General features: G+C 44.2%; 1 protein-coding gene across 1 annotated transcript; it reads left to right on the top strand.

Annotated features, from left to right (window-relative positions):
• Positions 1–32,890: 32,890 nt before the first annotated feature.
• On the top strand, positions 32,891–71,408 carry SNX3 (sorting nexin 3). Its single transcript, XM_082250001.1, has 4 exons — positions 32,891–33,196; positions 65,786–65,881; positions 70,453–70,577; positions 71,197–71,408. Exons 1-4 carry the CDS (start codon positions 33,035–33,037, stop codon positions 71,300–71,302), a joined length of 489 nt encoding a protein of 162 aa, XP_082106127.1. The 5' UTR covers positions 32,891–33,034; the 3' UTR covers positions 71,303–71,408.
• Positions 71,409–72,089: the final 681 nt, after the last annotated feature.

Raw genomic sequence — 72,089 nt, 5'->3', positions numbered from 1 at the left:
TCCCAGTGTGGGATCCTTGCATCACTTTTGTATTCAACACCAAATGCCTTCTTGTCCATCCGCTGTCAATGAAGTGGCATGTAAGACTCATTAGTGATTCTGTTTGTCCTGTGCAGCAGTCAGTCATGATGAATGAGAGTGAGTTGCCAGCATTCTCTGGTTGCAGCATAGCCTATACTTTCTCAACGACCCCTTGGTGAATCTTTCCCAGCATTTCTTTTCTATAAAACTTGTCACTCTTCAGTGTGTACCTTGGCTCAAGTATGGACATCAACCGCTTAAATCCAGAGTCAGACACCATTGTAAATGGCTGGTTATCAGTGACCATCATCTCTGTGATTACTTTGTCCAGCACTTGGGATTTTCCATCCGATTTTAGCCACCTGTTTTTTTTCTGAAACATATCTGTTATTGTTGCCTGGGATAGTAATGTTTCACCTTGTGATTCATTTTGTTTTTTCTGTGCTGCATGATGCAATTCAACATGATGAATTCTTAGATGGGCCCAAAAATTTGACGTATTTTTGGTTTTTGCAGTTATTGATCCCATGCTTACATTGTTTTTGCACGTGTTGCACACTGCTGCTGCTTTTCCCTGGAGATGGAGATGAGAAATAGTCTCAGACCACACTTTTCATTTTTCTATCTGCATCCATCTCCATTGAAATTTGAAAGACACTAATGAAATTGAATATAGGCTTTAAAAAAACTGGCTGGCCGGCACCCTGTGGTGATGAGTGGCTGGCACCCTTTGGTGGGTGACTGGCTGGCTGGCACCCTTTGGTGGGTGGCTGGCTGGCACCCTATGGTGGGTGGCTGACTGGCACCCTGTGGTGGGTGGGTGGGTGGCTGGAAGGCACTTTTTGGTGGATGGCTGGCCTGGCACCCTTTGGTGGGTGGCTGGCTGGCACCCTGTGGTGGGTGGGTGGCTGGCTGGCACCCTGTGGTGGGTGGCTGGCTGGCACCCTTTGGTGGGTGGCTGGCTGGCACCCTGTGGTGGGTGGCTGGATGGCTCCCTGTTGTGGGTGGGTGACTGGCTGGCTGGCACCCTGTGGTGGGTGGGTTGGTTGGTTGGCTGGCTGGCACCCTGTGGTGGGTGGCTGGCTGGCCTGGCATCCTTTGGTGGGTGGCTGGCTGGCACCCTGTGGTGGGTGGCTGGCTGGCACCCTGTGGTGGGTGGTTGGCTGGCTGGCACCCTTTGGCGGGTGGCTGGCACCCAGTGTGGCTGGCTGGCACCCTTTGGTGGGTGGCTGACTGGCACCCTGTGTAGTGGGTGGCTGTCTGGTATAGGCCCAGGGCCTGTGGCTGGCTGGCTGGTACAGGCAGGGCCTGTGGCTGGCTTGCTGGTACAGGCCTGTGGGTGTGTGTGCCTGTGCGGGTGGCTGGCTGGCTGGCACCGGGCAGCTGTGGGTGGCTGGCCATGGTGGCTGTATTGAACACACTGTGCACTGTGATGGGTCACTGCTGTACTGTTGTATGATTGAGAAAACTCACTGTAAATGTCCTGACTGCAGTGCGGACTACAGTATGTGGCCGCGGCAGCTGTAAACACACTGTGTGCACTGTAAGACTCTAAACGAGGCTGAGGGAGGCAGCCTAAGAAGGCAGAAGCTGTCCCAGTGCACGGAGGCACGTGTCGCAACATATGCGATTTCGTCACGCCAATATCGGCAATATCGGTAACCGCCGGGGCCGATTACGATATATCGGGGAAAGTGCATATCGGCCCTCGATATATCGGTGTTGCCAATAATTGGTCGATCCCTACTTTGTACTCCTCACCCCACACACGCTTGACACCATCTGAACCAAATAAGTTTATCTTGGTCTCATCAGACCACAGGACATGGTTCCAGTAATCCATGTCCTTAGTCTGCTTGTCTTCAGCAAACTGTTTGCAGGCTTTCTTGTGCATCATCTTTAGGAGAGGCTTCCTTCTGGGATGACAGCCATGCAGACCATTTTGATGCAGTGTGCGGCGTATGGCCTGAGCACTGACAGGCTGACCCCCCCCCCCCCCTTCAACCTCTGCAGCAATTCTGGCAGCACTCATACTTCTATTTCCCAAAAACAACCTCTGGATATGATGCAGAGCACGTGCACTCAACTTCTTTGGTTGACCATGGCAAGGCCTGTTCTGGGTGGAAGTAATAAAGCAAATCTCCTGCGCTCGAGTTGAGTATGACGGAGGAAAAAGGGGATACTTCAGACACAATAATAGGAAGAAGCCTGTAGTCTTGCTGCTCCCTCAGGATCAAGGGTATCCAGAAAAAACTGGGAAAAAAGACAAAAGAAAAGGGGCGCACCAAACTAGTGCATCACCACTGGAAGCATTTATTAAAATATTAAAAATTATACAGTATACTCACAAGGCAGGTGTGATAATACACACATCAATATTGCACATAAAATCTCCAAGGTAGCCAAAGTCCCACGCAAAGCTGAATGGCATGCATTCATTCAGGGGCGAACCCCCTTCCTCAGAGCCAGAAAAATTGCTGCTCTGAGGAAGGGGGTCCGCCCCTGAAACGCGTCAGCCCAGCCATAGCAGCCCCATGCGACACACTGCATGCTATTCAGCTTTGCGTTGGACTTTGGCTACCTTGGAGATTTTATGTGCAATATTGATGTGTGTATTACCACACCTGCCTTGTGAGTATACTGTATACTTTTTAATATTTTAATAAATGCTTCCAGATGTGATGCACTAGGTCGGTGCGCCCCTTTTCTTTTGTCTTTTTTCCCTGTTCTGGGTGGAACCTGTCCTGTTAAACTGCTGTATGGTCTTGGCCACCATGCTGCAGTTCAGTTTCAGGGTCTTGGCAATCTTCTTATAGCCTAGGCCATCTTTATGTAGAGCAACAATTCTTTTTTTCAGATCCTCAGAGAGTTCTTTGCCATGAGGTGCCATGTTGAACTTCCAGTGACCAGTAAGAGAGAGTGAGAGCGATAACACCAAATTTAACACACCTGCACCTCATTCACACCTGAGACCTTGTAACACTAACGAGTCAAATGACACTGGGGAGGGAAAATGGCTAATTGGACCCAATTTGGACATTCTCACTTAAGGGTGTACTCACTTTTGTTGCAAGTGCTTTAGACATTAATGGCTGTGTGTTTAATTATTTTGAGGGGACAGCAAATTTAAACTGTTGTACAAGCTGTACACTCACTACTTCACGTTGTAGCAAAGTTTCATTTCTTCAATGTTGTCACAAAGATAGAATAAAATATTTACAAAAATGTGAGGTGTGTACTCACTTTTGTGAGATACTGTACATCCATACAGTACATATATATTACCTTTTTTTAAAAATGCAGATCTACTGACCGGCCTGATCCAGACACCTTCTCACTTGGCTGACTTTCATTTTTATGTTCAGCTTTGGCATCCCTACTGCACAAAGAAATGTTTTTTTTACATTCAGTGCAGTTCTTTACTCCTACAGTTCTGCACTTTAGGAGGATGCCAAGCAGGTCAGCAGTCTCGGGGGAAGCCTCCAGACTCCCCTACCCAGGGCGCTGTACATTGTCAGCTCTGCTCTTTAACTATTACTTTACCGGCAGTTCAGAACTCTGCCTCTATCCTCACAGTGTATTTTTCTTTCTCCCTTCTCACACAGCTACACTTGCACCGACTGACGAGCAGGAAGCATCCCATCCCACAAACCAGAAGAGAACATCCCAGCAAGCTGTGCGGGCGTCAGACCAGCTGTTAGCAACCGATGATGATGTCATCGGTTGGCAGGATGCGGGCGGTGTCTATAGCAGCTATATTCATGTTTGAGACAGCGGACAGGCACTTCTGTAAACAAAAAAGATTTAACTGGTGGCAACAACAATCTTTTACCAGATGCCTGCATAGTTAGGTACGTTTTGGTAATTTTGCTGCGGCACCCCAGTGTGCCGCGGCCACACCTGTTGAGAAACTCTGTTATAGAGAATGTGACAAAGGTGGACAGGAATACCCAAATCTCTAAGGTAACCAGAAACAGAGAATTGAGCTATGCTAGGGACATCCTACAGTACATAGAATGTTTCCAACCTGTTTTTTTGACAGGGCTGAACCCAACTTTTAATTGCTTCAGTCTTGTCCACGAGAGGTTTTATCTCTCCAATGCTGTACCAGGCTTCTTTCAGGCCTTTGCGCAGTTTGTTTGGACTGGATGTTAACCAAGCCTTACAAATGGAATCTAGAATTGCCTGAACTTTGGGTAGGTGACAACACAAATAACAACATCATCCAGATATGCTTTGTGGGACCTAAAGTGTCACTAAACTTAGGACCCTGCATGCACTATATCTGGTCTCCCACAGTACACAGAACATGGCAATGCAATTATTTTGGTAACTATAAATGGATAAAAACCTTTTCTCTTCAGCAGTATATGGCAGTCTTGTGACTTGTATCGGATCCTAGTAAAGCTTGTAGGAGGAGTTTTCATTCTCCCCTGATCCTCTGTCTGGACATGTCTGGACAGTGCTTATTGGCCCTGTGCTTATCACATGCACTCTCCCAATACACTCTCTAGCAATACACACCAAACTGAACAGTTGCAGCCTGTTCCCTGGCTCTGTAAATTTTAGGTTATTTTTTGGAGACAATGAAAGAAGAGGAAGATCAGAGAGACATGACCAAACAGCCTTTATTCACAATGCAAAGTATTAAAGGGGATGTAAAGCCAAATCTCGTTTGGCTGTACATCTCCTATGGATCACAGGAGTGCAGTTCGTTCTGCATCCCTGTGACCTGTTTTCAGCAGAAAGAGGGCTGAAGTCCGCTCTCTGCTGATGTCAGAAGTCAGTCCAGGCACTGCATCATTACAACAATGGAAGTCGGCATCCGCCAGGTGCCTGGACCGACACTCGGTTCAGCCTCTCAGCGAGCCGCTCCCCGCCCCTCCACAGTCCAGTGCTCCAGTGAGCGAGGTGGGGGCAGAGCAGAGAGCTGTTGATTGACAGTCAGTAGCTCTCTGCTCAGGGAGCTTTTAGAACTGAGCGATCGGCAGTGTTCAGTCCATCATTTTTCTGTGCAGAGGCGCCGGGGACAGATGCAGCATCAGACTGATGCTGCATCCACCTAGGTAGGTATGAATTAAAAAAAAAAAAAAATTCCATACATCTCTTTTAACCCCTTAGGTTCCACAGTGAGTATTGTAAGTAGCTTGCTTCACATTTAAGCATAATAATGCATCACATTTGGATATTTAATTTTTATTTCAGTTTCCTTCTGTCATTGCAGAACCCCAGGCTGTGTAATGTTCCGGTACCTTTGGTACCCTAAATTACTCTTTTCACAAGTGTATGCGCCCCACCATTCTCTTTTGGAAAGGTGCGCATACACCTTTAAGACTGAAGCTGTCATCACTCAGCGCCGGACTAGATAGTTATTTAAATCGCCGGTTCTCACTCACATGTGTTCGTTCAAACACCCTTACCTGGATGCTAACTTGGCTTGAAGCTTTCGTGCTTGCAAGCATACCTCGCTGACGGAACCTCGCTGCGCTGATCCCTGTATCCCGCTTCCGGATCATCCGCTCCTCCTGAACCAACCTTCGGCTGTATTGCTATTAGTGCTAAGTACCCCACAGGGGAACCCTCTATAAACTTATACTAAGCTTACACTATCTAGCTCTGCATAGTAAAGACTATTTATCACATCTGCATATCTAGATTGCTAGCTCTTAAGACTACTGCTACTTATTCCTGCACTGGGTTGATCTCTCTTGTATGTCCACCTGCTATTCTGTCATCTGCTACCATACATGATTGCTAAACCTACGTGCATCCATCTGCTACTGTCTTACCTTCAAGTGTCTGTCACCTACCACCTCCACTCAACCTGTCTCTTAAATCTTCATCACTGTGTTACTACATACATAAAGTCACTCTAGGAACCAGCTTGTTGAGTGTGTGTATTTACTAGCTGAATTAAGACCTTCCACACATGATGAGTCATTGAGGTTGGGAATGGTATCTCAGCATCTCTCTTACATGACTACTGAAGTGGAATATTTCTGCAGCTGAAAATCCACACCATACATGAAACGCAGGAGCGTTACAGGCTGCCATCTGGCTTGAGGAAAAGCACTATTGGACCTGGCCAATTGGTGTTAGATTACTCTATAATCCCAAGGGCTACCATTTTCTGTATCTCTTTTGAATTGGCTTTCCTCTGAACTTTTTGTACCTAATAAGGTTTTAGGTTTACTCTAATATGAGGCTCATGGTAATTACATAATTTCGCCCAGATAATTTTGATAACACCTTCATTTTCCTACAAAAACTCTCTCACCTCCTGAATCTGAATAGAAGACAGAGTCTCTGACACCCTAACCTCTGATATACTGTACCTTTTGCTGACCATACTTCAGGGTCACTTTCTGCCAAGACAGTCTCTCAGCCTTTTAGGATTATGTGAGGACAGCATGGTATATTTGGAGAGACTTTATCTGGTTATGGGGGTGGTATGTCTTGTAGCTGACATCACTGATTTTCTCTCTAATATAGGGGCCTTCAAATTTACCAGACATTTACTCTATAAAGTGGACACCAAAACTAAGACTGTGTCTCCCAGGTTAAAGGTTCTGATTTCTGCAGGGCATTTATTAACTCTGACCTGTGCCTCTTGGACTTGCTACATATGTTTCCGAACTATGGGCATGATTGCTGCTATCCTACATCTGAGCAATGTGTGAGGTGTGGCCTCTTGCTTCCGTGTGTCCTGGACTATATACAGGAGTCCTTTGGGACTTCCTATCAAACAAAAGTTCATATGGGGAAAGCCCTGTGAATGACTGTGGCACAGCCCTTACTGAATACTTTAACTGCTTCGGGACTGCCCACCACACTTATACTGCAGCAGGGCGGCCCTGCTGGGCTGGATCACATACATGTACATAATTTTGCATTTCCAGGTAGGGGGCATGCAAGTGCAATGATTTATATCCAGAATCCACCAAACAACTGAGAAAATAACAGAAAAGAGCCCTGTGTATGTAAACAACACAGGGCTCTTCGCTGTCAGTAGCGATGTGCCGGTTCTTTTCTTCCTGCAAACTGGCACATTGCTTAGTGAAAACACCACACAGTAAACATTGTTAGGCACACATTTAACCTCTTGATTGCCCTAGATGTTAACATCTTCCCAGCCAGTGCCATTAGTACAGTGACAGTGCATATTATTAGCACTAATCACTGTATTAGTGTCACTAGTGATGTCAGTGGCAGTTAGTCAGTCCCCCCCACAGCATCCTTTAGTGTCATATTGCCCGCGGCACTATCGCAGTGCCATTATAAGTCACTTGTCACCGCCATTAGAAGCATAAAACAAATAAATAAAAATTCTGAATTTGTTTTACCAAAGACATGTAGCAGAATACATTTTGGCCAATTTTTTTTATTGGATATGTTTAATAGCAGAAAGTCTTTTTTTTTTTTAATTTTTGGTCTTTTTTGGTTTATATCACAAAAAATAAAAAACCCAGTGGTGATCAAATACCACTTTACTATACCCATACAAGCGCTATTTTGAGGAAAAAGGTTATATAAATCTTGTTTAGGTACAGCGTTTCATTACCTCGTAAATGTCAGTTAAAATAGCGCAGTGCTTAACAGCAAAAAATTGCCTGGTCATAAAGGGGGTAAATTCTTCTGAAGCTGAAGTGGTTAAAGTGTTACTAAATCCACAACAGTAAAATCACCCTATATATGCTGTAAGGGATGCTTATTATACTCACTGTGGAACCTAAGGGGTAATTCAGCAAATTATATAAAAATGCTGTTTGATCCTGTCTTCTCTGATCCTCCCCTGCTTCCACAGCCCCCAATCCATCTCCTGATAGTACAGAGCCTTGAGAGCAACCTGCACGTGCTCAGTTTGGCGTATATTGCAAATTTTTTTTTTTTTTCGGTGTGTGTGTGTGCATGTGATCGGCACAGAGTGTCAGGGGTCATGCAGTCTCATAGGACAGTCAGAGGAGAATGAAAACTCCTCCTGCAAGCTTTAACCAGTGCTCGGCCGGACACTGATAGAAGTCACAAGACTGTCACAAGGTATTTAGCAGTTTATATTTACTAAAATAATTGCATTTCCATGTCCTGGGTACTGTGGGAGACCAAATATAGCGAATACAAGGTCCTTGGTTAAGTAACACTTTAACCACTTGCTGACCGCTCACATTGCTGCTACTGCAGCAGAGCGGCTCGGCTAGGTCCAGCGACGTAGTCCAGCGACGTACATCGGGCGCATTCACGGCTCGCAGGGCACACTCCCGTGTGCCGATCCTGGTCTGATTCGGCTCAGAACCGATCAGTCACCAGATGCAGACCAATGATTTTTGGTCTGAATCTGGTGATCGGTTCTGGTCAATGGCATCATGTCCCCTGCCTGTGTAATGTAAACACAGGCAGGGGAAGTGATGTAATTTTCCCTCCTGGAGCCCTTTCGGTTCCAGGAGAAGAAAGAGAGACATCTAAAACGTGAGTTCCACCAACAGCACACTAACACCACCTCACATATGCACACTTTGACCCCTTGATCACCCCTGATCACCCCCCAAACCCCTCACAGTGAACACTATATACAGTGGTATACAGATCTTTAACTGATAACTGTATTTAGTGTCACTTGTGACCCTAATTTGCGCTTGCGCTAGGCCCAAATAGGGTTAGGGCACCCGCCATCTATCCCCTAATAAAGTTTTAACCCCTTGATCACCCCCAGTTAACCCCTTCACTCCCTATCACACAGTTCACTAATATATACAGAATATCAGCTAACTACTGATTACTGTATTAGTGTCACTTGTGACACCAGTTTGCGCTTGCGCTAGGCCCAAATAGGTTTAGGCCACCCGCCATCTATCCCCTATAAAGGTTTAACCCCTTGATCTCCCCCAGTTAACCCCTTCACTGCCCTGTCACAGTGTTCACTATATACAGTGATTACCGATCACTGTATTAGTGTCACGGTGATGCTAGTTAGCGCCAGGGTCCCACCACACCACCGTTATTTATCGTCAGTTAGAGTCAATTACACTAACACACACACACACACACACATACATACATACAACTCTATTACTAGTATAGTGTTTGAACAGATCAATAGCTTAGTGTTCCCAAAACACGGTGTTTGCACAATCAGCACTGATTCCTGCCAGCACCTGCATTTAGCCCCTCTGCCCAGCCCACCCTATGCAGGCAAGTGCAGTAATCAATAGATTACGGTCACTTCCAAAAAACACAAATCACACAAAACCGCTGCGTTAGCAGAGTCAGGCCTGATCTCTGCTAGCACTAGCAGTTTGTTTTTTTGTAGCGACCAAATAGTCCTTGACAACCAGGTGCTTTTTTACCTGTTAGTCACACTACTGTACTGGTAAATTTAGTTGATAAAATGTCAAAACGGTGGTACAGTAGTGCAAAGGCCTACAGTATACTGACCATGTCAGATGAGAGCGATGGGGAAGCCTCACTGACAGAATCAGGGTCAGTATATGAACCTGTAGACAGCAGCGGCTCCCTGACAGACAGCTCCGACGACGGGTTGGTCCCTGCTAAGGTCAGGCGTACCTGACCCCATTCTGTAGTTGCTGAGATGCAAGAACCGGATGTTTCTCGTATGCAGCAGAGTGCCAGTACTAGTGCCGCTCACACTTCTCGTGATCTGGCAAGCACGAGCGGCCTAGTACACCCTGGACCTAGTACAACCAGCACTGCAGTAAGACTTGGTGACGTGGCGAGTCCCATAAGTGCAGTTGAAGATGGTGCGGTGGCTAGCACGAGTAGTGGCCCACAGCCACCGCGTATTGGAAGACAGATCCGTAGAGCCCATAGTGTCCTCCCTGAATCGCTGGCATATCCTAATTGGCAGCCCACAGATTCAACAGCGCCCGTACTTCCCTCATTCACTGCCCAACCTGGAATTCGAGTGAAAACAGCTGGTTTTAATCCCCTTAATTTTTTTGAGCTGTTTTTTACTTCAGATCTTTACAGATCTATTGTGGATCAAATTAATTTGTATTCCAGTCAATTTATTACCGCCAATCCAAATTCGCCCCTTGCCAGACCATTCGGTTGGGAACCTATAACGGTTTCCGATTTTAAGACCTTTTTGGGCCTAGCCTTCAACATGGGCATTACTAAAAAGAGTGAATTGCGGTTATATTGGTCCACTGACCCAATTCACCAAATGCGCATGTTCTCTGCTGCTATGTCCAGGGCTCGATACGAACAAATATTTTGGTTCATACATTTCAACGACAATAGACTCTGTCATCCTCGGGGAGACCCTGAATATGATCGGCTCCACAAAATTCGGCCCCTCGTAGACCACTTCAATCAGCGGTTTGCAGCCTTGTTTACCCCCGAACAAGATGTCTGCCTTGACGTGTCCCTGATAAAGTTTACTGGCCGCCTTGCTATGAAACAGTATCTCCCCAGCAAGTGTGCCAGATACGGGGTCAAACTGTATAAGCTGTGTGACAGGGCCACAGGCTATACAGTTAGTTTCCGTGTCTACGAGGGAAAAAATAGCACTGTGGAGCCCCCGACTGCCCAGACTACATAGGGAGCAGCGGTAAGGTAGTTTGGGACTTGGTGTCAGCCTTATTTGGAAAGGGGTACCACTTGTACGTGGAAAAATCTTTATTCAAGCGTGCCACTTTTTAGACACCTCTTTCAATTACAAATTGGCGCTTGTGGCACTGTGCGATCTAAGCGTCGGGGCTTCCCCCAAAGGCTAGTAAATGCCCCACTGAGTCCGGGGGAGAGAGCCTACTTGAGGTGCGATGAATTACTTGTAGTGAAGTGGAGGGACAAATGGAATGTTTTTTTTCTGTCCTCTATTCACCCAGACACGGCAGTCGAAATTACTATGGTCACCGGTGTTGTTGTTGAGAAGCCCCTCTGTGTCCACGACTATAACCATAAAATGGGAGGGGTGGACTTCAAAGACCAGATGATGGGACCGTACTTAATTGCCCGTAAGGCCAGACGCTGGTATAAAAAAGTGTCTGTATACTTATTTCAATTGGCCATTTACAACCCTTTTGTCTCATACAAAGCTTCTGCCGGAACATTATCCTTCCTACACTACCAGGAAGAGATAATCAGAGCCCTTCTGTATACAGCTGGTGCTCCTGCCCAACTTCCCCAACCAGATGCAGTGAGCCGGCTGCATGAGAGGCATTTTCCGTAATTCCTCCTGAGTACCCCTACCCAAAGATACCCCCAAAAAAGATGCCGTGTCTGCAGCAAGCGCGGAGTTAGGCGTGGCACTCGTAATTATTGTCCCAACTGTCCTGACCGACCTGGTCTTTGCCACGGTGACTGTTTCCGTCGCTACCACACACTAGTGGATTATTAGCGTAGGGTACAGCACGGCACAGTTTAGGGCACACTTACACAGTGTCTCAAAAGATGTTCGATGGCTAGCGTCATTTTGAGAGAGCCTAAACTGGAACCTGGAACTTTAACGTTGAAGAAAAAAAAAGTGTAAAAAAATACATAAAAACATAAAATAAACATTACAAAAAAAAACATAAAAAAGCCAAAGATAGTTGTCGTCTAAGTTATTTTTATGTTCTTCTACTCTTCCTACTGTACTTTTACTGTACTTTGTTTGTTTTTCATTCTTTTGTTAACCTGTTTCCCCTGCAGGTACAGACGGCTGCCACACTGATTTTATATATTCTGACACAAACAGCGTTTGTGCTCAGCATATAAGGATACCTCTGATGGCAGCACTGTGGTAGGTTGATTTCACCGCTGCAGTTAAAATACCTTTAGGTATACGTGGAATGTTGTCCTGTATACCTGCCATTAAATAAGTGGGTTTGGATGTTTGGGCGGTTAATGGTGTGTATACTACACAATTTTCCTGTGATTTCTGTTAGGTTCTCTTTTTTTCGTTCAGCCCACAGGCTGCATGAAAACAAAAAAAAAAATCTACACTATATGCCAAACATCCTTCCACGGTTTTTCTCGGGCTCTCCTGTCCCACCGGTTAACCCGAGAGTGCAGTCGGTGGTTCAGTTATCTAACCATAGAGCTGATTGGAAATGAGAATGGCTCCAATCATCTCTATGGCCTAAGATACCGGAAGCTATGAGCATTTCATGACTTCTGTTTCGCCAGATATAATCAGCGCCATTGGGAAATTGGGAAAGCATTTTATCACACCAATTTTGGTGTGCTCAGATACGTTAAGGTCAGAGGAGAGATCTAGAGTCTAAAAGACCCCAATTTTTTAAAAAAAGAGTACCTGTCACTGCAGATTGCTATCATAGGGGATATTTAAATTCACTGTGATAACAATAAAAATTATAAAAAAAAAAAAATGAAAGGAAAGGTGTCAAAATAGCATAAAAAAGCAAAATAAATATAAAAAACAAAAAAACAAATCAAGCCCCCTGACCCCCCTGCTTGCGCGCAAATGCGCATGCAAGCGTTGGTCTAGTGTCATATGTAAACCGCAATTGCACCATGCATGCGAGGCACCATGCATGCCCCAGGTTGAGGGCAGTAATTCTTGCAGTAGACCTCCTCTGTAAGTCCAAAGTAGTTACCTGTAATGACTTTTAAAGGCTTTTAAAATGGTATGTAGTTTGTGGCCGCTGCACGAGCATGCTCAATTTTTAAAGCGTGTCATGTTTGGTGTCTATGTACTTGGCATAAGATCATCTTTTAAATTTTACCAAACAATTAGAAATTATATATTGTATTTCTGCATTAAATATAAAAAAAGTGTTTTATTTCCGCAAAAATTGCGTGTGGAAAATCTGTGCGCAAATTCCGTGTGACAGAAAAAATTGCAACATCCACCATTTTGTTCTGTAGGGCCTCTGCTTTAAAAAATATATAATGTTTGGGGGTTAACAGTAATTTTGTAGTAAAAAAAAATATTTATTCATGTAAACAAAAAGTCCCAGAAAAGGCTGGGTCTTCAAGTGGTTAGAAGAGTGGGTGATGTGTGGCTAAGATTGAGCATAAAATGCCAGGACAGTTCAAACACCCCCAAAATGACCCCCTTTTTGTAAAGTAGACACCCAAAGCTATTTGCTGAGAGGCATATTGAGTCCATGGAGTATTTTATATTTTGCCCTAAGTTTCAGGAAAATGACAATTTTTTTTTTTTTTGTTTTTGTTTTACACAAAGTTGTCACTAAATGATATATTGCTTACGCATGCCATGGGTATATGTGAAATGATACACAAAAGGAAGGAGGTGAGGAGCCAAAGAACAGTTCCCCAAAAGTGGTTGCATAAAGGGATGCTCACAACTGCTATATTCAAAAAATAGTAAACTTTATTGAAAAACAAGACATATCATAGTGTATAAAAAAAACCCTAAATGAGGGGATAATGGTATACATAATGGAAACAATTGCAATGTGAAGTAGCACGAGACAATATTAAAAACAATACAATGACAAACACACACATAGCTGGCCACACACTCACTGGGATAATTGGATACACTGATGCAGTGGCTCACAGTATTTAGCTCAAATCGAGCCCTCTAATACCGTTATGAACCACTGGAAGTGTATCGGCATGCCACATAAGCCCTACAATTCATAAAGATACCAAGAAAAGGTATTATCCATAGATCAAGATTCATTCAGCATAAAGTACATCAAATTCATTAACCGTCACATAGGGTGTGGTGAAAGATGATAATTATATATTGTGTGTATTCACTGGTCTGTAATAGAATCTGGTGATCAGCCAGGGAACTAACCATCAACTTTACAATATCCCAAATTGTGACTGGTATGCGATCAGGTCATTCCTCCCGTTTACGGACAACTAGAGTCCTTCTGGTCATGTAGATGAACAGACTGCTGAAATCACTTTAGAATCAAAAAAGGGGCATGGGGTGGGGGGAGGTGATCAAAAATAGATGGAATGGATATACTGCCAGTCTCTAAAGTGTATGAAAAAATCACAGGCATGGCCGATCTGGAATCAGAGGCATTTTATCATAGTAAATCAGGCAGCCAGACATAATGATCGTCCAGGGACAAAGATGATACTCTCAAACAATAATATGTAGAGTATTGGAGGAGGGCGAGGAAGAGACGCTAGGTTCAAATTGACCTGCGCAGGCTCGCACCAGTTAGGGTCTAAATGGTATTGTTTTTAATATTGTCTCGTGCTACTTCACATTGCAATTGTTTCCATTATGTATACCATTATCCCCTCATTTAGGGTTTTTTTTATACACTATGATATGTCTTGTTTTTCAATAAAGTTTACTATTTTTTGAATATAGCAGTTGTGAGCATCCCTTTATGCAACCACTTTTGGGGAACTGTTCTTTGGCTCCTCACCTCCTTCCTTTTGTGTATCATTTCATTAGGTTGCGGTGGCTCCCTGCATTAGTATATGACCAAGCGGGAATTCCTTCTCGGTCTTCGGATGGTAGGTGACCACTTGATAAAACTAATTTGCCACACTGGTCTCCACACTAGGCCCTTCTAAAAGTATATGTGAAATGACAATCTGCTGCTTCTCCTGAGTAGAGGGATACCACATGTGTGAGACTTTTTGGGAGCCTAGCTGTGTACGGGACCCCGAAAACCAATCCCCACATTCAGGTTTTCTAATGGCGTAAATTGCTTATTTTACCTCAGCACTACCTGTCACAGTTTCAGAGGCCCTGAAATTTCCAGATAGCACAAAGCCCCCCTAAATGACCCCATTTTGCAAAGTAGACACTCTAAGCTATTTGCTGAGAGGCATGGTGAGTCCATGGAATATTTTATTTTTTGCCACAAGCTTCGGGAAAATTATTATTTATATATATATTTTTTTTTTACACAAAGTTGTCACTAAATGATATATTGCTCACACGTGCCATGGGTATATGTGAAATGACACCCCAAAATACATACATTCTGCTGCTTCTCCTGAGTATAGGGATACCCCATGTGTGAGACTTTTTGGCAATCTAGCCGCGTACAGGACCCCGAAAACCAATCACCACCTTCAGGCTTTCTAAGGGCGTAAATTGTTGATTTCACTCCTTACTACCTATCACAGTTTTGAAGGCCATGAAATGCCAAGATAGCACAAAACCCCGCCCAAATGACCCCATTTTGGAAAGTAGACACTTCAAACTATTTGCTGAGAGGCATGTCGAGTATTTTGCAGCTCTCATTTATTGTGGAAAATGAAGAAAACAAGGAAAATGCATTTTTTCCCTCTTTTTTCAATTTTCAAAACTTTGTGACAAAAAGTGAGATCTGCAAAACATTCAACATGCCTCTCAGCAAATAGCTCGGAGTGTCTACTTTGCAAAATGGGGTCATTTGGGGGGGGGGGGGTTGTGCTATTTTGGCATTTCATGTCCTTCAAAACTGTGACTGTGAGTAAGAAGGAGAAAGCAACAATTTACGCACTTGGAAAGCCTGAAGGTGGCGATTGGTTTTTGGGGTCCTGTACGCGGCTAGACTGCAAAAAAGTCTCACACATGGGGTATACCCATACTCAGGAGAAGCAGCAGAATGTATTTTGGGGTGCCATTTCACATATACCCATGGCATGTGTGAGCAATATATCATTTAGTGACAATGTTGTGTAAAAAAAAAAAAAAATTATAACTTTCCCGGAACTTGTGGCAAAATATTAAATATTCCATGGACTCACCATGCCTCTCAGCAAATAGCTTGGAGTGTCTACTTTTCAAAATTGGGTCATTTGGGGGGTTTTGTGCTATCTTGAAATTTCAGGGCCTCTGAAACTGTGACAGGTAGTGTGGCAGTGAAATGCACAATTTACGCCATTAGAAAACCTGAAGGCGGTGATTGGATTTCGGGGTCCCGTACACAGCTAGGCTCCCAAAAAGTCTCACACATGTGGTATCCTTGTACTCAGGAGAAGCAGCAGAATGTATTTTGGGATGTCATTTCACATATATCCATGTCATGTGTGAGCTATGTATCTTTTAGTGACAACTTTGTGTTAAAAAAAAAAAATTAAAAAGAAAATGTAATTTTCCCAAAACTTGTGGCAAAATATAAAAGATTCCATGGACTCACCATGCCCTCAGCAAATAGCTTGGGGTGTCCAAAATGGGGTCATTTGGGGGGGGGGTTTGTGCTATCTTGACATTTCAGGGCCTCCAAAAATGGGATAGGCAGTGAGAAAGTGCGAAATTTACGCCCTTTGAAATTCTGAAGGTGGTGATTGGATATCGGGGTCCCGTACACAGCTAGGCTCCCAAAAAGTCTCACACATGTGGTATCCCTGTACTCAGGAGAAGCAGCAGAATGTATCTTGGGGTGTAATTACACATATGCCCATGGCATGCGTGAGCAATATCTAATTTCAATGACAACTTTTTGTAAAAAGATAAATTTTTTTCATTTTAGTCATTTTTCAAACACCTGTGACAAATAAATTAAATATTCAATGAGCTCAACATGCCTCTCACTGCATTCCTTAGGATGTCTTCTTTCCAAAAAGTGGTAATTTGGGGGGGGGGGGGGGTTTGTACTGCCCTGCCATTTTAGCACTTCAAGAATTGAGATAGGCAGTCAGAAATTAAACCTGCGTAAAAAAACAGTATTTACACCATAGTTTGTAGGCGCTATAACTTTTGTGCAAACCAATAAAAATACGCTCATTGAGAATTTTATTGTCAAAGACATGTAGCTAAATACATTTTGGCCTAAATATATGACAAAAAATTTAATATATTGGATATTTTTAACTGTCAAAGTAGAAAATGTCAATTTTTGGCAACATTTTCGCTTTTTTTATTAATATCGCAAAAAATAAAAAGCACAGAGGTGATCAAATACCACCAAAAAAAGCTCTGTTTGTGGGAAAAAAGGATGTAAATTTCGTTTGGGTACAGCATTGCATGACCGCGCAATTGTCAGTTAAAATCGCGCAGTTCCAAGTTGAAAAAAGTGGCCTGGACGTTAAGCAGGAAAATCCTCCGGTCTTAAAGTGGTTAAGTGTGGTAACAAGAAGTCCAGTCTTTTCCATCTTTATCAACCCCTTTTTTTATCATACATTTCAAGGTTCATTTGAACTGTTTTACCAGCCCATCAGTTTGGGGGAGGTACACTGAGGTAAGTACGTAAGTCATTTTCAACAACTGGCACAGCTTTTTGATTACCTTTGACATTAAAAGGTTGGTTTGTGAATTTTTCTTTAGAATACCGATATGGGAAAGCATGCCAAACAGCAAACTTCAGAGAATTTGTTTGCAAAAAGATTTGCTTCTGTATACTGGGTGGCATAGTAAAGGGCTACCAATTTGAGCTAGTGCCCTCTGGTGGATTTTGGCAGTAGCCCGACAATATCCACAGAAAAAGAGAACTCCATTAAGGGAAACAGCAAACTTTGAAAATGTGTTTGGGGTGCATTCGTTTGACACACAGGGCCAGATTTAAAAAACTCCTCAAGTACTTTGTAAACACCAGGCAAGAAAAAATGCTTTTGTAAAAAACTTGTAAGAGAGCAAATTTTGAAGGGCTGTTCTCCAAGATTTAGACTGCATGGAAATATTGTCATTGAAACACAAAAACACAAATGGGAGTGTAATCAAATACACTGCTAAATATATTCCCCATGGGCAATAACTGTTAAAGCTAAAAATAAAACCTACTGTATGTGGCTCACCTCTAAAGGTAAAAAAACTATAAATAATAAAAGCATTTAAAATTTAAAAATGAAGGAACACTAGCATCATTTAAAAATTACAAAGAATACAACAGAATATCTAAAAAGGAAATCAAGGCTGCAAAATTCAAAACAAACCAAAGGTTGCAAAAAAGAGTATGACAAACTCCAAAAAAATCTTTAAATATATTAATAGTGCAAAGGTTAGGTCTTAACATGACAGCCTTTTACAAGATAATTTTGAGTTAGTGACTAAGGCTCCGTTCACATCTAGGCGTTTTGGGGCGTTTTTGGGGAGTTTTTCTGCTCAAGGATCAGCTCTCAAAACGCCCAACAAGACAAATCCTATTCATTTCAATGGCCCCTGTTCACATCTGAGCGTTTTGACGCTGTAAGCAAAACGCCCAACGCTCAAAAAAGTACATGAGCTTCTTTTTGGGCAGATTACAGGCGTTTTCCATTGGTTTCTATTCAATCTAAAAACGCCTGCACAAAAAACGCCTGTAAAAACGCCTGTAAATCGCAGTAAAAATCGTGGTAAAATCACAGTAAAAATCGCTGTAAAAATCACGGTAAAATCGCGGTAAAAAACGAGCAAAAACGCTACACTCAGATGTGAATGTAGCCTTAAGACAAAGAGAAGGCAGATTTAATAAACACCTTTCTTCAGCTCTGTGTTTACTAAGTTAAATGGTGGAGCTCAATCCTATAATGAGGATGGTAATGACTAACCCCCAAAAAAACACAATGGTTGAAAATGAATATGTTACAAAATAAAGTTTAACCACTTGCCGACCTGTGGCGGTCAGCCCCGTGCAGGCAAAGTGATGTATGGGTACGTCACTCGCCTGCGAGCCAATAGGGGGCGAGCGCGCGCCGCCAGAGGCGAGCTCCCGCCCCCCGCTCGTTCACTGTGATTAACGCGCGTGTGACCGGCGGATCCGATGTCTGCCGGTCACTCGCGATCGTCCGTTACAGAGGGAGAAAGTCAGACGGCTAATGTAAACAAAGCCACCTGTCATTCTCCCTTGTGCAAGTGCAGAGATCATACGGACCTGCTATGTAGGATCGTATATCTCTGTAGTTACACAACAAGCCACATCCCTTCACAGTTAGAAGCACGCCCCTAGGGACACACTTAACCCCTCCTTCTCCAATAAAGTTAACCCCTTCCCTGCCAGTGTCATTTTTACAGTAACAGTGCATATGTATAACACTGATTACTGTAGTAATGTCATTGGTACCCCCAAAAGTGTCAAAAATGTCAGTCAAGGGTCCGATCTGTCCGCGGCAATGTCGCAGTCCCGCAAAAAAAAATCGCAGCTCCCCGCCATTACTCATTAAAAAAAAAACAATAAAAATTACAAAAATCTTTACCTTAGTTAGTAAACGTAATAACTTTTGCGCAGACCAATCAAAATACGCTTATTGCGATTTTTTTTACCAAACATATGTAGCAGAAAACAAATTGGGCTAAAATGTTAAAAAATTTTGATTTTTACATTTTTCTGGGGGAATTTCATATAAGAAAATGTGAAAAATAATGTTATTTTTGCAAAATTGTCGCTCTTTTTTTGTTTATAGCGCATGATCAAAAAATCGCACAGGTGATCAAATACCACCAAAATAAAGCTCTGTTTGTGGGAAAAAAGGACGTTAAATTCGTTTAGGTACAGCGTTGCACGACCGCGCAATTGTACGATAAAGTCACGCAGTGCCGAATCGCAAAATAGGGCCTGGTCAGGAAGGGGGTAAAATCTTGGACCAGATCGATTACACCTATGTGTCCTCAAAGAATTGAACCCTGCCGTTTTGAAGCCATGGGTACTACCTTTTAGAGACTCTTTAACCACTTAAGCCCCGGAAGATTTTACCCCCATTCCGACCAGGGGGTATTTTGCGATTCGGCACTGCGTGACTTTAACGGACAATTGCACGGTCGTGCGACGCTGTACCTAAACGAATTTGGCTTCCTTTTTTTCCCACAAACAGAGCTTTCTTTTGGTGGTATTTGATCACCTGTGCGATTTTTTGATCACGCGCTATAAACAAAAAAAGAGCGTCAATTTTGCAAAAATAACAATATTTTTCACATTTTTTTCTATGAAATTCCCCCCCAAAAAAATGTAAAAATCAAAATTTTTTAACATTTTCGGCCAATTTGTTTTATGCTACCTATGTTTGGTAAAAAAAATCGCAAAAAGCGTATTTTGATTGGTTTGCGCAAAAGTTATCGCGTTTTCTAACAAAGGGAAAGATTTTTGTCATTTTTGTTGTTTTTTTTTTAACGCGTAATGGCGGCGATCTGCGATTTTTTTTTGCGGTACTGCGACATTGCGGCGGACAGATCGGACCCTTGACTGACATTTTTGACACTTTTGGGGTTACCAGTGACATTTCTACAGTAATCAGTGCTATATATATGCACTGTTACTGTAAAAATACACTGGTAGTGAAGGGGTTAACTTTATTTGGGAGGGAGGGGCTGTGTGTGTCCTTAGGGGCGTGCTTTCTACTGTGATTGGCTGTGGCTTCAGCTGTAAGGACACTGATCAATGGATCTACATAGTAGATCCATGTGATCAGTGTCTTTGCAGCGAGGAGAATGACAGGCAGCTTGTTTACACAAGCTGCCTGACATTCTCCCTCTCCCCCCGCCGATCGCCGAGTGGCCGGCGGACATCGGGTCCGCTGGTCACACGCGCGGGGGGGGTCCGTGACCACGCGGGAGCGCGCCTCCGGGGGCGCGCGCTCGCTCCCTAGACCCTCACAAGCAAGCAACGTAGCCCTACGTTAGTTTGCCTGTGAGGGGCTGACCGCCGACGTAGATAGTCGTGCGGCGGTCGGCAAGTGGTTAATGACTGGCGTGGTATCACTGGATTCACACCAGACCAATGTGGTGCCTATAGTTAAAAAGGATCAAAGTCTTTACCAAGTAACTACAGACCAGTTAGTTGAACTTCTATAGTCGGAAATTTACTTGAAGTGTTATTGAAGCCTTTCTTTAAAAAGAAAATAACAAACATCATGCTTATCTGCTCTGTGCAGTGGTTTTGCACAGAACAGCCCTAGTCCTCCTCTTCTTGGATCCCTTGCCGGTGTTCTATCAGAATACCGCTACCTATCAGAATCTGCAACCGGGAGTGACGTTCGGACGAGAACAACTTACTGCGCATGCGCCATGCGTTCCAACATGGCCGCTATGCATTTCAATAGCTTTCCTAATGTGACAGAACATGAAGCAGCAGCGGACATCTTTTTACACCCATGCAAGTCTTGAAATGTACACTTTTTTAAAGCAGTAAACTCACCTTATAGACTGAAATAGACTATTTCACTGTGACTGAGTGAAACAGTCTATTTCTCTATATAATCAGTTTGTCACTGAGCAATGCGGGGTGTACCAAGATGGCCGTCGCCATCTTCTACCTGCAGGTTTCACAATATATTTACTATTTTACAATAATAATAGAAATGTAATACTGTTATTCAGTATATAAGGAGAGTTTACTGCTAAAATAAATGTAAAATTCAAGATTTGCATGGGTGTAAGAAGATGTCCACCGCTGCTTTGTATTCTCTCACATTAGGAAACCTATTGGAACGTATAGCGGCCATGTTGGAACCCCCCTCCTGCTGAATGCCCCCAGAGCAGGCAACTTGCAATTGGGGGCACCAGGGGCGTAACTACAGGGGTTGCAGGGGTTGCAATCGCTACCGGGCCCCATGCTCCAGGGGGCCCGGTAGCAAACCAGTGGGTGAACTTAAAGGATCGCAAAGGTCACACTTGCGACCCGGCCCTGGCTTTGCACCACTGTGGGGAGGCCCCAAGATTGCAGGAAGGGGGCCCACTGCAGAACTTGTGAAAGGATCCTGCTGCGGGACCGTAATAAAAGGCCATGCAACGAGTGTAAAGAGCCCCAGGATTAGTGGGAAGAGCCCTGGGCTTGAAGGGAAGGGCCCCGGCCAGGGGTCTGGGGGGCCCTTCATGGTTTCTTGCATCAGGGCCCTGAAGGTTCTAGTTACGCCTCTGGGGGGCACCCAAGCAAGCTCGTTCCCGAGCCACGGCTCTGGGTGTCCACACGCAGAGCTGCAGCCTGGCCCCACCCCTGTCTCTCCTCATTGACAAACTGGCTGCGATTCACAGCAGCGGGAGCCAAGGCAGAGAATGCATGAAGGTAAAAAACCATGAGCTTTTAGAACCACTGTAGGACTTTATTAAAAGACCACATAGAAGAGTTTTTTCTAAAAAAAAAAAAAACAATATTTTAAGCAATAGTCAGCATGGATTTATGAAAGACTATAGTTGTCAACAAATCTGATTTCTTTTTATGAGGAAGTAAGCAAAAAACTTAGACAGTGACTTTAAAAATAGTATATTTGGATTTTGCAAAAGCATTTGGCACAGTTCCCCACACACGACAAATGTGTAAGCCAAAGGCTACAGGCTTAGAAAATTCATTTTGTAAATGGATAGAAAACTGGCTAAAAGCAAAAGGCATACCCATTTCACTGGGCTCAGTCGGCCTTTAAGCACCTAGGTGCCATAATCACTCTGAATCCATCTACAGTATATGAAGCAAATTTTACAACCTTGCTCATGAACTGTGGCGGCCGGCCGATAGGGGGTGCAGGGGCGCCGCCCCCCCAAAAAGAAAAAGAAAAAAAAAAGATTAAAAAAAAAATCAATTTTTTTGCCCACTAGGGGCGCCCACCTCATTGGTGCCTATGGGGGGGGTGGGGTTTTCCACCCGACAGAGGCGCCGATTGGCGGCCTTCTGGGGCGTAACTGTGGCACAGAGCACTGCGTTACACCACCCCCCTTTTGTGATGTCTTGGATCATGATTGGTCCAGACTCCAGCCTGGACCAATCATGATTCAGGACATCCATGCTGACCTCGTTGGGGGCGGTGCCGGTGCGTGCATCAGTCGCTCACCGTCACCGCCCGATCACCTTCCAGCCACCGAAGAGGAGTCTCCAGAGAAGAAGCCGGCGCCGCTCACCTTCCCGCCGCCCGCCACAGAAGAGGAGAGGCCGAGAGGGAGAAACGCCGCTCACCTTCCCGCCGCCCGCCGCCGAACGAGGAGGAGGAGAAGCCGCCGTAACTCACAGGGCTCCAGCGGCCTCCAGGTAAGTGCACTGCTCTCAGTCGGGCACGCACGCTAAACTCTGCATTGGGGACATGATTGTACACTGTTCAATGCATTGATGGGGGCACGCACGCTAAACTCTGCATTGGGGACATGTACACTGTTCAATGCATTGATGGGGGCACGCACGCTAAACTCTGCATTGGGGACATGATTGTACACTGTTCAATGCATTGATGGGGGCACGCACCCTAAACTCTGCATTGGGGACATGATTGTACACTGTTCAATGCATTGATGGGGGCACGCACCCTAAACTCTGCATTGGGGACATGATTGTACACTGTTCAATGCATTGATGGGGGCACGCACGCTAAACTCTGCATTGGGGACATGATTGTACCCTGTTCAATGCATTGATGGGGGCACGCACGCTAAACTCTGCATTGGGGACATGATTGTACACTGTTCAATGCATTGAGGGGGGCACGCACGCTAAACTCTGCATTGGGGATATGATTGTACACTGTTCAATGCATTGATGGGGGCACGCACGCTAAACTCTGCATTGGGGACATGATTGTACACTGTTCAATGCATTGATGGGGGCACGCACGCTAAACTCTGCATTGGGGACATGATTGTACACTGTTCAATGCATTGATGGGGGCACGCACGCTAAACTCTGCATTGGGGACCTGTACACTGTTCAGTGCATTGAAGGGGGCACGCACGCTAAACTCTGCATTGGGGACATGATTGTACACTGTTCAATGCATTGATGGGGGCACGCACGCTAAACTCTGCATTGGGGACATGATTGTACACTGTTCAATGCATTGATGGGGGCACGCATGCTAAACTCTGCATTGGGGACATGATGATTGTACACTGTCAATGCATTGAAGGGGGCACGCACGCTAAACTCTGCATTGGTGACATGTACACTGTTCAATGCATTGAAGGGGGCACGCACGTTGGTCACTGAATTGGCTACATGTACGCTGGTCACTGCATTGGGGGCATGTACGCTGGTCATTGCATTGGGGGCATGTACACTGGTCACTGCATTGGGGACATGTACGCTGGTCACTGCATTGGGAGCATGTACACTGGTCACTGCATTGGGGGCATGGTATGCTGGTCACTGCATTGGGGGCATGTACGCTGGTCACTACATTGAAAGGGGCATGTATACTGGTCACTACATTGAAAGGCGTCACGTATGCTGGTCACTACATTGAAAAGGGGCATGTATACTGGTCACTACATTGAAAGGGGCATGTATACTGGTCACTACATTGAAAGGGGCATGTATACTGGTCACTACATTGAAAGGGGGCATTTATACTGATCACTACATTGAAAGGGGTCATGTATGCTGGTCACTACATTGAAAAGGGGCATGTATACTGGTCACTACATTGAAAGGGGCATGTATACTGGTCACTACATTGAAAGGGGCATTTATACTGGTCACTACATTGAAAGGGGGCATTTATACTGATCACTACATTGAAAGGGGGCATGTATGCTGGTCACTACATTGAAAGGGGCAGGTATACTGGTCACTACATTGAAAGGGGGCATGTATACTGGTCACTACATTGAAAGGGGGCATGTACGCTGGTCATTGCATTGAAAGGGGGCATGTACGCTGGTCACTGCATTGAAAGGGGGCATGTACGCTTGTCGCTGCATTGAAATGGGGCCTGTACTGTGGGGTTTGTGCTAGGGGGCCTGTACTGTGGGATTAGTGCTAGGGGGCCTGCACTGTTGGATTAGTGCTAGGGGGCCTGTACTGTGGGGTTTGTGCTAGGGGGCCTGTACTGTGGGGTTTGTGCTAGGGGGTCTGTACTGTGGGGTTTGTGCCACTCTCAGTCAGTGTATCCCATAATAGGGTGTCTCTCACAGTATATCCCATAATAGGGCCCCTGCTCCCTATTATGGGATATACTAGTACTGAGAGACCCCTTAATATGTGATATATTGGGAGAATTTGTTTCTCAAGCAAAATACAGGGGACAAAATGGGTGGAGTCTATAAGGGGTGGGGCTTCTGAGAAATGTCGTCATCTTCAAGATGACGACATTGACTTGGATCTTATCTCTGATGCAGGCGTTGCTCATCAAAATACCTCAGCCCTTCTTTGTCTCTCTTCGTACCATGCTATTGAAATTCATATGGGGTGATAAAGCCCTGCAGACAAGACTATATTTTCTCACGCTTTCTAAAAGGGGGGATATCAGTCTCCCTGACCTTGCCTTTTAACATTAATATAAATTCAGTGTTTGCAGATGACACCAAGCTATGTAGTGGAATAACATCCTTACAGGAGGACTTACAGGCTGACCTCAATGCACTATTTGAGTGGGAAATTATGTGGCAAACAAGGTTTAATGTTGATAAATGTAAAGATATGCACTTGTGAGCTAAAATCTAGAAGGATCTATAACCAGATTAGTAGATTGCTTTAAAAAAAGAGCAGAGAGAGAGAGAGAGAGAGAGAGAGAGGGAGAGAGAGGGTGAGAGAGGGAGAGAGGGAGAGAGAGAGAGAGAGGGAGAGGGAGGGATTGAGAGAGAGAGAGAGAGAGAGAGAAAGAGAGAGAGACAGAAAGAGAGAGAGAGAGAGATGATCATATTGGCAATCTACTGAGAGGCCGTGTTTGATCACTTAGTTCTCAGCCTTAGAGCCGGCGGGAGACAGATGCAGCATTGGAGCAATGCTACATCCACCTAGGTAAGTATGATTCTAAAATAAAATAAAAATGATCTCTTTTAACATTCATTTTGATCTTTCTACTTTCCGATGGTTTGATTTTTCATCTAGACTAATCAGATTAATTTTTTGGAAAATTTTGAGTGCTGAGCAAGATTGGTCAATGACACAATGGGGTGGATTAACTAAAACTGGAGAGTGCAAAATTTGGTGCAGTTCTGCATAGAAACCATTAAGCTTCCAGGTTTTTCTTTTCAAAGCTCAAAGTGGTTGTTAAGTCACCTATGAAAAATCATGTAATTCCCTTCCTTACATGTAGATCTAATGTGGGTCTAATGTGCTGTATGTGTGTTTTTAAAAAATGACTCAGCGAAATACCTTATTTACATCGCAGCAGGGCGCTCACATAACCTGCCGTCTCTGTCTCTCCTTGATCCGAGCACTACAGTGGGAGGGGCCATGTTTCCCCACTGACATCAACCAGAAGAGAGGAGAGAGACGGCAGGTCATGTGTGCGCCCCACTGCACTGTAAATAAGGTATTTCACTGAGTCCTTTTTAAAAAAAGACACATACAGCACATTAGATCTACATGTAAGGAAGGGAATTACATGATGTTTCACCTCGTAAATTTTAACAGCTAGCGGCCGGAGGGGTGGGGAAGAGATGGCTAGCACAGACACAGGGAGCTGACAGACAAAGAGGGAGGGGGAGAGGGGGAGAGACAAGAACAGCAGATGATGAGGGGACGTAAATTGACCACAGTAATCAGGGCTCAGCTGCCATGATTACCGTAGTCAGCACACAGAGGGGGGACACAGTTACTGGCAGGATCAGCCAGGTTTTTTTACAGCTTATAGACGGACAAATGATAAAACACAAGCACCGTGCTGTGTATGCTGCTGTGAAGGAGCAGAATCATTTTTTTTTTTTTTATATGGTTACAACCACTTTAATTAAAGAAGCTGAAGTTAGAAGCTGATTGGCTACTATGCACAGCTATACCAGTTTTTGCACTCTCCAGTTTTAGTAAATCTCTCCCAGTGAGTAGAATTGATTAAATTTAGAGCAGCCAGGGACTGCATTAGCTTCTAGCTTTCATTTTTAAACCCTAGGTGAAGAAGCTGAAGATAGATGCTGACTGATTTCTATGCATTACTGCTCCAGATTCTGACTGCTCCAGTTTTGAGAATTTCCTTTCAGTATGTCTTTTTGAAAATTATATAAAGTGGATCATTTTGCCTGATTAGTAAAGACTTGTCTGTTAAAATCATTACAAGTATAGCCACCATAACATGGGAAACCACTTCGCTTCAGGAAATCTTTTTGTAATTTTCTGTTGTATGTGGTGAAAACATACATTTTAAAGCAATATTATTTAGTTGATATGGAGGTTTTATGTGCTGACTTTTATTATTTAGTTCTAGAAGCACTTTAAAGTGGTATTTTTTTTTCAATTAAAATAACAAACATACCTATAACTTAGAGTGTATATGTATGACGTCTTCCGAAGACGTCAATTTGCTGAGGAAACGCGTCAAGTTGGTACGCACGCCGCCACGCTCGGACCCCGCTGGTGAACCGCACGCCGCGATCCCACTTCCGGGTACGGCGGATTCACTCACAAACACGGTAATGCGTTAGCCGCGAGGCTGGATGGTGTTTGGAAAGGGGCAGGAGCGGCTTTTTTCATAGCAGAGACTGCAATTATTTGAAGTTTTTACTCACTATTTGGAGTGTATTTCTCACAAGAGTGTATGTTTACGGCTTGTTTTTTGGCCCTCTTTTGGCTCATGCAGTGTTTTTAAATTTTGGAGTGCTTTTAAATGTTTTTAACAAATAAAGGAGTCGTTTAACACTCTGCACTATGAGGAGCCCTTTGCTTTTATTTTGAACCACAAAGCACACTTAAAGGAGAAAGTTCCCACTATACTGTGGACCACGAGCTGTATCCAGTGGATCCTTGAGGCACAGAGGAATCGGGATATACTAAAAACCAAGCGCAAGTTGATTCCTGCTGGCGTATGCCACTAGGAATCCACAACATCTGGTAAGTGAGTCTTCTTACCACAATTAGCACGCAAGGTGACCGGTGAAGGGTTACAACATTGGAATTGAAGCACGATAATTATATGAAGGACTTCTGCACTACAGCACTTTCCTTTACCCACCAAGAATAGTAGGCTTTTGTGGAAACAAAAGCCCATGTGAAATATAGAGGACTGTTTGATAGCTATATGCACTGTTAATAATTTTATGTTACACAAATGTGAAGGTTGATTCATATATTTACCTATAACATTTACTATATGATATTAGCCAGTTTGTAAAGAATACATTTTATGCATAGTATGTGTACTATTTTATATAATCACTGTATGCACTTTATTATGTGGATGTGAGATATCACACAGACGTAAATAACACAAAGAGGGAGCACAGCAGATAGTGGGATATACATACCCATTATCTATACTTACTAGAGGATAGCGCAGTTACACATTCTATTATACCTATAACTTACCTGCTCTGTGCAATGTATTTGCACAGAGCAGCCTTGACCCTCTTTTTCAGGGGTCCCCCGCTGGCACTTCAGGCCCTTTTTCTTCAGCGGGTGCCCCAACGGGAACGGCGAACCTGATGTCTGCTGGCCATCCGCGATCTTTCCCAGAGACACAGATTGGCGGTTTGCCTATGTAAACAAGGTAGATTGCTGTTCTGCCAGGGAGTAAGCAGGAACACCGATATCTGTCTTCCCCCAGTCAGTGCAACCCCCACACAGTTAGCAAGCACTCCTAGGGAACACATTTAACCGTTTGATCGCCCCCTGATGTTAACCCCTTACCTGCCAGTGTCATTAGTACAGTAACAGTGCATATTTTTTTAGCATTGATCATTGTAATGTAGCACCCTTTTATGTAGGTGCTAGGCAAAATATAAAGGAGGCCCTGTCTACTTATCAGAGGGGTCTAATTGTTCAGCTAGGCTGTCATGTGTTCCAGGTGTGTCTGTTGAACTTGGGGAGTCTCCCCACTGTGTCCAATGAGGGCTTTTATTGGACAGTGTAGGAAACCTGGCCAATAGCACACCAGGGCTTGTATCTATCCCAGAGGGCAGAATCTGCCGCAATGCATCCTGGGAGGGGGTATAAGTCTGAGGGGAGCACGTGACAGGGCGTCTTTGGCGGGAAGCAGAGTCCCAGGAGGAGGGTGATGGCTGTCTCTCCTCCTGTCAGCGCTAGTGAAGGTGTCCTTGGCGGTCGGCCTAAAGGACAGAAGGTTGAGCTGAGCTGCAGAGAGGGATCCAGTGTGCTGTGGACCAAGTGGAACTGTTGGGCAAGAGTTTTCGGGAAAGCAGTGTCGTGAGTACTGGAAACTACCCAGGGGTCTGCCTAGGATAGGGGACCACTCCAGGAGGTCTGAGGGATCCAGAGCCAGCTAACCAGTAGAGAAGGCTTAGAAAGGGGGTGCCTTGAAGATAAGTGTAAGAAAGGGGGCGCCAGTGCAGGCCCTGAAGTGTTACAGCAGTGCAGCAGATCAACAAGTAGCTACCTCAGCCAGGAGGGCTAAAGGGAGTAGTACAGAGGACTTTGTGCCACAAAGGAGTGTCAGAAGTCAGCTTAGAGTTAACCGACAGCAAGTCAGCGTTAACCAGCGCCAACCGGCATTGACCAGCATCCAGCCAGCGTCAATAGGCATTTTTCAGTTGTCCCATTCAAATTGTGCGTTGTTGAGCCAGAGGAGTATCCCACTCATCCCTGCTCCCATCCAAGTGCTCAATAAACCTAAAAAACCAAAGATACTGGACTGTTTCTTGTCTCATTACTCACACTTGAAGAACAATGTGCTGTTATTGCTAGCGGTAACCCCGGCGGACCCATATCCAGCAAAACGGCTGGGAATCCTGCTACAGTAATAATGTCACTGGTCCTCAAAAAAGTGTCATTTAGGTGTCCAATTTTTCTGCTTGAGTCCCGATTCACACTTATGCGATGCAGGAACCCTGCGAATCTAATGCGGCTTCTCGCATCGCATTCCCAGCACAGGCAGTTCGCACTGCCATATGCGAATCGCTGGGGGTGTCAAATCAAAGTTAACAACACCCCCAGATCAGATCACATATCACAGTGCGATCTGACATTCGGACATACATTGGATCACATTGGTGTGAACCACCATGCGATCAGATTCTGCTGCGGACCCAAAAAAAGGTCCTGTGCGTGTTCAGTCTGAATCAGATGCAAATTCAGCCATACTATCTGTATGGCTGAATTCGCATCGCACAGACATCGCATTTGATTTTCAGAGCAGTGCACTCCGAATCACATGCAATGTCTGTCATTGCAGATGTGTGAACCGAGCCTCAATGTCACAGTCCCACTATAAGTTGCTGATTGCCACCATTACTAGTAAAAAAACATTCCAAAAAATATCCCATAATTTGTAGACGCTATAACTTTTGAACAAACCAATCAATATAAGCTTAATTGGAATTTTTTTTTTTTAATCAACAATATGTAGCAGAATGCATATTGGCCTAAATTTATGAAGAAATTTAAATTTTTACATTTTTTTATTTGCTGTGTTTTATAGCAGAAAGCAAAAATATATATTTTTTTCAAAATGAAGCTCTTTTTTTGTTTATAGCGCAAAAAATAAAAACCGCAGAGGTGATCAAATACCACCAAAAGAAATTTCTATTTGTGGGAAAAAAAGGACATAAATTGTATTTGGTTACAGTTTCACACAAACGCACAATTGTAAGTATTGCAAAAAATGGCCTGGTCATTAAGGTGGTAAAACCTTCAGTGGCTGAAGTGGTTAATTTGCAGCGAATTTGCACTGCATCTAGTGTAAAACTCATCAACTAGCATCCGTGTACACATACAGTGTCTCACAAAAGTGAGTACACCCCTTTTTTTTTATGTAATCTTTATTTAAGAGAAAAAGCATGTAACAACAAAACAGAGCATAACAGGAAACAAAGAGGGGAAACAGCAAGAGTGTCCGGTGGTCGACCGTACTGCAGGAGCCGGAGGGGGAAGGGAAAACAACAAGGCACTAATAAACACCATAAAAATGATACCTGTGAAAGAGCCGTAGTGTGGGCTTCCCCGAATGCATATAAAAAAAAAAAAAACTTCAGCCACCCCCACCCCAACAATACAACCATTAGTCAAGATATGAGGCTAGACAGTACTATAGGGCAAATGGGGTGGGAAGAAGAGCGGCCCCTCCTTATCCAACACCCCTCACATTTTTAAAAAACTTTTATTATTTCTTTTCATGTGACAACACTGAAGAAATGACACTTTGCTACAATGTAAAGTAGTGAGTGTACAGCTTGTATAACAGTGTAAATTTGCTGTCCCCTCAAAATAACTCGACACATAGCCATTAATGTCTAAACTGCTGACAACAAAAGTGAGTACACCCCTAAGTGAAAATGTCCAAATTGGGCCCAAAGTGTCAATATTTTGTGTGGCCATCATTATTTTCCAGCACTGCCTTAACCCTCTTGGGCATGGAGTTCACCAGAGCTTCACAGGTTGCCACTGGAGTCCTCTTCCATTTTTCCATGATGACATCACAGAGCTGATGGATGTTAGAGAGACCTTGCGCTCCTCCACCTTCCATTTGAGGATGCTCCACAGATGCCCAATAGGGTTTAGGTCTGGAGACATGCTTGGCCAGTCCATCACTTTTACCCTCAGCTTCTTTAGCAAGGCAGTGGTCGTCTTGGAGGTGTGTTTGGGGTCGTTATCATGTTGGAATTTTGCCCTGCAGCCCAGTCTCTGAAGGGAGGGGATCATGCTCTGCTTCAGTATGTCACAGTACATGTTGGCATTCATTGTTCCCTCTATGAAATGTAGCTCCCCGGTGCCGGCAGCACTCATGCAGCCCAAGACCATGACAATCCCACCACCATGCTTAACTGTAGGCAAGACACACTTGTCTTTGTACTCCTCACCTGGTTGCTGCCACACACGCTTGACACCATCTGAGTCAAATAAATTTATCTTGGTCTCATCAGACTACAGAACATGGTTCCTTTAATCCACGTCCTTAGTCTGCTTGTCTTCCGCAAACTGTTTGCGACTTTCTTGTGCATCATCTTTAGAAGAGGCTTCCTTCTGGGATGACAGCCATGCAGACCAATTTTATACAGTGTGTGGTATATGGTCTGATCACTGACAGGCTGACCCCCACCCCTTCAACCTCTGCACCAATGCTGGCAGCACTCATACATCTATTTCCCAAAGACAACCACTGTATATGACGCTGAGCACATGCACTCAACTTCTTTGCTCGACCATGGCGAGGTCTGTTCTGAGAGGAACCTGTCCTGTTAAACTGCTTTATGGTCTTGGCCACCGTGCTGCAGCTCTGCTTCAGGGTCTTGACAATCTTCTATAGCCTAGGCCATCTTTATGTAGAGCAACAATTCTTTATTTGAGATCCTCAGAGAGATCTTTGCCATGAGTTGCCATGTTGAACTTCCAGTGACTAATATGGGAGAGTGAGAGCGATAACACCAAATTTAACACACCTACTCCTCATTCACATCTAAGACCTTGTAACACTAACGAGTCACATGACACCAGGGAGGGAAAATAGCTAATTGGGCCCAATTTGGACATTTTCACTAAGGGGTGTACTCACTTTTGTTGCCAGTGGTAAAAGTGGAACTCCGCTGATCTGCTTCCTCCCCCCATCCGGTGCCCCATTTGGCACCTTTCAGGGGGGGAACGGGTACCTGTTTTTGACAGGTACCCTTCCCCACTTCCTGGGAGACAGCACTGCGGCACTGTCCCTCAGAATTTCGCCCCCCTTCTTTTTCCTCCACCGCTGGGCCAATTACAAAGTGCAGTGCACTTTGCGCATGCGCAGTAGGGAACCAGCAGTGAAGCAGAAAGGCTTCACTGCCGGGTTCCCTTACCCTGGATGGCGGCGGCACCCGAGAGCCGATACGTAAATCGGCTTTGGGTGCCGACATCGCGGGCTCCGTGGACAGGTAAGTTCTACTATTTAAAAGTCAGCAGCTACAGTATTTGTAGCTGCTGACTTTTAATTTTTTTAAGGGGGTGGAAATCCGCTTTAATGGCTGTGTTGAGTTAATTTGAGGGGACAGCAAATTTATACTGTTTACAAGGTGTACACTCACTACTTTACATTGTAGCAAAGTGTCATTTCTTCAGTGTTGTCACATAAAAATATTTATTAAAATATTTACAAAAATATGAGGGGGGGGGATCACTTTTGAAAAAAAAAATCTGGTTGTACGAATGCATTCCTGTACATTGCTCCTGCGGTGGCGCGCAGCAGTTAACTAACTTAGGTTGTTATCAGGCGTTGCCAAAGTTCCACATTCTCTCACGCGCCCCTCCAGCGGCACGTAAAGCACGTGACTCCAAACGTACAACTCCGGGCGCGCTCCTTCAGCCTTCCACTTGCACGTGGGCGCGCCTTCCTCCGCCTGTCACCTGACAGGTCACGGTCGCCACTTCCGGCAGCTCGCTGGATAGCACGAAATTCGGTTTGTGTGCCGGGTTGCTCGCCTCGTTCTCCGCCGGGAGACATGGCAGACACTGTAGTTGACACCCGCCGCCTGCACAGCAAGCCTCAGAATCTGAACGACGCATACGGGCCGCCGAGTAATTTCCTGGAAATCGATGTGTCCAACCCGCAAACTGTCGGGGTGGGCCGGAACCGGTTCACTACCTATGAGGTCCGACTGAAGGTGAGGCCTGTGCACCCGGGAAGCTGTAGGTACTGTATGCATGTAGTGGTTTCTGATCCTGTGACCAGAGGAGCCTCCTTACCAGTAAACAAGGCAGGAGTAGGGTGTCCAGCATCCTAGGTGTCCCTATTGGGTATTCTACACAGAACAATCTAGAATCAGCCACTTTCTGCATATATCCTTGTTTATTTTTTTTCCTGTTAGCTGATACTCCTATGGATGTCTTTATAATTAACTATTTCCTTTGGCAGCCCTATGTATGTTAAAAAAGACATAGAAGGGACATTTGCTTGGAGGAGCTGTGCCAACCAGTAACTAATCAGTGGCTATCTTTCATGGTCAATGTTTTAGGTACCCTTCTAAACCAGTCCGCCTCTGTTTTTTTTTTAGGTGGACTCGATCCAATCCTCTTCTCATCCCTATGAACTGGTCGGTGTAAACAGACTTGTATTTGCTTACACCCGCCTACCTCCGATCTGGTCTGCAAAAACAAATGGGGTACTGTACTCCTCTGTTTAGGCAAATCAGGTCAGAGGGCAGTTAGGTGTAAATGGACAGCAGAGTCTGTTTACATCTGTACACCCATAGAGCAAAGCAGGCTCTGTCCATGTCCACTGTACAGAAACTGAGCAGACACGGATGCGTTATCCTCCTGGTCTACTTTGATTGGCAAGGGATGAGCAGACAGATCCCCTGCTGATTGCAACAGAGTCCGCCCGTGTAAAAGATCCATTTGGATGGAACAGAGTCTGCCCCGTGTGAAAGCTACATTTGGATGGGAGTCAACACCTGTGTGATTGCGCCTGCACCCGCCCCGAGCTTCAGCAGGCAGCCTCTAGAGCAGGCACGTCCAACCTGCGGCCTGGGGGCCTCATGCGGCCCGGAACTGCAGGCAATGCGGTCCACTGCTCCCTGAAAATTATTTTTTATTTTTTTTGCTGGGGAGGAAGGAAGTTGGGTCGGGGGCATGGCCACAGCGGCTTCCAACTAACTGTAGGCAGAGGCTGCCTCGGAAGGGATCATCCTCTAGTTGTGTTAAATTAGTGCTGGTGCGGCGGCGTTTTATTACTTATATACCATAACTATAGTATATATTTTATTTGCGGCCCGAGAACATTTCTCTACACTCAATGTGGCCCAGAGAAGCCAAAAGGTTGGACACCCATGCTCTAGAGGTAGATGTAGCTGCTGCACTAGCAGTGCCTCATGTTAAAATTTGACATACATGCAGGAGCGAGTACACAGATCCGAATGTACACTGCATTCAGTTTCTGCGTGCATGTCAAATTTTGACATGCAGCTGTCTACATGCAACCGCTGTGGCTGCATCCACTTCTGTAGGCTGCCTACAACAGGACCAATCACAAAATCCAGCAGTGATAATTTGAGGATATTTGCGCCCAGGAATACAAAGAATGCTCAGCAAGAATGAGGAATCCCGTTTTCTTCAAGACTGGCCTTTACATCTTTGTTTAGTTGCTGGTAGCGAACTTTGTTTTTTTTCTTGGAGTGTTACTGCATGTTTTTGGCCCCATATACTTCAGTGGAAGCGGCTGTAGTCATGTTGCATGCTTTTGCACCTGAATTGGTCTCTACTCTACTCCTCTTTACCCACCAGGAGTTTGCTTACACGTGCAAAAAACATTTAAAGAAAAAAAACCACATACAAATACACCCAAAAAAACATGTAAAAAATGTATAAGCGAATTGTAGGTGTAAATGGAAGCATAGGGGTCAATTTTTTTTTTTTTTGGTCCATAGGCTGTTCAGTTTAGAAGGGGAGTTGAACTTTCAAGGGAATTTGCCCCAGTGCTTAGTGAATGAGGTGATGCATGTTTGGCTTCCATCATTCAATCGTGTAAGCAAAAATATATATTTTTTTTTTTTTACCTTGCACATAATTCGGTATTTAAAAAGTGAACCTTCACCACATTCGTTATGCTTTGGGACAACCTCTTGCAAAGTGAACAGCCTATTTGTGTTTAGTAAAAAAAAAATTGTTTAGGCCTCATGCACATTGGGCTGCTCCGCTCCCCTCTGCTCTTCTTCTTCCTCTGGTCCTCCTCTGACGATGTCACCGGGAGGCCACGCCCCTAATGGCTATATAATAAGCTGCAGAGACCGGCATAATCACCGGGGACATCGTCGGAGGAGGACCAGAGACAGAAGAGCGGAGAAGACCGGATGAAGATTTTTAATAAACTTTTCAAAACTTCTCCTGTCATTATTTACATACACTGCCTTTTATGGGGTGAATGGGTAGAGGTACAATGTACCCCATATCCATTCACACAGGGAAGGGGTCCGGGATCTGGGGTGCCCCCTTGTTAAAGGGGGCTTCCAGATTCTCATGAGCCCCCTGCCCGCAGACGCCCACAACCACCGGCCATGGTTGTGGGGATGAGGCCCTTGTCCTCATCAACATGGGGGCAAGGTGCTGTGGGGGTGGGGCCGCTCGCTCGTCCACTCCCCTTTCCTGGCCTGCCAGGGCTGCATGCTCGGATAAGGGTATGGATTTTGGGGGGGGGGGGAGACCCCACGCTATTTTTTTTCCCCAATTTGGCGTGGAGTTCCCCCTCAAGATTCTCAGAGCGAAAGTCGGATCAGGTACGCCTTCCATTCAAATCAATAGGCTCCCACAGGAAACCATTGATTTTGAATGGAAGGAAAAAAAAAACGTATAACGTGGCTTAATGCATGTTAACCGGTTGCCGACCGCCGCACGACTATATACTGCGGCGGTCAGCCCCGGCCAGGCAGAGTGACGTATCGGTACGTCACTCGCCTGTCACTGACTTGCGAGCCAATTGCGGGCGCGCGCCCGCCGCAGCTCGTTCACAGACAAGTCAGTGCGTGTGACCGGCGGACTCGATGTCCGCCAGTCACACTGCGATCGCTCCTGTGAAGGGAGAAAGGCGGAGCGGCTTATGTAAACAAGCCGCCTGTCAGTTCTCCCTGTGTAAAAGTGAAGATCTGACCGTTCTACTATGTAGAACCGTGGATCTTTGCTTTTACACCAATAGCAATGTCCCTGCACAGTTAGAAACATGCCCCTAGGACACACTTAACCCCTCCCTGTCCAATAAAGTTAACCCCTTCCCTGCCAGTGTCATTTTTGCAGTAACAGTGCATATGTATAGCCCTGATTACTGCAGTAATGTCACTGGTACCCCCAAAAGTGTCAAAAATGTCAGTCAAGGGTCCGATCTGTCCGCCGCAATGTCGCAGTACCGAAAAAAAAATCGCAGATCGCCACCATTACACGTTAAAAAAAAAAAAACACCAAAAATGACAAATCTTTCCCTTTGTTAGTAAACGCGATAACTTTTGCGCAAACCAATCAAAATACGCTTTTTGCGATTTTTACCAAACATATGTAGCATAAAACAAATTGGCCGAAAATGTTAAAAAATTTTGATTTTTACATTATTTTTTTTTTTGGGGGAATTTCATATAAAAAAATGTGAAAAATATTGTTATTTTTGCAAAATTTACGCTCTTTTTTTTGTTTATAGCGCATGATCAAAAAATCGCACAGGTGATCAAATACCACCAAAAGAAAGCTCTGTTTGTGGGAAAAAAAGGACGTCAAATTTGTTTAGGTACAGCGTCGCACGACCACGCAATTGTCCGTTAAAGTCACGCAGTAAAAAATCGCAAAAAAAACCCTGGTCTTTTAGCAGCCAAATCCTCCGCGGCTTAAGTGGTTAAGCAACATTATTCAGCCTTTAGCAGCGTCAGACGTTTTTACAGCTTGACGCTGCAGCTCCAGAACGCACTGGTCCTGGGTTTTTTTTGGAGCTGTAAAACGCCTATGCCACTTGGAGCTCCTAAAAGCTCTGTGTGCATGAGTCCATAGAATAACATGGATGGGCGTTCTGCAGCTGCAAAAAAAAACGTGTGACGCTGCTGACAGCAGCTCCAAAAACGTCCAGTGTGCATGGGGGCTTAGTCTCCAGGTAGGTTTTGTAGTTTGAGCTGCAGGCCTCAGGTTTACTACTGTGCCCTGTAGTGATGCAGGGGCCAGCCACAAAAGCTCTGAAAGTGAACAAAGATGTGCTGCAAAGGTCACAGGATAGGTAACTATTATCCCTTTAAGCAGGCTTTAATGTCTGGGAGGCGTGTTTTATGTGACAGTTATGGTTGCCTCTGACAGCGGTCGCATGATCAGCCCTTTCTGCTGGCTTCTGAGGAGGTGGCGGCTCTGTACTTTGATCTGCTCATTACTATTTGCAAATGTGAGCACATATGAATTTTTATATAAAAAAAAAAAGAGATCTAAAGCGGTGTACACTATGACATTTTTCTTTTTCAGCTGGGCTTTTGGCTGGAGACAGTCTGATGTTGAGCACACTGATCATTTATTAGGGAGTGTTTGCAAACCCATAGGCATTTAAACATTTCACTGGCCCCATCCATGAGATGAGGGTTCCTGGTGGTGGTCTTCACGCAATTGATTTGGGACTGGATTTCACTTCACATACTGGTTTTTTGGACATTGATTTGGGCAGCTTTTACAGACCTTTTGAACACATCATTTCTGTGATTATAAGTATCTCAAGGATTCACAAATTGTTTATCTTGATTTGTTAAACCTTCTTTCACTCCTATGTTTTGAAAGTAACTTTTAGATGACACAGCACTATGCACATTGATTATTTATTTTCTAATTTTAAATCAAACTAGTGTGCTTGCAGCAGCTTATATGTATGTTTTTGGTGTATGTTTATTTTATTTCTAACTTCTTTTTATTTAATCATGCAAAATAAATGCTAGGAATTATTTTAGCCTCTTGCTGTCCAGCACATGTATATAAGGGGTTATACCAGGTTCACGGCTGCAACTGTATTTTGGTGCCAGCAATTGGCTTTGCTGAAAAAGTGATCCTGTAAAGCCGCTCAGTTACTTTAAAGAGGAAGTAAACCCTCCTCAGGAAGTTGTACCTATAGGTAAGCCTATGATAAGGCTTACCTATAGGTACTGTAAATATCTCCTAAACATGTACGGTTTAGGAGATATTTACCTTTAATGCAGCCAGTGACGTCACTGGCGCATGCGCTCTGAAGGAACGGCTGATCGTGCCGTTCCTTCAGAGCCCCGTGCCGTGACCGTCGGCTCCCGCGCACGTGCGCAGGAGTGACGTCACCGCGGCTCCGGCCAATCAGATGGCCGGATGCCGCGATCCCGGAAGACGGGCGACTGAACATGTCGCTCGTCATACAGGTAAGAGAGCGGCACGGCGGGGGCTCGTTCTAAGGTAAGTATTTCATAATGAGCTAGTATGCGATGCATACTAGCTCATTATGTCTTTCTCTTGCAGGTTGCAAAAGAAAAAAAAAAACTTAACGAGTTTACAACCTCTTTAAAGTTCTGGGAACCCCAGGTCTGCTGTAAGTTGTTGGGTTGGCTGCTCACAGAGGAGATGGAGGAACATCTGTTCCTTCATCTCCTCTGTGATGATTGAAGCTGGAAGCAATGAAGATTTGTTTTACTTCCGGTTTCAGTGTTGTAAACTCTTATTTTTTTTTTTTATTTAAATGTAACATTATTGCTATCATGAGGGGTGAACAAGTCCCCCTGTGATAACTTTTAACTGCCTGTTACAGCCAGGAATGCAGCTGATCAAACAGATCTGTGTTTGATCAGTTGCCTTGTCTCCATAAAGAGTATCGTCACTGCCCAAAGTTATCACAAGGGGTCTTGTTCAGCCCCTGTGTTGGCAATAACGTAAAGAAAATAAAGTGTGAATTGTAAAATAAAAATAATAAAGGCTGGGTTCCCTGCATCCAGCTCGCATGACAAGAAATTGTAATTGTCTCTCAATAGTGCCGGTTCACACATCTCCGTAGCTGCTGCGTAGCAGATTGCACAGGGGTCCTGGGCATCTGGGGCTCCATTTTGAATCCTGATTCATCCCGGAAACAGAATAGGGATGCATCGGACCCCTGCTGTGAGTCGCATTAGGTGTGAACCCAGCTTAAGGGCTCTTTCACACAGGCGGACCGTTCAGATCCGCCTGTCCGTTTTGTTGGCGGATCTGAACGGTCCCCCCATGCATCCCTATGGGGCTTTGGATGTCAGCGGAGACATGTCCGCTGACATCTGATCCGTCAAATCTGGACGGATGGAAACCCTATTTTCGATCCATCCAGCGGATCGGATGAGAACGGACCGACGGTCTGTTCCCATCCGATTTCCCCCATAGAGATGCATGGGGAACTGACAGCTGTCTCCGCACACAGCGCGGAGCACAGCTTTCATCCTGCTCAGCGGGGGGATCGGAGGATCGATTCCCCCGCTGATGAAGACGGACTCCGTCCGACAGACGGAGTGTGTGAAAGGGGCCTAAAGGTTTAAAAGAACCCATGTTTCCCCATGCTCACATTCATGAAGGCCCTTAACAAGTATTTAAATTGTGATTGCACCAAGCATGTCAGGTGTTGCCACTAACGTCCGAGCAATAATTCTAGTGCCAAAGCTCACATTTAACTCTAAACTGATAATATGTAAAGGATTTTAAAGCGTTGTCTAGTTTGCCATTTTATAAGCATACGCAATTTTAAAAAACTTGACATGTTTTGTAATCTACTCAATGCAACGTCATATTTTACATTTGTCAAAAAAATGAGGCATTCTATTGTTTGTGTGCACTAAAATTGTTAAGGGCTCTTTCACACGGACGTTCCGTATGTCCGTAAATCACCCCATCCGTTTGCGGGTGATATACGGACATAATGAATGTCTATAGGATTGCGGATGTCAGCGGATGACATCCGCTGACATCCGATTTTCGTCCTTTCAGTTCTGTTCTGTTTATTGGAACGGAACAGAACCCTATTTTTGTTCCATTTAAAAAACGGAACGGATGCAAAATCGGGTGTCATCTGCTGACATCCGCAATGCCCATAGACATACATTATGTCTGTATATCATCCGCAAACGGATGGGATGATATGCGGACATACGGACCGGATGACACAAGTGTCATCCGTGTCCGTGAAAAAAAAAAAAGTGCCGGAGAGGATCGCAATACGGTCCGCTCCGTGTGAAAGAGCTCTTTCACACGGGCGTTCCTTTTTTTTTGCCCGATCAGGTCCTTTTTTTTTTTTTTTGTAACGGACACGGATGACACTTGTGTCATCCGGTCCGTATGTCCGTTTTTCATTCCATCCGTTTGCGGATGAAAAACTGACAATGCATGTCTATGTAAATACGGATGTCTGCGGATGACACAACTGACATCCGTTTTTGCTTCAGTTCCGTTTTTTGAAAGGAAGAAAAAATAGGGTTCTCCTCCGTTCAAAAAAACTGAACTGAACTGACAAAAAACGGATGTCAGAGGATGATCATCCTCTGACATCCGTATTTACATAGAGATACATTATGTCCGTTTTTCATCCGCAAACGGATGGGATGAAAAACGGACATACGGAACGCCCGTGTGAAAGAGCCCTTAGTGTATTTTTTCCTGAAAATTTACATGTCAGAATTGGCTGCACAAATATCATGTGACACCAAAAAAATTGAAACTGCTACCATTTTATGCTCCAGGGCCTCTGCTTCCAGAAAAAAAGGTGTTAAAACACAAAAGAAAACCTTTTATTAAGTTGCAGCTTACCGCTTTTTAGATGTGATGGATGCATTAAAGGATGCACTTACCTTTTGACTAAAAAAATAATTAATCCACATTTTTTTTTTTTTTTTTGCAGGTAAAAATGTGCCTTTATTATTTTTTTTGCCGGGGATTGTAGAGCATTGCCCCATCGATCAGCAGACCTGTCAACGTATCTGCTTGCTCATACCTCTTACAAGGAAGCCGATACACCCTGACAGGAAGAATCAATGATCTACCACAGCGCATCATGACAGATCATTGGGAACTACAAGCTGACAGGCGATAAGGCTGTTGGGACTTGTAGTTTTCCACACACAGAACACTGAATAAGTGATGCAGCTGGGTGGGCGCACAGACTTTTTGTGGTGACAGCTTGCAGGAGGAGAAGATCCCCCCGCTAGGTGTTGGAACGGGGGCTGGTCCTTTCCTAACATGTTTTATCCTGAATGTGGGTGTAACATGTTATGAAAGGTAAACTTATCCTTTTTAATTTAATGTTTTTTTCCCTTTCATTTACACCTGTGATCCAGCCAGTAAGTCTGTTTTTCAAAAGAACAAGCATACTTGCAGATGTACCAGTTAGTGTTGAGAAAAAACATTTACTGCTGACAGGGGTGCTTATAATCCCAGTTTTTTTTTTTTTTTTTTTTTTTTTTGAGTAAAACTTTTATCCCCCTTCCAGCAGAAAGAAACCAGAACTGCAGAATTTGTAACTGTTAATACACTTAGTGGTATAGTGTGGTAAGTGCCAGCTCGTTCAAGTGTCATCTGAAATATTAGCAAACGATAACCTATAAAAATATCAAACCGTGTTTGTGTTAACGTTGAAAGTGCTGATGCATCCTTGATATTTTTCTCTTGGTTGTTCTCAGTTTGACCTATTGGCCTCTGTGTAGATTGGCATGGAAAGCCTCAGCAGTTGCCCTGCATGGTTCAGTTAATCCTGCATAAATTGTTAACTGACTTACAACCTGTGGTTTACAGAATTCAGTGCTGGTTGAAACAAACTTCGCTTGCTTGCAGACCCTTGCAGGATAAGTTCACCTTTTTATAAAGAAAAAAATGCAAATTTTTTTCACAGGTAAAAAAAGTGCATTTTTATTATATATTTTCAGCAGATCACAGGTGCAATTACCAGCTCTTGCATACTCTTAAGGACAGCTGTCTGCTCATACAAGTATCAAGAGAAATGGCCGCGCACCAGGCAATAGCTCACGATGAAAGGCTTTATTGAACAAGGATGCAAGGTACAGCAAAATGGATGGTAGACATGTTTCTGTGTAGTGAACAAGCACACTGTGAGTCATGTGAAACTTGTCTACCATCCATTTTGCTGTACCTTGCATCCTTGTTTAATAAAGCCTTTCATTGTGAGCTATTGCCTGGTGTGCGGCCATTTCTCTTGTATCCTGTCTGCAGTGGCAATCCGAGGTCCTGCACCCATTGCTGGCTGTGAAGTTCCAAACTGCCTGAGCGGTGTACATCTTTCTCTGTGCCTGTACAGGTTGGCAGCTACCTGAGAGCTGGAAGATCAGTAGACTTTGAGGGTGCTTAACAGTGCCCTCGCTGCTCAATGAAAACTACAAGCCGCCAGCTGCAATGGCTGACAGTACTTGTAGGCATTCATTTGCAGGAAGCTGTGTGAAAGAGCCCTTAGGAGGAGTTTCCTGTAGTAAAGATCAATCCCAGCTGCTCTCTATTATTGTGTAGGGTGACTGGCCTTGTATCCTCCTTGTAGTTTTCTGCGGAAAGCCTATAGTGGGTAGACCTTCTTGATCCCACTGATATCTTTATCTGCACAGGCTGTATGCAGAAAGCGATTACCTAATGTTACATTTGGTGCACACAATGTTTATATTATATCCTTTGTGGTTATTCGCTCTTTTACCTCCACCATTGTCATGGCACAGCAGTGTTGGGATGTAAACCAATTAAACCACAAGGGTGTGTTGTGTTTTTTTTTTTTTCCTCAACCCTGAGCTGTGAACATAGAAGTGCTGCTGAATTCAGAACTGTCAGATCCTGGCTACGGCATCCAGGAAAACAGATGATTGAATAAAATCAGTGCTCAGTTTAGCAGAGAAGAGAAGGCATTAGGGGTCCAAGAGTTCTCTGGTGCCTCCATAACAGTGTTAATTTTGGCAGCAAATTTTAATTTAGTTTTAGTCTTCGTCTTATGACTAAAATGGCATTTTAGTTTTAGTCCCATTTTAGTCTTCTGCAAGTGTTTTTGTTTTAGTCGACTAAAACTCCAGTACATTTTAGTCGACTAAAACTCCAGTACATTTTAGTCGACTAAAACTCCAGTACATTTTAGTCGACTAAAACTCCAGTACATTTTAGTCGACTAAAACTCCAGTACATTTTAGTCGACTAAAACTCCAGTACATTTTAGTCGACTAAAACTCCAGTACATTTTAGTCGACTAAAACTCCAGTACATTTTAGTCGACTAAAACTCCAGTACATTTTAGTCGACTAAAGCCCCGTACACACGTACCGATGGTCGGCTTACAAATGTTCCTCTTTTCTCCCCGGGATGTCGGTGTCTGCTGAAAAGTGCAAAGACAGCACAAGGACAGCACAAGAATTTTGTCCGCCGACTGCAGAAGTGATGTCATGTAATGGTTAACTTTCCCTGTGTTTTCTATTTTCTGAGCATGCCCAGTCTTGCAAATCTGCGGTCTGTCGGCCGAATTGTGTACTGACAGGCGAACAATCGTCCGTTCTGGTGTCGGCATACAAATATTTTCATGTTTGCACGAAAGACTTTTGTCCGCGGATTGTGCGCAGACATCTGTCGGAGGCACCATACTAACACGCGTACAATCGGCAGATCCTTCGTCCACCGACGTTTGTATGCCGACGATCGGTACGTGTGTACGGGCCTTAAAACTCCAGTACATTTTAGTCGACTAAAACTCCAGTACATTTTAGTCGACTAAAACTCCAGTACATTTTAGTCGACTAAAACTCCAGTACATTTTAGTCGACTAAAACTCCAGTACATTTTAGTCGACTAAAACTCCAGTACATTTTAGTCGACTAAAACTCCAGTACATTTTAGTCGACTAAAACTCCAGTACATTTTAGTCGACTAAAACTCCAGTACATTTTAGTCGACTAAAACTCCAGTACATTTTAGTCGACTAAAACTCCAGTACATTTTAGTCGACTAAATGGTCATGGTCAGGTCAGAGAGGAGGCCTGTAATGCTGCTGCCTGCAGTCAGTGCAGTGAGTGCACTCAGAGTGCTGGATGGGGGTCTCGGATTTCTCTGGTCTGACTCTGAACTGAAGTTGTTGAACAGGATGGGCCGGGCGGGCCTTAGCGGCCTATATGCACGCACACAGTCCTGGATGGATGGCGGAATCGGATGCCAGTGGTGATTGGTGAGTGGTCTGAGGGGACTCAAGGAGGCAGTAATAGCTGGCCTGGCTGTTAACTCACAGTGGGTGCTCTGCTCTGGATGTGGTGGTGGCCGGGTGCCAGTGCCGTGTGATGAGTCGGGCCTGGCGCGTCTGGCTGTAGTGCTGCAGTGCTCTGGTGAGGTCAAGTGACTGGTCTCAAGTCAACTCTCTTGTAGTAGTCCACTCCTCACCTCGGACGTCACGGGGCACGCCACGCCGGACGTCACGGACCACGCCACGCCAGACGCCACACAGGCGGAGCTCCGTGAAAACCGGAAGTTGGGTAAACGTCCCTGCCTCACATTCTCATTTGGTTTTCGTTCGTTAATGAAAACGGATTTGATTTTCGTCATAGTTGTTGTCCTTTGACGAAATTGTGCTATACTTTGCATCTTGTTTTCGTCAGTTGAAAAATGCCGGTGACGACAGCGGTGACTAAAACGTTTTTGTTGATGAAATTAACACTGCTGTAAACTCCATTGGCTGTAATGTCATTGCACATATTACCTGAATATATTACCAACATTAAATATTAGGGAAAAATATAAGAAAAGCCTTTTTCTTAATTGTTTAGTTTTCAGCAGCTTAGTAGATGCTCCTTAGTTTGTGAATGCGGTGGTGCAATGCATGTTTAAACTTTAATGTGCTATTATTACAGGCTCTGGATGGAATTGTGTTGCCGATATAGAAATGGCCAGCAGAGGAGTGTTAATTTTAAAGATATTAATTTTTTATCTAGTTTTAGTTATAGTCTTATGACTAAAATGCCATTTTAGTTTCAGTCGTATTTTAGTCATCTGAATTGTTTTAGTTTTAGTCGTATTTTAGTTGACTAAAATTGTGTTAATTTAGTCGACGAAAACGTTTTAGTCGGTGTTAGTCGACGAAATTAACACTGCTCCATAAAGAGTAACTGCCATTTCTCATATGGTATCCCAAAGGGGTTTGTATCAGCCCCCATTAAAGCTGCACGATTAATCGTTAAAAAATTGCAATCTCTATTCAAACCCCTCACAATCTTAGACTGTAAGGTCTCCTTTAAAAAAATAAATGCTAACATGCTCTGTGTAATGGTTTTGCACAGGGTAGCCTGGATCCTCCTCTTCTTGGGCCCCTCTTCGGTGCTCTTTCCTCCTATCGAGTGCCCCCACAGCAAGCAGCTTGCTATAGGGGCAGCCGAGCTGCGGCTCTGTGTCCATTCAGACATGGAGCTGCCGTTCGGCCCTGCCCCTTCTCTCTCTTGATTGGCTAACTGACAATTATGGCCGCGGGAGCCAATGCCACTGTGGCTGTGTCTCAGCAAATCGGGTGGGAGGGAGAGTCCCAGACGGCCTAGGGATTCGTGGACATCACTGGACAGAGATGGGGAACATGTAAGTATTAGGGGGTACCGGGGAGGCTGCTACACACAGAAGGCATTTTATCTTAATGCATTAAGATAAAAAAACATTCTGCCTTTTACAAGTTCTTTAGGCTCGGTTCACATTGGTGCGATGGAAGACATCACGTGATTCGCACTGCTATGCAAATTACATGTGATGTCTGTGCGATTCAAATTCAGTCATACAGATTGTATGGCTGAATTTGCATTGCATTCGGACCAAAGTCGTGCAGGACCCTTTTCTTGGTCTGCACTAGAAACTGATCGCATGGGTGTGAACACCCATGGGATCCTATTCCTGTCCGAATTGACAGTTTGCACTGCGATATGCGAACTGATCTGGGGGTGTCATTAACTCTGTATTAACACTCCCAGCGGTTCGTATATGGCTGTGGGAACTGCCTGCGAGTTGGGTGCGATGCAGTGGATTTACAGGGTTTCCCACATCACACCAATGTGAACCGAGCCTTAATCTCTGACATTTCCACGATTCATAGAGTGCAGAGCCATTCTCTGCTCACTCACAGCTGTCAAAAAAGAGCCTCCAGCAAAGGTTTATCAACATTGCTAAGTGCTGGGAGATGACTATAAACATGTTTTGCAATGTATTGTTTTGTTCTTTTAGATCAAAAGGATGAACTTAGGTCTGCATATGAGGTCAGTTTAACGACTTAAAGACTAAGGCCCCTTTCACATGGCGGTTGTTCTGCCGTTGGTAAAAGCATGTTTTGGTATTTTGAAATTCCAGGGCTCCTGGCACAATTACTCGCATTTGTACACTGCGTTTACATGCGATTACTTGGGTTACATGCGGCTGCGTTTAGCTGCAGTAGTAAATTTTTGCCTTTTGTATAGTAACTGTTAACTTATTTTTCTTTTTGTACTGCGATTAACTGCGTTTTATATAGATAGCTGCGGTACATCGCTTCTGGACACTGTTAACTTTTATTTTTCTTAAATGCACAAAACCGCATGTTATGAAAACGTTGCTAAACGCAGTGTGTGAATGGTGCCATAGGGATGCATTGTCTGCATTTAGCTGTGGTAAATAAGTTCCTCTTTCCGCCGCTAAAAGCTGAAATCTAACCGCTCGTATGAAAGGGGCCTAAAGCTGGATACACACTATCCAACTTTTGTGGTTAGATTTCCTTCACATTTACCTTTTCTATGTAGTGCAAGGGCCTGCCAGATTGCATACAAATTGAAAGTGTTTAGGTTTGACCTCATATTATATGGTTTTGGTCTAAAGTCTAAAGGAAAAAAAGTCTTTAGAAAATCTTAGTGTGTATGGCCCAATAGCCTTTTTCTGACATTTGTTGCTTATAAGTTAAAATCAGTATTTTTTGCTAGAAAATGAACTAGAACCCCCCAAACATTATATATATTTTTTCAGCAGAGACCCATGAGAATAAAATGGTAGTCATTGCAATATTTTATTTCACGCTGTATTTGCGCAGCGGTCTTTCATACACAATTTTTTGGGAAAAATTCACTTCAGTTAATACAAAAAAAAAAAAAACCTAACCAGTAAAGTTAGCACAATATTTATGTGAAAGATGATGTTACGCCGAGAATCGTGATCTTTATTCTAAGCAAAAAAAATTATGATTCCTATTTTATCCAGAATCGTACAGTTCTAGCCCCCCATGTAATAGCAATAAAGTCAAATTAAAAAGTATTGCAAAAAAAGAAAAAAATTAAGAGGAAGTGAAGCTTCCTCTGTAACTGGTACCTTAACCACTTAAGCCCCGGAAGATTTTACCCCCATTCCGACCAGGGGGTATTTTGCGATTCGGCACTGCGTGACTTTAACGGAAAATTGCGCGGTCGTGCGACGCTGTACCTAACCGAATTTGGCGTCCTTTTTTTCCCACAAACAGAGCTTTCTTTTGGTGGTATTTGGTCACCTGTGCGATTTTTTTTTTTTTTTTATCACGCGCTATAAACAAAAAAAGAGCGTCAATTTTGCAAAAATAACAATATTTTTCAAAATTTTTTTATATGAAATTCCCCCCAAAAAAAATGTAAAAATCAAAATTTTTTAACATATTCGGCCAATTTGTTTTATGCTACCTATGTTTGGTAAAAAAAAATCGCAAAAAGCGTATTTTGATTGGTTTGCGCAAAAGTTATCGCGTTTACTAACAAAGGGAAAGATTTTTGTCATTTTTGTTGTTGTTTTTTTTTTAACGCGTAATGGCGGCGATCTGCGATTTTTTTTTTTTTTTTTTTTGCGGTACTGCGACATTGCGGCGGACAGATCGGACCCTTGACTGACATTTTTGACACTTTTGGGGTTACCAGTGACATTTCTACAGTAATAATCAGTGCTATATATATGCACTGTTACTGTAAAAATACACTGGTAGTGAAGGGGTTAACTTTATTTGGGAGGGAGGGGCTGTGTTTGTCCCTAGGGGCATGCTTTCTACTGTGATTGGCTGTGGCTTCAGCTGTAAGGACACTGATCAACGGATCTACATAGTAGATCCATGTGATCAGTGTCTTTGCAGCGAGGAGAATGACAGGCAGCTTGTTTACACAAGCTGCCTGACATTCTCCCTCTCCCCCGCCGATCGCCGAGTGGCCGGCGGACATCGGGTCCGTTGGTCACACGCGCGGGGGGGTCCGTGACCACGCGGGAGCGGGAGCGCGCCTCCGGGGGTGCGCGCTCGCTCCCTAGACCCTCACAAGCAAGCAACGTAGCCCTACGTTAGTTTGCCTGTGAGGGGCTGACCGCCGACGTAGATAGTCGTGCGGTGGTCGGCAAGTGGTTAAGGTACACCTATGATAAGGCTTACCTATAGATGTTGTAAATATTTCCTAAGCATGCACTGTTTAGGAGAGATATTTACTTTGCATAATAGAGCCAGTGACATCACTGGCGCATGCACTGCCAGTGCCGTTCCTGCAGAGCCCTCTGCTGTGAACGTCAGCTCCTGCGCGCGTGATGTCATTGCAGCTCAGGCCAATCGGATGGCCGGAGGACGAAATTCCAGAAGAAAGACAGGTGAACGTGTCGGCCGAGTCAGCGGTTAGCGGGCGCCCCTGCAGGGGCTTTGTTCTAAGGTCAATATTTCATAATGCGCTAGTATGTGAAGCATACTAGCTCATTATGCCTTTGTATTTCAGGTTTTTATTTTTTGGATTAAGTCCCCTTTTTCACATATTCCCACTCTTTATTGCCTTGCATACATGCAAATATGTAAGCGTTACATAAAACATGATTGTGCGACTCGCATTAGGTATTGCCATGCATGCCATAGCAAGAAAAATAATTTTTAGGCCATCAATAAAAAATAAAGGGCATATAAAATCACTCCATACACGTTCATTTTGTTACATTAGCATTGTAATAGCAATACAAACGAAAGTTTTTTTTTTAACAATCCAATATAAACTGACTTGAAAAGTCTCCTTTTATTGTATGTGAGTGCTGACTATCTATTGGCCATGACCACTTGTGTCCCTTTACAGCGGGCTACCTCCGATCCAGCAAAAAAAAAAGGAAGAGATTTGTTCCTCTCTGGCTGATCGGCTCGGAGGGCAGTTGGGTGTAAAACAGCCAGCCGTGCCATTTACATTTGACTGCTCATAGAGCAGAGCTGCTTGGGAACCAAGCGATCGGTGGTGTTTGATCCCTTAGTTCAGTGTTTGAGCCAGCGGGGGGACAGATGCTGCATTCACCTGGGTAAGTATGAAGAAAAAACAAAAAGCTCAAACCATACTTCTATTTTAACCACTTTACCACCAGACTTGGCACTGCGTGACTTTAACTGACAATTGCGCGGTCATGCAACCCTGTATCTAAACCAAATATATGTCCTTTTTTCCCACAAACAGAGCTTCCTTTTGGTGGTATTTGATCACCCCTGCGCTTTTCATTTTTTTGCGATATTAATAAAAAAAGAGCGAAAATTTTGCGAAAAAAGTGACATGTTCTACTTTGACAGTTTAAAAATATCCAATATATTAAATTTTTGTCATATATTTATGCCAAAATGTATTTAGCTACATGCCTTTGACAAAAAAAAATCCTCAATGAGCATATTTTTAACTGCTTTAAGACTGGAAGATTTTACCCCCTTCCTGACCAGGGCCTATTTTGCAATTCGGCACTGCGTTACTTTAACGGACAATTACGTGGTAGTGCGACGCTGTACCCAAATTAAATTTTATGTCCTTTTCTTTTTTTTTTTTTTTTCCCCACAAATGGAGCTTTCTTTTGGTGGTATTTGAGCAACTGTGCAATTTTTTTTTTTTTTTTTTTTTTTTTTTTTTTTTTTTTAGCGACAATTTTGAAAAAAAAAATATATTTTTTACATTCTGATGTATAACATTCCCAAAAATGTTTTAGGCCAATTTGTTTTCTGCTACATATTTTTGGTAAAAGAAAAAATCCTAAGCGTATTTTGATTGGTTTGCGCAAAAGTTATCGCGTTTACTAACTACGGGAAAGATTTGTCATTTTTATTTATTTTTACTTGTAATGGCGGCGATCTGCTAATTTTTTATTTTTTTTCCCCTAGATTGCGACATTGTGGCGGACAGATCGGACCCCTAACTGACATTTTTGACACTTTTGGGGGTACCAGTGACGTTACTACAGTAATCAGTGCTAAAAATATGCACTGTTACTGTAATAATGACATGGGCAGGGAAGGGGTTAACTTTATTGGTGATCAAGGCGTTATGCCTCATGCTTACTGACGTGTGTGGGGGGAGGGGATTGTGTGACACAGACACAGATCGCAGGTTCAGCTATGCTGGATCCTGTAATCTGTGACTGTCTGTCACAGAGGAGATCCGCCCTCTTTGTTTACACAAGTGGGTGGATTTCCTCACTCGATCCCCCGACAATCGGGGAAGAACGGCGCTGATCACCGCCTCTCCTCCCCTGGCCCGACTCCCTCTGTGTCTGAATAGAGCGGGAGCAAGCCTCCGGCGGCCCGCTGCCAAGAGGGGGCGTTGTCCAGTGACGTAGGTCTACGTCGCTGAACGATAACGACGCACTTTGCCGCAGTACCAGCTCAGGTCGGCAAGTGGTTAAGGCCCCTTTCACTCGGGCCAGAACCATATTCCTTGCTGGTAAAAATTCTGGCAGGTGAATGCAGCATCCGTCCCCCGCTGACTCAAACACTGAGAACCGTGGGATCAAACTCTGATTGCTTGGTTCTTAAGGGCTCCTAAACAGAGAGCTGGTGGCTGCCCACTCTCTGCTCTGCCCATACCGTGCCCCCCCAACCCCTCCCAGTGCTAGAGCTATAATCACTGCTTCAGCTTTTTCGCTTTCTAGTTCTGTGGAAATGAGCAAAAAAATGTTTATGCAATAAGTTACTAGTGCTGATATGCTCACAGGAAATTAACATTTTTTTTCCTCATTTCCACAGAACTCGAAAGTGAAAAGCTGAAGCAGTAATTATCAAACACTGTGGCTTTTAAAGAGACATTGTCCCTGGACCAGTATAGTAATGAAGCTGCGCTTATCGAGTAGAAAAACGCAGTAGTTGGGTAAATAACACTAGTATGTGCAAAATAGATATAGTGTGACTTCAATGCTGTAAACAAAATGGCAATATAAAGTGCTAGTGGTGCACTCCACCTGTGAAGCTGCGCTGATCCAGTAGAAAATTTAGTAGTAAGGTAAATATCACTAGTAGGTGCAAATTAATTAAATATAATGTGACTTCAGTGCTGTAAACAGAATGGCAATATAAAGTGCTAGTAGTGCAAAAGCCAGATACAAATGAATACTGTGATTTTAAAGTCAGTCAAATGACAACTGAGTAACACCAATAAATAGCAGTGAAATAAATCGTAAAACACTTGTAGTGCAGATTAAATATACACCGTGGCTACAGTGTAGATAGTGACTGAGTAACATCAATAAATAAAATTTAAATTACAATAAAAAAGCCATAAGTGAAATTAATTCAAAAGTCCATAAATAAATTAATCTCAATGAATAAATAATAGCAGCAAAATGTGACAAAGTAAGGTCTTTTGATTGAATCAGGGGGGTGATTTCAACACCAAAGGTGAACGGTGAGATAATCAAAGGATATATCTTCCAGGTGTGCTACACCCTTACCTTACTGCTGTAAGGTGACAGCATTAGATAGGGACTTCCTAGTAATCCTTCAATCGTGATGGTCGGGATCTGCCCAGAACCCAGGAGCAGCACCCAGCTCAGACAGATGCTGAGAGCCTAAACTTGCCCCTCCACAGCCTAGTGCACTAGCACTTTTCTTTTGTCATGGAAAATGGTACAGAAAATGGTTCGGTTTATTTACGTATGTTGATTTAAAAGTACCGTATTAGTAATGTTTAATTCCACTTTCAACTCTTTATTGATGTCACTAGTTGTGGGCTGTCATGAATAACCATTCCTATTCACTATAAATTATCACAATTTATTGGCAGAGCTTTCAAAAATAAGTCTGCCGTTTTTTTTCGTTGCTCTGGTGTCTATCCCTTAAAATCAAATCTGTGGCATAATGTACTTGATTTCGCTTGGGTTCTGAGATTTGGACATGCTTCCTGGACCAGTCAGTCAAGAACTTGACCCCACTCTCTCCTGCATTAGAAGACTTTTGTTGATCTCTCATCACAATATTGGACCGATAATGCAACCTAAAATAATATTTAAAATCTTTATCGTAATAAAACATGATATACTTACCTGCTCTGTGCAGCCATATTGTACAGCGCGATCCCTTACCTTTCCTTTGGTGATCCCCTGCCTGCACTATCCTCTTATCGGAATGCCCCCATAGCAAGCCGTGTTCTAAGGGTACCCATGTGGGTGCATTTTCGATCCAGGCTGTGTCCAGACATACAGCAAGGCTTGGCTGCGCTCTCTGCTACGTCCTCACAGGATTTGTCTGACCGCAGCAGGAGTCTATGGCTCCCACTGTTCTCAATAAAGCTTGTGAGTCAAGGGAGAGAGGAGAGTGGGGTTGCTGGCCGAGACTTACCTTACTGCAGGGAATGCATTAAAGTAGAAAAAAACAAAAAAAACTTACTGTTGATTTTAGAACTACTTTAACCACTTAAGGACCAGGCCTCTTTCGGACACTTGTTTACAAGTTAAAATCTGTATTTTTCGCTAGAAAATTACTTGGAACCCCCCGACTTTATACCCACCCATTATTGGGGTGGGTGGACATCTTCGCTGGTTTCCGGCCCCGTGGGCTTCTTTTGTGAGCCTCAAGGAGATCTGAAAAATGATTATTTTGGGGATACCCAGAATGTTCTTTTCAGGTTTTTTTCCTGCAAAGGTTCAGGTATGAACTACTTAAGGTCCCGCCTTTCGCTGTTCCAGGTAATGGAATTACCTATTTCTGATTTTAATTCTGACCAGGGTGGTCCTTCTTCTGGACAAACTTCCTCTGGACAAACTACAGGCCGTGATTCACTGGCTGTTGTTGACAGATAGTTCTTTCTCCCGATTTGCATACAGGTTCTGAGTCTGGTGGTATCCACATTCAAAACAGTTCCGTTTGCACAGTCCTACATACAGGTTCGGCTCCACAGGAGGATACCAAAATTTGTGGCGAGATCACTGGGTTCCTCTGGCAAATGCCGCAGGCGTCCAAAGGCCACAGTAAGGCCAGTATCATCCTCGGCAAGGATCTTCCAATCATCCTGGTGGCCGTAAACATCCCTTGTGGGCTTCCTCTCAGAGAAGACCAGTTGTCCCAAGGGCGAATTTACCATTCTGCTTTAGTCGCTGGTTTTAATGGCCTAGCTATTGAAAGCCAAGTACTGAGGGATAGAGGTCTGTCTGGATCGGCGATCCCTACTATGTTGAAGACAAGGAAATAGTCTTCCAGCAAGATTTACCATTATTCGTGGAAAGCATACATTTCTTGGTGTGAGTCGATTGGCGCTCATCCTCAATACTTTTCTGTGGCTCGGATCTCAACCGCCCTTAAACGGGGCGTTGATCAGAAGTTGGCCCAGAGTATCATCAAGGGCCAGGTGTCTGCCTTGGCAATCTGCTTTCAGCGACCCCCTAGCCACGCACACTTTAGATCGTACCTTCATTCAGGGGGTTCGACGTGGTTCCACCTGTATGGTCTTTTGCCGCCATGGGATTTAAATGTTGGTGCTTTCGGTTCTCCAGAAACCTCAGTTCGAGAATATTCGGGAGATTCCCTTGTCTACGTTATCCCAGAAGGTGACATTCTTAGTGGCTTTTACCTTGGGCCACAGGGTATTGGAATTGGCGGCATTATCCTGTCGCAGTCCCTATTTGGTGGTCCATAGGGATGAATGGTTCTTCGTCCCTGGCCATTCCTGCACAAAGTTGTCTCTGACTTCCATTTGAATAAGGACATTGTGTTGCCTTGTGTCCCAAGCCCGCTTATCCCAAGGAATTTTTTTTGCATACCTTGGATCTGGTTCCTGCGATTTGGGTGTATCTGGCAGCTATGGAGTCCTTTTGGAAGTCAGACTCGCTTTTTGTGGTTATGGACAGACCAAGAAAAGGGCTTGTCGCTTCTTTGGCTACCATTTCCAGATGGATCAGACAGACGGTGACTCAGGCCTATTCCATTAAAGGTCAGGTTCTACCTTTCTCGGTCACGGCGCATTCTACTCGGGCGCTGAGTGCTTCTTGGGCCTTCAGTCAGGCATCAATATCGCAAGTTTGCAAGGTGGCCACTATACTATATAGGTACTGAGTTTTTTTTTTTTTCTCTGCCTAGTCAGGAGTAAGGACTTAGTTCCTTGCTGGGATCTCTGGTCCTGGCAATTTTTTTTTTTTTTTTCTTGTGAGATCTACAATCAACTGTCAGACTGGGGGACGGACTGGATAATCTAGATCCAGTGGTCACCCCAGTCTGGCCAGCGAGCGCACGCAGACCTAGGTTGACCGCGACATAGCTCCACTAGACGGGGTCTGCGAGTTAAATGTCTCGCGATGGCGCTTTTGGCTGGGTCTCGGCCGGAGACGCAGCGTTCCTCCTGGCTGACAGCCCCCCCCATTTCGATGCCAAGGGTTTCTGTCTGGAGCGGTGCCTGCTTTGTTCCTGGTATGGTGGGTAGCTGTCCCCCCCCCCTCCCTCTGGAGGGTTTTGGGGTGGACGTGGGCCCCTCCTTTTGACGGTCACCTTCATCTATCCCCCATCCAACCCCCCCCCCCCCCCTTCCACTTATGCTGGGGCTGTGTGGGTGGTCTGGTCCACCTCCTGGGGTGGGGGCAGGGCGCTATGCTGGTGATAGGGGCAGGGGGTGGGGGGGTGCGGTGCATCTGAGCGTGAATCTGATTCGGCCGCTGCGGACGTGGGTCACCCTGCTGGGTCTGCGACCATGCGCCCGGAATCCTCAGATAGTGAGGTTGATTCCTCCACATCTGCAACCGCGCACGAAAAGGCACTGGTGGAAGCACTGATTGTATCAGTGCGTGATACCTTTAAAGCTGGAGGATGCAACTGCGACGGAGGTGCAGGTTCCCTTTGCCATCCAGATTGGCAAAGGTGTTTCCTTTCCCCACCTATTTTGACAGAATTTTTGCTAGAGTGGGGACGCCCAAAGCGTCCCCTTGGGGTCAATAAGCGATTTACTAGGTGTTACCCCTATGTACCTTATTAGGAAATGGACTGTTCCACCGGTGGTTGACCCTCCGGTTTCCAGATTAAACAAGGCAACCATGATTCTGGTTGAGTCCCCGGTCTTTAAGGGTCCGGCTGACAGGCAGAGGCTGTGGCCCGCAAAATGTACACTCTGGCTGGTTCAGCACTAAGGCCGGTATTCACCATTCTCCTGGTGTTGCGAACTCTGACCGAATGGGTTAAGCTTTTGCCGTGACCTGGAGGGAGAACTGCTCCCCTCTGCCTTTGCTGAGCTCGCGGACGAGCTGGTTCAGGGGCTGCAGTTTATATCTGTGATGCCTCTTTGGATGCGGCTCCCCTAGTGGCTCGGTTTTCTGTTTCGGCAGTGGTTTTTTTGGCTGGTCTGCAGACCAAACTTCTAAAAAGACCTTGACTGATATTCCCTTTCAAGGAGGTCGCCTGTTTGGTTAAGTCGGGGGCGCGGCCACAGTGGCTTCCGACTGACTGTAGGCAGAGGCTGCCTTTGAGGGGAGGAGGGGGGGGCAAGCACCGCCGGATTACAAACAGAGCTGCCATATGAAGCCCCGCCTCCTGGACTGGCTTCTATTATAGACAGCACATTGGTGATGTCTATCATAGGAGCCCGTCCAGGAGGCAGGACTTCGTATGACAGCGGTCGCTGTCAGAGTTCCCTGCTCTGTGTAATCCAGCGGCTCAATCTCTTCATTGCAGACTGCATTGGCTGGGCACCAGCTGGTGAGGCTGCATTGGCTGGGCACCAGCTGGTGAGGCTGCATTGGCTGGGCACCAGCTGGTGAGGCTGCATTGGCTGGGCACGCACTAGACTGCAAGTCCCGTGCGATCTCCTGGCTGCTGCGAGAGACTTAGGATGTCTTCAGTCAGTGACAGAGCTGCTGCTTCCGGTATAGTTCCGGCTGTGTCACAGGCAAAGTGATATGAAATGCACTCCTCCTCCGCCTGTGACAGCAGCCATACAGGAAGCAGCGGCTCTGCTCTCTACTGCAGCCGCTGCTTCCTCTAGCAGTACCCGCATGACCAGCATTACCTGCCAGCAGTAACCGCACCAGCAGTACCCGACAGCAGTAACCGCCGGCAGTCTGCAAAATAAGTAGAAAAGGTATGTGCTTTAGCGTGTGTAAATTGTTGCAATATGTTTTTTAATAACTAGTTGTGTTTTGTCATGTCCTTGTTCATACATGTATGAATAAGGACACCCTTTTCTGGCTGCCTAAGTCACATGTGCTAGGGGTGCAACTATCCCCCAGCACATAACTGTAAATATCCCAGCATGTGCAGTGTTTCTGACTCCTACCACATTACCACTTCAAATCACTGAAGTGGTGATGGTGGTTAGTGTTCCTTTAATATCTCTCAGAAGTAAACCTCTGTATACTGATTCCATTTAATTTGTTTATCCTCTAGTTGTGTTAAATTAGTGCTGGGGGACGGGGCGCGGCAGCGCGGGAAGGCCACGGCAGCGTTTTAGTACTTGTATATCTTAACTATAGTATATATTTTATATGCGGCCCGAGAAAATTTCTCCACACATTCAATGTGGCCCAGAGAAGCCAAAAGGTTGGACACCCATGGTTTACAGGGTCTGTTTGGGGCAGTACAAGACCTGTTGTTTAAAGGGGTGATTGTCCTGGTTCCGACTTTGGAATGTTTTCAGGGTTTTTACTCAAACCTGTTTACAGTTCCCAGGAAGGAAGGCAAGGTGCGTCCAATCTTAGACATCAAGGGGCTGAACTGCTTTGTGCAGGTGCAGAAGTTCAGGATGGAGTCAATCCTGCGCTTCCTCCGCTTTGCCGTGGGAGAGGAGCATTATCCATTTGTGACCTTTTGGTCTCTCCTCTGTTCCTCGGGTCTTCACAAAAGTGTTAGCCCCGGTGCTAGCAATGTTATGCCAACGGGGAATCGCGGTACTGGGCTACTTGGACTACCTCCTTCTGCGAGGGGAGTCCCCTACTGCTCTGCTAGAAAACCTGGAAAATACCATACGAACTGAGGGAGTTCAGGTGGATTCTGAGTTTTCAGACGTCTGCTCTGGTTCAGTCCACAAAGCTGGACTATCTGGGTCCAACTCTGGACTTCGCCTTAGCCAGAGTACTCTTAACTCTGGACAAAATTCTGGTCATCACTCCAGACTTGCATTGGACCAATGGGCCACATGGAGTCAACCTTTGAGGCGGTTTCGTTTGCACAGTTCCATGTGAGGTCTCTGCAAAGGGAGATTCTGGCCAAATGGGACAAGACTGCTATCTCTGGAAAATCGGATCCGACTGAGCCAGGGAATGAAGGAGTCCCTGATATGGTGGTTTCGTGCTTCGGCTGGGCAAATCCTTCCTCCACCTGTATTGGACAGTGGTCCCCATGGATGCCAGCCTATCTGGCTGGGGAGGTGTCCTCTACAAAAATTCTGCTTGGGGGATCTCGACACTGGAAGAGTCCAGATTACCGATCAATATCTTGGAACAACGAGCGACCAGACTGTGCCTAGACCATTGGACAGATCTTCCGGGATGTCCATTGCGCATTTAATCGGACAATGCCACGCCTGTGGCTTATGTCAATCACCAAGGGGGCACAAGAAGTGTCCTGGCAGCTCTGGAGGTAGCTGGCATTCTAAGGTGGGCAGATCAGTTAGTTCCAGCCCTCTCCGCCGTACACATTCCTGGGGTGGAAAACCTGGCAGGTGGATTACTTTAGTCGGCAGGTGTTGGAACAAGGGGAGTGGTCCCTTCATCCGGAGGTGTTTTATCAGTTGTCTCCAGTGGGGCATCCCAGAGGTAGATATGTTGGTGTCTCGGCTCAACAGAAAGGTGCAGAGGTTTGTGGCTCGGTCACGGGATCCCCTGGCAGATGCCTCAGACGTGCTGGTGGCCCCATGGGGTCAGGATCATTTGATTTACGCCTTCCCTCCTCTCAAGCGTCTGCCAAGACTTCCAGGCAGGATTGAGGCAGAAGGCATTCAGGTCATCTTAGTGGCTCTGGACTGGCCTCGCTGGGCTTGGTACGCCGATCTGGTGCAGCTGGTTGCCTACATTCCTTATGACTAGATCCTCCCTGAGAGGAAGCTTCCAAGGGTCAATCTTCTATTCTGCTTTACAGTCTCTGGCTTTGACAGCTTGGCTGTTTAATGCCAGGTGCTTGATGGATAGAGGTTTGTCAGTGATTCCAACGCTTTTAAAAGCTAGGAAATCTACTTCTAGAAGGATCTATCCTCGTACGTGTAAGACGTGCATTGCGCGGTCTCTTGGGGTTCATCCTTGCTCCTTCTCGGTGGCTTGGATCTTGACCTTCTTTCAACAGGGATGGGGGGGGGGGGGGGACAGAAGATGCCCTTGAGTACCATCAAAGGCCAGGTGTCGGCTTTGATGGTCGTCTTCCAACGATTCTTAGCCACACGCTCCCTGGTGCCTCCCTTGGGACCTCAATTTGGTGCTTTTGGTCCTCTAAAAGCCTCCTTTGAGAATCTTCAGGAGATTCCCTTGCTTACGCAGTCTCAGAAGGTGGCTTTTTTTGGGGACTATCACCTCTGTGCGCATGGTGTTGGAACTGGCGGCGTTAGCCTGTCGTTCACCTTACTTGGTGATTCACAGAGATAAGGTGTTTCTTTGCCCCTGTCTATCGTCTCTCCCAAAGGTTGTTTCTGATTTTCATTTAAATGAAGACATTGAGTTACCTTCCCTGTGTCCCTGGCCGAAACATCCAAAGGAAATTGCCTTGCATGTCTTTGATGTGGTCCGGGCAATTAGGGTGCACCTGGTAGCTACGGAGTCTTTTTAGGAAATCAAGACTCACTATTTGTGCTTACGGATGGGCCTCAGAAAGGGTTGTCCGCTTCCTCTGCGAGCATTTCCAGATGGGTCAGACAGACGGTGATTCAGGCCTAGTTCCTCAAGGGCCAGGTTCCTCCTTTCCCTGTTGAGGCGCACTCTAATCTGGCGCTCAGTGCCTCTTGGTCCTTCAGTCATCAGGCGTAAGTGACGCAGGTTTGCAAGGCGGCCACCTGGTCGTCCTTGCTCACTTTCACAAATTCTAGAAAGTGGATGTTTTTGGCGAAGGTTTTGCAGGCTGCTATTTAGAGGACTTGATCCTCTTTTGAGGGTGTATTGTTTTTTCAGGTGGGCTCCAGTTGTGTTGGTTGAGCTCCTGATGCCTGGCTGGCTACTGTTTAGCCTTGGGAATTTTTTTCGCTGTTCCCACCCCTCATGTTTAACATTGCCTTGGGATGTTCCAATGGTTATGAAGATCAGCAGCTGTGTCCGTCAATGAATGAAAGAGAAAATAGGATTTTTGACTTACCGTAAATTAAATTTCGCTGATGTTCATTGACACACAGCACCTACCCCCTCTGTGGAGTTGTAATTCTGCTTGACACTGCTTGTAACAAATTGTAAATTAACATCAGAGAAATGGATTTAACAGTCAAAAATACCTTTTTTTTTTTTTTTTTTTTTTTTTTGTGACCAGATTAAGGCTCCTGGGTCCTGGTTAAGGGCATTTATGTTTAGCCTTGGGTTATTTTCCCCACCCTAATTTTCCTTTTGGCACTACTTTTGGATGTTCCAGTAGTTATGATTTATGGAGCGCTGTGTCCGTCAACGAAAGAGAAAATTTGATTTTTGTACTTGCCGTAAAATCTTTCTCTGGGGTTCATTGACAGACAAAGCACCCACCCCTCTGTAGTTCTACTTCGAATACTGCTTGCTACTAAGCTAATACTGCTTGCTACTAAGCTAATTACCTAGAGCAGAGAGGAGGTTATATACCAAGCTGAGGACAGCCCTTGGGCGTAGCCGGGTGTTTTTTTGGTTCTACCTACTTTTACTCCAGGAGGAGACAATATAACCCAGTAGTTAAGGTTTATGGAGTGCTATCGATTAACTCAGAGAAATGGATTTTACAGTAAGTACAAAAATCCCATTTTTTTTTTTTATTTTATTTATTTTTTGTTTTATTGGTGCGAATGAAAGTACAACTCCTCTAGTTCTTCAAAAGTGCCTCCTGGCTCCCAGGTTCAAGTGACTTGTTCTAGATTGTGAATGAATTTGACTTAGCCGATAGCCTGTTTTGGCACTTTGTATGAAACACACAGTAAGTTTGTGTGTTGGTACTATTTGTTCTGGATTAGGGCATTGCATGGTCCAGTGTTTTCCTTGCAGTGCATTTTCAATGAGTGCTGCTAGGAGGTTGCGCAGCTGTAACACTGCTTCTTGCTTCATATATTCCACCTCTTCTGTTTGTTTTCCCAAGCTCACTTCTGATGCTCACAGCATTGAGATGCCCTTTTGAAAGTTAATTGGATATTAACATAAGCAATAAACAGTAAGCCAAAGTGAATAGATTCTTTTTAAACTTTCAAACAACTATTTTAATGGAAATGTAAACCCAGCTGTATCAAGGCTACCTTGGCCTACTTGAAATGGCAGCATAAAAGTAGGCTCCATGGCAACAAGGCAGCTTTATGTTTATGTCTATGCCTAGTAAAGCAGGATGAAAGAAGTCCCGCAGTATTATTCATTATGTTCATTGGCTTCTAAAAAGCATCTAGCGACAACATAAAGTGGTACTTGACTCTCTTCTAATTTCCAGTGTCTTTACTCTGTTTTCCTGAGGTTAAAGAGGCTGGGAGGGTAGGATTTGGGGGGAAATGTAATTCGCAGCGACTTCCTGCAAATTAAAAATATCATTCAAATCTGTATTTAGTTGCTGTCTCTGGCATATGTACTGTTATGTCTTTATGAATTTGCAGGTACATATTTTAAAATAAAATCAAGCCGCAAACTCTTTGTGGATTTAGATGGTGAGTTCATTGTGCATCTGAGCAAAACAAAGAATGCCCTAACAAGATGTTTTATGAAGAGGGCTTCAGAAAAGAGCTCCGATACCAAATAGCTGTGTAATCCTTGCTTCATTGTTCTTGGGCAGTTGTTTCCCACAGTCTCATATTTTTTACCCAGTTCTAAAGCATTCTACAAGTATGGGTCCTCAACTCCCACCATTTTCCTCAATGGACAGTCTAAAACACGAGGCTCACAGTTACATTTAAAGTGAATCTGACCTGGCCTAAGTGGTTTCTAAGGTAACAGTGCTTAGGTACATGCCTTGTGGTACCCGTAAGTACCTATGTAAGCTTTTAAACCTACTCTGTAAAGCCCCCTTGGTTTCCATGCCTCGGCTATGAATGTAGTTTTAACATCTGCCTAAGCTGAATCAAGTCTTGCCCCCTTGTCCTGGGTTTATTTTTTTAATTTTTTTTTTTTTTTTTTTTGAGGGAATGGGTTAATCTCAATCCTGGCAGAAGTTGATAATTTAGGTATAGCCTTGGCCTAAAATCACTAGGGCTCCGAGTCCACAGGGGCACAGGGATCTAGTTAAAGACCAAGGCTTCTTGTACATGGTTATTACACTCAGAGACAATTCATGTGAAGCACGCTTTAAGGCTTTAGGCCAGGTTTACCTGTGGCTGTGTTGGTCATGCACAGTAGCCCATTCATTTGTATCCACTGGAAATGCGGGAAAAGTCCCTGTCAACTTGGAGAAAATGTGGTCGCAGGCAAACCACATAGAACAGTGTGGTTTCCAATACAGGGAAACCGCGCTGCCTTTTCCGGTGCGTGGGTGGTTGTGGCTGCTGGAACATGTGCAGTCCTGCAGGTGTGTGTGTAGCCACGCTAAAAACCCCAGACAGCGCTCCACTCGCTGTGCCTGAAGGAGGATTTACTAATGCATCTGCCTTACAACCCCCCCCCCCCCATATTTAAGTCTTCTGTGTTTATTTACCCCACCCATGGTTGGAGAAGAGTGCTAAATTGCTTGTTTACTCTTCAGCCAACATCCGCTTACATGGTCTACCTTGGCTTTGCAGCTTTCAGTCTCAAGCCTTCATGAACCACCCTATGTACCTTTTTAGACTGAGAGTTCTGCTGGGGTCTGCAGAGTTCTACACATGTGAACCAGCTCCATAGAAAGCCGGTTTGGTTCACATTTCATGCAAAATTTGTATGTGGTTCAAAATGCATTCAGTATTCTATATGTGAACCGGGGCTAACTGCCGGTTAAGTAGTTTTTTTTATTAGTCGAAAAAAACTTCCATAACACAAAAAAATAGGTATCGGTCATTGGTATTAGTGATTATTTGAAAAGTATTGGTACTAGGGATGCACCGAAATGAAAATTCTAGGCTGAAACCGAAAATGCAGGATGCCCTTGGCCGAAAACTGAAAATGACTTTTTTTTTTCCCCCAAATGAGTTTAAAATAGAACAGGGGCATACACCAAAAACAGGCACTTGTCACTGCCACCCTGTCACAGTATATGTACTGTGACTTGTTGGCAAGTGGTTAATTTAATTACCAATGGTATTTGTATTATGCAGCATGAGGGGGTTAATGTATTGCCACTGCTGGTCACTGATGCATTAGTGACCGACCAGTGGCAGTTAATTAACCCCTTTGTGCTGCATTAATGCAACCAGTGTTAATTAACACTGATACTGGTTGCACCAATTCAGCACAAAGGGGTTAATTAACTGCCACTGGTCGGTCACTAATGCATCAGTGACCAGCAGTGGCAATACATTAACCCCCTCATGCTGCATAATACTAATACCATTGGTAAGCTTGCCTCAGCTCCCCCCCCCCCCAACTGCCTCAGCGTCCCGTCCCCCCCGCCTCAGCGTCCCTCCCCATCCCAAGGATGCAATCTCCTTACTCTCAGCTCCTCCTGTGTCCTTCCTTTCAAAAGACGTGCCTCTGGCCGGCGGCCCGCCTCCCGGTTGTTACTACTACGATGTGCATGAATGAACTAACACGGCGGGCGGGCGAGCGGCCGCTAATAGCTATAATTAATTGAGCCCTACCCTGTCACCGGAGATACCCGCCTGATAGGGAAGTGAAGCGCTCACTTAGTTACAGCTATTAGCGGCTGCTCGCCCGCCCGATGTGTTAGTTCATTCATGCACATCGTAGTAGTGACATCACCGGGAGGCGGGCCCCCGGCCAGAGGCGGGTCTTTTGAAACCCGCGCTGCACCCATGGTGGCCATCATTTAATATCCTTATCTTTAACCCATTTTCGGCCGAAATGGAATAAGCCTATTTTCGGCCGAAAATTTTGGTTGTCGAAATTTCGGTGCACCACAAATTGGTACTCATGCTTGGTCTTAAAAAAAACTGGTATCGGTGCGTCCCTAGTCTTTGCAATAAAATTTGTAAAAAGTCATTATTTACTTTTCTTGTCTCTCTTGGGTGCCTAAAAAAAAAAAAATTCCTTTGGATTGCTTTGTATGTGTTCTTTCATCTCTGAGCATGCCTAGTCTTGCTCATAAGATTTTTCCCCTTCGAAATCTGTACTGACTGCACGAAAATCGGACGTGAGGGAGGACTAAAATTTTATAGCCTGCACTCCAGGATTTTTTCGGCCGGAAAGTCGGAGTCCGTTGTCGAGAGCACCATACTAACAAGCCAAAAATCGGCAGATCGGTCGTCGGACGAAAATTCCCGGCCAAATTTCTACTCGTGTGTACGGGCCTTAAAGGGAATTTTGTGTAACTGCAGTGTGAGCTGGATTTTGGCTTCAATTTGTTAGTTGGTGTGTCTCAATTTACTACTCTAGTTAACACTCCCCTCCACTGCCCAACAAAAACAAAAGGCCTACCCCCGAAGACATGCATGTGCACGAAATGTGTTTGGGAGGAGCCTACGTACTGATGCCACATTTCCGGTTCGCCGGCCCTCGGTCCTCCTAAGATTGCTTGTTGGACCACTAGCGGTCCCACAAAACGACGTACAGTTACGTCGTCTTGCAGGACAGAGCCGTCTTGTCTTGGCGGTAGGCAAGTGGTTAAGACCTAATCTAATTGATGTCCTGGGACTTCCCTATCCCTAAAGTTTGCACTTTACAGATGTGACTTTTGAAAAAAAATAAAAGTGGGGAATTTCCAGGGTTTTAATGGTTTTGTGAAGAAAAAAAAAACTGAAATTCCCTTTAGACCTACGCAGGAATTGGGTGTGCTTTTTTTTTTTTTTTTTCCTCTTTCTTTTTCACACCCATAATTATGTCAAAAGTTCAGAATGAGGAAAATGCATGGTAAAATGAGATGAATTGGCACTTCTACTCTTTGTATTGTATATGTAAACTTGATCTGTTATTTCAGAGATTAACTTTATAGACTTCCGTACTCAGTGTATGAAAATTCTTCTAAACAGTCTTCCCAAACTTGATCTTTACAGGGTCACTAGAAGAGAGCAGCTAATCCCCTTTTGTAAAGTAATTTGAGAGGAGGGACTTTGAAATGCAAAATATCACCTGCAGAAAACGCTAAGCTGTAAAGACTATCTTCTCCACTTTTCTCTGACACCAAACATGTAGAGTTGAAGTCGGGTAAAAAGCCAGCTGATAACCGTTCTTAATACCGTCTTCATGACCACTTTGCTCCTGCCTTGTAGATAAAGAAAAACACACAGCCTTGTTTTGCTTAAAGCGTACCATTTGCAGAAAGTGCACTCGTGTCACATTATTCTCACATTTAAAGTTACATTAGACTGTAAGGTACATTTAAAACATGCCTGTTCTCTTCTGATTGGGTACATTTGTGTAATGCCAGGAGAATGCTAAAAGGCAAAGGCTGATAAGTGCTTTAGCAGTACTAAAATCATAGCAGTACTCTCACTTTTAACCTGTGACTCTCCTGTTATGAGAACCACCAGTTCTTGTAGGAAAAGTTTAATGGTTACAAAGTAAAGTATTTGAACTTGATGCTGTTTTATGTGGCAGCTGGCAAAGTTCCTTTGTCTTCTGCTGTCTGTTGGTGGCAGCTGTAGTCAGATCTTTTATCAATACCCAGAATTTACATTTTTTTAAATTTTTTTTTTGCAATGTGTAATATTAAGCTGCACAAGGCATGTAAAGACCAGCAGTGGGAGCCAGTGAAGCTCTAATATAGTGCTGTCTGCGATGGTGGGAACTTACTCACAGGAGAGAGCAGATTGATGCTTGCTCAGTCAACTAGCTCTTTCTGGATTAAGCTCTACTGTGTGAGTGCAGTGGAGGTTCAAGAGCTAATAATGCCTGGATCTGGATTCCAGAATTACCTTAAAGGAGAAGTACAGCCAAAGCTTGTTTTGGCTGTACTCCTGTGGATCACAGGAGTGTAGCTGAAGTCTGCTGTCGGCTGATGTCATAGAGCCTGGACTGGTACCGGGCTCAGCCTCTCTGTGAGCAGCTGAGAGTCTAAGCCAGTCGCTCCCTCCCCCTCCCACAGCCCAGCGCTTCAGTGAGTGCGGGGGGCAGAGAAGAGAGCTGCTCACTGTCACCAGCGCTCTGCTCACGGAGCACTGATCGCTCAGTTCTCAGTCTTGGAGCCGGCGGGGAACCAATGCTGTATCCACCTTGGTAAGTATATGATTTCTAAATTTAAAAATCCCAAACTTCTCAACAGATCTATAAATTCTTTAGCAGGCAAAGAGTTCACATACATGTTTTGCAACGGTATATTTAGCTTTTAAGCTTTAAATGCTGCTTGGAGATTGTAATAAGATTGTTTACAATATATTGCTTGAAAAAAATGTACCTCAAAATCTCCCATCTTGCTTTTGCAGACAAACCTCCCAATTTTTAAGTTGAAAGAATCTAGTGTCCGCAGAAGATACAGTGACTTTGAATGGCTAAGGACTGAGCTTGAACGGGAAAGCAAGGTAAGTAATTTGGATGAATAGCTTATTTAAAGTAACAATTCTGATATTGCTGTTCATGAAGATCCCAATAATTTCAGTACACTTTATTTCAAATCAGTGCCGTATTCTAAAACCTGAAGCTAAGCAACAAATTCTAATATATCTTCACAACTTAAATTATCACTCTAAAATCATCGTTGTGTTTTAAACATTGCAGTTTATTTCTTAAAATAAATTTAAAAACCATAAGGCCCTGTTCACACCTGAGTGTATTTCAGCTCGTAAAACGCTCGTCTCTGAAGTCTCAAAACACCCAACAAGCAAAATCCCTTTATTTAAGTGCCGGTTCACACTTATGCGATGCGGGAAGGCTGCGAATTCGCAGCCTGTTCCCGCATCGCACACGCACCCCCGGCAGTTCACACTGCCATATGCGATACGCTGGGGGTGTCAATGTAATCTTAACGACACCCCCAGTTTGATCGCATATCGCAGTGCGATCGTGCAGTTCGCACAGGATCGGATCGCACAAGTGTGAACCGCTGTGCGATCCGATCCTGATGCGGCAGCAAAAATGCCTCCTGTGCGTGTTTGCTGCGGGTGCGATGCGAATTTAGCCATACAAACTGTATGGCTAAACTCGCACCGCACAGCTGATCGCATGTAATGTCGGAGCAGTGCGCTCCGACATTACATGCGAACCCCGCACACGCAGAAGTGTGAACCGGGGCTCAATGGCCCCTGTTCACATCTGAGCATTTTTTTTATAATCTTACCTACCCTGCTTTAATTAAACTTCTCCAACTTTATCCTTGACTTGTCTGGTGTTACTTGGCCTTCATTATGCTGTTTGTTCTCCAACAAACCTCTTGAGGCTTCACAGAACAGCTTTATTTTACAGTGCATTGGGAAAGTATTCACAGCATTTGCTTTTTCCACATTTTGTTAGTCTTATTCCAAAATGGATTCAATTCATTATTTTCCCCAAAATTATACAAACAATACCCCTTAACAACGTGATAGAAGTTTGTTTTGAAATCTTTGCAAATTTAAAAAAAATAATAAACAAAACCACATGTACGTTAAGTATTTATAGCCTTTGCCATGACACTCAAAACTGAGCTCAGGTGCATTCTGTTTTCACTGATCCATCCTTGAGCTGTTTCTACAATTTGATCGGTGTCCACCTGTGGTAAGTTCAGTTGTTTGGAAAGGCGCGCACACACACCTGTAGATATAAGGTTCCACAATTAACAGTGCATGTCAGAGCACAAACCCAGCCATGAAGGCCAAGGAATTGTCTGTAGACCTCCAAGACAGGAGGCACAGTTCTGGGGAAGGCTACAGAAAGTTCTGCAGCATCGAAGGTCCCAATGAGCACAGTGGCCTCCATCTGTAAATGGAAGAAGTTTGGAACCACCAGAATTCTTCTTAGAGCAGGCCACCTGCCAATCAGGCCTGTATGGTAGAGTGGTCAGATGAAAGCTACTCAGTAAAAGGCACATGACAACCTGCCTGGAGTTTGCCAAAAGGCACCTGAGGGACTCTGACCATGAGAAACAAAATTCCCTGGTGTGATTGAACTCTTTGGCCTGAAGGGCAAGTGTCATGTCTGGAGGAAACCAGGCACTGCTCATCACCTGGCCAATCACATCCCTACAGTGAATCATGGTGGTGGCAGCATCCTGCTGTGGGGATGTTTTTCAGCGGCTGGAACTGGGAGACTTTGAATAAACGAAAGGTACTCACAATATAGGAAATGGTAAACAAGCGTGATAAAGGAAAAAAACAGAACCGCAGCTATCCTGTGTGTGTGGCGAGGCTTCCGGAATGCCGTGTGTCCCAACGACAGCGGAAGTGATGCGATTACAACTTACGCATTTTGTCAGTCAGACGTCATCAGAGGCCCGCTGCCTCTGATGACGTCTTACGAAATGTGTAAGTTGAATCACGTCCCTTCCGCTGTCGTTGGGACGCACTTCCGGTGGTTGGAGCGCATGGTGTTCCGGAAGGCTCGCCACACAGGATAGCTGCGGTCCCATTTTTTCCTTTATCACGCTCGTTTACCATTTCAATATTGTGAGTACCTTTCGTTTATTCAATAAAGTGTTAATATTTGCAATACTTCGCTATGTGAGGCTCTTCTTCCATTTATGGTCCGGATCCCTCTTACCCTATTGATCTGGTATTGACGCCCCTTGGAGCCATATCAAGTAATACCATTTGAGTATATCCCTTGACCTGGAGGGAGGACCCAACCGGATGACCTAAAATATTGAATACAGGGCCCCTTACCTAAACAAGATTACACCCCAGGAGGGTACAACCCTCTCTACCCCTGTAGGGGTACATTGTTCCGGTGAGTGCGGGCTTTACTGAGAGGGGAGCACTTTGGTTCCTCACCTGTATGTCCGGATTGGATCACCCCAAGACCCACCTAATTTTTGGACTCAACACCAAATATCACTTTATGGACCTTTTGCCAGAATTGATTCTATCACTATCGTCACCAATTTATTTGCCATTATTATATTTCAAACAGTGATTTGCACATTGGTTATCATAGCACTAGTCACTTTATTAATTGGTATTACATCAATTGTTACTATTGGAGACCACTTTGCACTTTGGATTCTATATTTAATGTTATTTATTTATCATTTGATATTATTAACGAAGTATTCCACTACCTCATATTGCACATTGTGCCACTTTGACCTATAGTCACTCTATTTTTGTTACTGTGGTTGTCTCACCAATTTAGGGACTTGCCATTAGTGAACATTTCCCCATTATCACCTTTTCATTCTCGTATCCCTGAATTTACTGCATCATATCACTATCGGAACTTTCACGTATTTATTTCAATATTTGATCTTATGTTATGATATAGTGAGAGATTTATATGGTTTTATGATCTACCCTGCATGGTGCCCTGTCGCACCCGATTTTGTCCATATAAATTATCATTAATTTTAGGCAGTGCCATCTACCTCCTATTATTCCCTTTCCATTTCTCGTATATCTCTTCAGAGCTATACTTTGGAGGTAGGCAGCAGCCAGTTACCCCTATCCTTAGCGCGGATTCACCCCTTTTTTCAATCCATTTTTGAATAAGGCTGTAACACATAAAATGTGGAAAAAGTGAAGCACTGTGAATACTTTCCGGATGCACTGTATACTGAGATTAAATTACACACAGGTGGGCTCTATTTGCTAATTAGGGGACTTCTGAAGGTAATTGGTTCCATTAGATTTTAGTTAGGGGTATCAGAGTAAAGGGGGCTGAATACCAATACATGCCACACTTTTCAGATATTTATTTGCAAAAAAAAAATTAAAAACAGTTCATCAATTTCCTTCCACTTCACAATTATGTGCCACTTTTGTGTTGGTCTATATCCCATAAATTCCCGGTAAAATTTTTTTTTATATTTTATTTTCGGTTGTAACGTGTCAAAATGTTAAGGAGTATGAATACTTTTTAAGGCACTGTACATTGCTTGGACTGGTGGCAGTCTGTTTACAGGTAGACCCTTTTAGTGCTGGTTCACATTAGTGCGATGACAGAGATCGCATGTAATTCGGAGCGCACTGCTCCTAAAATTAAATGCGATCTGTCAGTTTGTATGGCTGAATTTGCACCGCAATCGCACTAAGTGGCACAGGACCCTTTTTTTTTGGTCCGCAGCAGTATCGGATCGCATGGTGGTTCACACTAGTGCGATTCGATGCGAACTTACAGATCGCACTGCGATATGCGATCTGATCTGGGGGTGTCGTTAACTTTAATTGACACCCCCAGCGTATCACATATGGCAGTGTGAACTGCCAGGGATGCGGATGCGAAGCGGGAACACGCTGTATATTCGCAGCGTTCCCGCATCACACAAATGTGAACCGGCACTTAGTTTGACTTTTGATGCAGTTTCATGTTTACTTCTATGTGGTGTGCTGTTGATATCCAAATGGATTTGATAAAATCAGAAGGCTACCTTGATTATTTGTTTAGGTTTGTTCTTGTACTGGGAAAGAAATTATAATGGTGTTATGCATTAAGTATCTTAATCCAAACTGAGCATTACAGTACTGTAACCTGCATGACTTTCTGCCCATTACAAAAATATTTATTGTGTGTCTTAACTTACCAAACAGATATGATATAGTATTTCATTGTTGGTATGTTACAGTATTAAATTTCAACATTACACGACTTTTGGAATATAACCGCATGTGTTACACAAGAGCATGTTCGTATGAGGTCTCATTCACATGGGCTCCCAGAACTGATATATACATATCAGACAGTTTTTGGTGTACACTCTTATCTCTACATCCAATCATTTACTTTTGTTCAGGGACAGATGAGGGCACCTGGACTCCAAGTGTCTGTGTTCAGGGTTGCACGTCCATCCCTGTGTGCTGAAATCTAACACTGTAAACTGTAATTCAGAAGGTACACCATTGCTTTAGCGTCAGTGGTACACTTGCATAAGATGAGTTTGGCTTAAAATATGATCATTCTAAAAGGATAGTTAGTAACCTCCTTTTTTATTTTATCCCCCCCCCCCCCCCCGCTCTGTATCATTCAGGTTGTGGTGCCCCCCTTACCTGGAAAAGCTCTTTTTAGACAGCTTCCTTTCAGAGGAGATGAAGGCATCTTTGATGACTCTTTCATAGAGGAAAGAAAGCAAGGGCTTGAACAATTTATAAACAAGTGAGTATGATCCTTTTCAATTGCCAGGAAATTATCATGTAACATATAAACAGATTGCATTGTAAAACACCTTGTACTGAATGAGTTAAAACAAGTCCTCCTTATTGTTGACCTTCTATTTGTTGTGTATAGCTAATTTATGCAGATTGCCTTTGAAATTGATGGTGCTGAAACAAACCGTTACATGGTATGCCATGGCTAATGCCGGGTTCGACGTATGCCCTGCTGCTGAAACAATGCAGTTCACAATTCTGGGATACTCATTTACTTTGATTGCTGATTGTAGTCTTATAGAACAAGGTTTGATGTGCTAAAATGTATTTGCTACTAAACTTGCTAGGTGGTTTCTTGTGCAAGTGCTTCGTGTTTGGCATATTTGTTGTTGTTTTTTGTTTTTTTTTTTTTCTCATTTGGCTTTGTATAAAAGTGTAGCATTTGAGAAATTTCATATTTTAAAACAGTGCAAAAAGGTCTGGCTTTGAATTGCCCAATATGTTACTAGAAAAAGATATATGCTGTTATGTGGGGTTTTTTTTTTTTTTTAATTTATAAAGTATCAACACTATATGTCTTTCACTGTCAGCTTCTTAAATATATTCTGTTTACTTTTAACTTCCAGAGTTGCTGGACACCCTTTGGCACAGAATGAACGATGCCTTCACATGTTTCTTCAAGATGAACATATAGATAAGAACTACACACCATCTAAAATAAGACATGCTTAGCAAAAGGATCAACATTTAATTTCTTGTGACTGTCCAACATGGTTTTATTCATTATATCCTCTGCATGTTACAATCTGTTATACATGTAACAAACTAACCTTTTTCTTTTAATTTGTTGCTTCTCTTTTCAGTGTTAAATTTTTGTTTTTATTAAAGCACACAAATTAGTTCTCTCAAACTCCAATGCTGTACAACAGCAGGAGCGTACTGGACTCTGCTATATTCTGCCCTAAGTATGTTTTTCTTTGCTGTGAACCAAATCCAGATAGGTCCATGTTGCACACAATGGGGATGATTTACTAAAACTGAAGAGTGTAAAATCTGATGCAGCTCTGTAGAGCAACCAATCAGCTTCCAGGTTTTTTGTCAAAGCTTAATTGAAAAACCTGAAGTTAGAAGCTGATTGGCTGCCATGCACAGCTGCACCAAATGTAGCTTTCTCCAGTTTTAGTAAATCAACCCCGTTTTGTCTTTTGACATTACTTTATGTTCTTTTTGAGATACTGAATTTGAACTGTGATCAGAGCCCTGTGTTCACAATTGCTTACTTGCATATAGAAGAGCAGTTCATGGTCCAAGGAATGACAGCAATGTTAGCTGAGTTGTATTCAGTTGTTTACAGGTCTTCCAGGAAAAGCACATTTTTGTGGGCAATGGAGCTTCCATAGCTTCTGACAGTTAGAAGTGCCCACCTTTTTTGTAACTAGGCTTGTATTGGAGGTCCTTCAAATTGCTTTTTAGTCATTTTTGCCATTTCTGTGTTAATTGGAGTAATATTTAAATAACT

Source organism: Pelophylax lessonae, assembly GCF_965119305.1.
Source record: "Pelophylax lessonae genome assembly, chromosome: 3".
NCBI lineage: Eukaryota > Metazoa > Chordata > Amphibia > Anura > Ranidae > Pelophylax > Pelophylax lessonae.
Note: the sequence above shows the minus strand (reverse complement) of the source record. Positions and strands in the feature narration are given on the sequence as shown.

Bases quoted from the DNA above. Each gene is read 5' to 3' on its own strand.
- SNX3 (XM_082250001.1), top strand. From the start codon at position 33,035: ATGGCAGACACTGTAGTTGACACCCGCCGCCTGCACAGCAAGCCTCAG. The intron at 33,197-65,785 runs GTGAGGCCTGTG...TTGCTTTTGCAG, and splicing joins CCTATGAGGTCCGACTGAAG to ACAAACCTCCCAATTTTTAA. The intron at 70,578-71,196 runs GTGAGTATGATC...TTTAACTTCCAG, and splicing joins CTTGAACAATTTATAAACAA to AGTTGCTGGACACCCTTTGG.